The sequence below is a fragment of the Zingiber officinale genome, chromosome 10A (genome assembly GCF_018446385.1).
Source record: "Zingiber officinale cultivar Zhangliang chromosome 10A, Zo_v1.1, whole genome shotgun sequence".
NCBI lineage: Eukaryota > Viridiplantae > Streptophyta > Magnoliopsida > Zingiberales > Zingiberaceae > Zingiber > Zingiber officinale.
The window spans coordinates 33,546,028-33,617,784 of record NC_056004.1 but is presented as its reverse complement, the minus strand read 5'-3'; the positions used below and the strand labels follow the sequence as shown (position 1 = coordinate 33,617,784).

Below are 71,757 nucleotides of genomic sequence, written 5' to 3'. Positions count from 1 at the left end.
TTCATTTTCAAAGGTTCACAAAACCTTGAAAATGCTCCTTGAGTGTCAATTTCCTCAAAGTTGGGTTAACTACCCTTCTTATTGGAGTTGACACTCTCTAACCCATTTATGGGGTAGAGAAGATGCTCCTAGGAACCCAATACCTATTTGAGCTCATTGGGTTCACTGAATATTCACTAGGGATGACTTCCCTAGCAACCCTCCTAATGGCCCTCTTAGGCTTTGAAGCCTTGGTCATTTGGGTCTCGTCAAGGTCAACTATAGGGGTGACTCCCCTTGTAACCTTGGTAATGGTCTTCCTAGCCCTAGGTTTTGTTCCATAATCGAATGGAACATTGTGGTAAGTGGGCTTGACCATTTGGGACTTAGGTTTGTGACCCAAACCTTTCTTGTCCTTGGACTTGAGTTTTTGACTCTTAAACCCTAGAGATGACTTCTCCATGTTTTTAAGAGCCTTTTCTAAATTATCAAGTCTTGACCTCAAGACTTGATTTTCTCTCTCTAATACCTCAAGTTTTAATTTGTCATTTTCTCTTGAGATATTCCTAGGCATGTGTCTAGTCTTCTTGGGATTTCTACCTAGGTTTTCCTTAACTTTAGAAGCGTTAATCCTAGGGTTGGTATTTCTAGTGTTATCCTTACCTAGGCTAACATGTTTAGCTCCTAAGCACATGTATTGGTTCCTAAAGTTAACATGCTTATCATTATTAACAATTGCAACAAAACTACTAGCATGAGTTTTATTAGAATTGCAATAATGAACCTTAGAGGTTACCTTAGGGTTTGCCTTAGCTCCCCCTATCGTTGTGCCCGGTCTCTTGCCCTTGTGAGGTTGCCTCCCCCTCGGACAATGGCTCCTATAGTGTCCCCTTTGCTTGCATTGGAAGCACACGATGTGCTCCTTGCCCTTGCGTTTCGGGACTCCGGCTTCCTTGACCTTTGGCGCCGGTGGAGTCTTTCTTACCCTCTTTGGACACTTACTCTTGTAATGTCCATGTTCCCTACACTCAAAGCACATAATGTGTAATTTAATTGAACTTAAATTGCTTGAGTTACCTAGGGTTGAGGGTGGAGATGAGCTTTCTTCTTCAACCCTTCCGGAGGTGGAAACTTCTTCTTCTTGCTCTGAACTTGAACAAGAGGAACTCTCCTCCTCTTCTTCCTTGGATGTTGAGTAGCCCTCAACTCTCAATTCGCTCCCTCCATGATGTGAGCTACTTGGCTCACTAGGCTCATCTTCATGGCTTGAAGTGGAGCTCTCCTCATGAAACTTGGCCAAGTTGTTCCACAACTCCTTGGCGTTGTTGTACCTATCTATCTTGCACAAAACATTATTAGGTAACGCAAATTCAATAATTTTTGTTACCTCGTCATTGATTTCGGATTGTCGGATTTGCTCTTTCGTCCACTCCTTCTTCTTGATAGGTTTTCCTTCCTCATCCATCAGAGGGGAAAACCCTTCTTGTACACAAAACCAATTTAACATATTAGTCCTAAGAAAATACATCATCCTTACCCTCCAATACGTGAAGTTGTCGTGAGACTCGTAGAAGGGTTGAATCGTGATATCTTCTCCATAGAGATCCATCTCTAGCCCGTGCTCCCCCGGGTGTTGATCCGTCGAAGAGCGGCCTCGCTCTGATACCACTTGTTAGGATCCTTCGTACGGCTAGAGAGGGGGGGTGTGAATAGCCGACCCCAAATCTTTGCTCGTTTCTTTCTACAAATTAGGTTAGCAGCGGAAACTAAATGCAGAAAGAAAACAGGAGAACAAACCAAACCTCAACTCGTCGATGTAACGAGGTTCGGAGATGAAACTCCTACTCCTCGGCGTGTCCGTAAGGTGGACGAAGCCTATCAATCCGTCGGTGGATGAGTCCCCGGAAAACCGGCTAATACAATATACTCCTTGTGGGTGGAGAAACCTCGCCACAATATTCTTGCAACAGCAAGAAAGGAATACAACAAGAAATACAAGAAGACAAGAACAATAAATGTAAAAACACAGGTTTTCTTGCCTCCTCGCCGACTGGATTCGTTGAAGCAGCAGCTCCTCAGAACACCATATCCCAGTCGAGAAGCTCACGCGAAGCTTGTGAAGAAGAGCTCAACAAAGCTCAAGCACCAGAACAGCAACTCTGTAGAAGAAGAGAAGAGGAAGAAGAAGTAGTGCAGCAGCAGCCCTCGACCCCTTTATACCTGCGAAGAAGACAGCGAAGAAACTAGCCGTTGCAATGATCGGTCCCCAGGACCGATCAGAGGTTCCCTGGACCGATCAGGCTAAGCATAAGCGTGATCGGTCTGTGGACCGATCAAAGACACCGGATCGGTCCACGCATCGATCCCAACTCGGCCCCTTCGCGACATCGCCTCGACGGCCGCCACGACCGATCGGAGCTCCGATCGGTCCACGCACCGATCAGCGCCTTCTCGCTGCCATCGATCACCGATCGGTCCGCACCGATCAGATAACTAGTGACTTGGTTTTGCCCAAGCCAAGTCCCAAGCCTTCCAAACCAACATTCGGTCAACCTCGACTGTTGGTACTTCATTCCTAGCATCCGGTCACTCTTGACCTGCTAGAATTCCCACCAAGTGTCCGGTCAATTCCTTTGACCCACTTGACTTTCCTCTTCGTGCAAGTATCCGGTCACTCCTATGACCTACTTGGACTTCCCATCACCGATGTCCGATCACCCTTGATCCATCCGGATTTTTCCTGCCCGGCTTCACTCACGGACTTTCCATACCGCCTAACATCCCGCTTAGGACTTTCTCACCGCCTCGGCTTCACTCACCAGACTTTCCAACCGCCTAACATCCCAGTTAGGACTTTTCCACCGCCCGGCTTCACTCACTGGACTTTCCACACCGCCTAACATCCCAGTTAGGACTTTCCCACCGCCTGGCTTCACTCACCACTTTCCAGTGCCTAACATCCCAGTTAGGACTTTCCTCGTGCCAAGCTCCCTGCTTGGACTTCTCCGCCAAGTCTCCATACTTGGACTTTTCCAGCCAAGTCTCCATACTTGGACTTTTCCTGCCAAGTCTCCATACTTGGACTTTTCCCGCCAAGTCTCTATACTTGACTTTTCGCGCAAGCTCCTCGCTTGACTTTTCCAAAGTCTCCATGCTTGGACTTTTCGCGTGCCAAGCTCCCTGCTTGGACTTTTCCCGAATCAGGTCAACCAGGTCAACCTTGACCTAAGGTTGCACCTACAATCTTCCAAACACCTATTCTTGTCAAACATCAAGAATAGAACTCTCTCACGAGTGTCAAACATCAACATGCGACTCAACTAGGTCAACCTCGACCTAAGGTTGCACCGACAATCTTCCTAAGTCAAACATCAAAATACAACTCGAGTCAAGTCACCTCGAGTCGGGTCAACCAGGTCAACCTTGACCTAAGGTTGCACCAACACTCCTGGTATTTCACATCAACCTGGTGAAGTTTGCAGGCTTCATAAAGCGCTTTATGGTCTCAAACAAGCACCTCGTGCTTGGTTTGAGAAGTTCTCTATAGCGATTACTTCGTTTGGTTTTCATCCTAGTAATTATGATTCAGCATTATTTATCATATGTACGAGTGCAGGTCGTATTCTTTTATCGTTATATGTTGATGACATGATTATTACTGATGATGATTCTGATGAAATTACTTTTTTGAAGTCTGAGTTGGCTCATTGTTTTGCTATGAAAGACTTGGGTATACTACGCTACTTTCTGGGCATTGAGGTTGCTTATTCTCCAAAAGGTTATCTTTTATCTCAGTCAAAATATATATCTGACATGTTTGAGCGTGCTCGTCTTACTGATAATAGAGTTGTTGATACTCCTATTGAGACTAATGATCGATATTCTCCATCTGATGGCTCACCTTTGTCGGATCCTAGTTTGTACAGAACTATTGTTGGAAGCTTAGTTTATCTCACCGTGACTCGTCCAGATATTGCGTATGTTGTTCATGTGGTTAGTCAATTTGTCACTGCACCAACTACAGTTCATTGGGCTACTGTTCTTCGTATTCTTAGGTATCTTCGGGGCACTCAATTTCAAAGCCTTTTATTTTCTTCTACTTCATCTCTTGAGCTGCATGCATACTCTGATGCGGATTGGGCTGGTGATCCTACGGATCGTAAATCTACCACTGGCTTCTGCATTTTTCTTGGTGATTCCCTCATTTCTTGGAAGAGTAAAAAGCAAGATGTTATTTCTAGATCTTCCACAGAAGCTGAGTATCATGCCATGGCCTCAACTACTTGTGAGATAGTTTGGTTGCGTTGGTTGCTTGCGGATATAGGTATCTTTCTTCATCAACCTACTCCGTTATATTGTGAAATCAGAGTGCTATTCAAATTACGCGCAATTCAGTTTTTCATGAGCGGACGAAACATATTGAAATTGATTGTCACATTACTCGTGATCATCTTCAGATTGGCACCATCACATTGCCTTTTGTTCCTTCAAAGCTACAGATTGCTGATATATTTACCAAGGCTCATTCTACTTCACGCTTCTGATTTTTATCTGACAAACTCTCAATGTTTCTAGCTGTAGCATCGTGAGTTTGAGGGGGGATGTTAGATTATATAATTTATATTATATAATCTATTATAATTATTTGTTTATAGTCTTGAGGGCAATTTAGTCTTTTACCTTTTTCTATTTTGGGTTTAGATATAATCTTTTACCTTTTCAGTTTAGGGTTTAGATTTTTTTTTCTTATAATTAACTATATAAAGGTCTTGTACTTTTTATTTTTCTTAATCAATTTTGGATTCAATAATATGTTTGTTTCTCCTTCTCTTATTTTTTACATCTCTCACTTCCCTAGATCCCACGCTCTTGGTCTGACACGCGCCGTGTTTTCAAGTGTCGAGATCCATCGGCGACGTGTACCTGAAGAAGCCGGAACTCTCCGACGACGCTCTGTATCAGAAGCTTGCCGCTCCGGTCCCCTTGACACGGCCCGTGGTGACGGCGGAGCCGTCGATCAGGATACGCGACCTCAAGAAGAATGACCTATTCCTGATATTCGCATCGGACGGCCTCTGGGAACATCTGAGCGACGAAGCTGCCGTAGATATCGTCTCCAACAACCCCCGATCGATTTGTCCTTGCTCTCTCCGTTCAATTTCCGTTCTTGATTCACGATCCCCTAATTGTGGTTGCGGCGGCGCAGGGGATAGCGAAGAGACTTGTACAAGCTGTCGTCGCCGAAGCAGCGAAGAAAAGGGAGATGAGATACGACGACATCAAACACGTGGAGAAGGGGATCAGGCAGCTGGTCCATGATGACATAACGGTCATAGTCATCAACCTCAACCATGGCGGCAACGGCGACGGCGAAGAAGGCGAAGGTTCCAAGTTCGAGGGAGGTAATGTCGACTGCACTAATGCACCGACGGACATCTTCTCGCTCCATGCTGCATAATTCAGGCAACCTTAGCAGATTTGAAATCGTGTTTATGCTCTCAAATAAGAAAGAACTGGGATGAAGAATAAATTTCTAAAAAAATTATAGTTGCAAAAATAAGTTTTAAAATGTTTAGAATTATAATTCCTAAATCGTAAAGCATGCTTATTTGTCTACGACGGAGAGGATGTCCATATCACTTCCGAACGCCCTGACCTTAGAGTATCTACAGCTCCCACTGTGAGCTGACAACAGGGAAAAACCTCCCTCCCATAATGGAGGGAGGTTTTTCCCTTTAATCGAAGAAGTGGCTCCGTAACCATGGAGCCGCTTCTTCGACTTTTTATTTTATATATATATTATTATTGTTTAATAATCGTAAAAAGATAAAAAGAGAACAACGACTAATGTTTTAGCTGTTGTATGTCATTGAACAACGGCTAATTTTTAGTCGTTGTTCAAGGATTATAATTTAATTTTTTAATATATAAAAAAATCTATAAATATGAGATTTATTTCATTCATTCCATTGCTATCTTTGCTCTCAACTCATTTCTTCCTTTCATTCCCTATTTGTATTCGAGATGGCTGAAAAATCTCAATACTTCCTTTACGAATCTTTTGAATTCTTCAAATACGGAAGGAAATACATTTTCTCAAAAAACTAGCATTCCTCCAAATATCCAATATCCTCGTATTTTCTCTCACACACAATATCCTCCAAATGTTCAAAATATTTCATATGTTCCACAATATTTTTCAAATTTCCCAAATTCCCAAAGTTCTCAAAATTTTTTGCAGACGTGGAATCCAAGTAACGCCGCCCCAGCTCCATTTGGTATGTATCCATCCCAAGATTAGTCAGCAATGAGTAGTCAACTTGGGATGCCTTATCCTTACATATTTTCTCCTACTCAACCACCTGTCATACTTTCAAATGAATCAAGAAGGGCAACTATTGATCCATCTATCAGCGATAAAGAATCTCTAACACCATGATCTATTCCAGCAACTCAATTGCCACCACACTCATCACAAGAAGAGCGTGAAGTTGAGCTGGAGGAAAATGAATCGAAACGAAGATTTTGGTCTCTCGATGAAGATGTGGTTCTTGCGATGTCATGGGCAACTATAAGCACTGATGCAATCATTGGTAATGACTAGAAGGATCAAGCTTTTTGGAAATATATAGCTGATTACTACAACAAACATCGCTCCACTGGAACTATGACGAGAAGTTATGAGCGGTTGAAATCACATTATTATAGGTTTGCACCGATGGTAAATGAATTTTCTGCAACTTATAATAATTTTTATACTCATCGGCAAAGCGGTTGGAATGACGAGAATGTGTTGGAGAATGCACTGAATATATGGAAAGCTAACAACAATAACAAGGATTTTAAGTATATGCATGTGTGGAGGGTTCTCAAAGAATATGAGCAATATACTCCACAATTAGTTGCTCATTACTCTAACAGGAAAGCAAGGACATCCGAATCAGGGGGAAACACTTTAACATCAAATTTAGATAAATTAAAGTGTTGATTTAGATGACTCTGAAGTCCGCATTCGTCCGATAGGGCAAAAGACAGCGAAGAGGAAGGGCAAATCTAAACCAGAGAGGGCGACACAATGGAACATAGCATCGGCAAAGAATAACAAGATATTAAAGAATATCAAATACAAAAAATGGCTTTGCGGGAAACTGAGCTCTTTCATAAGGATTATGAAATTCTTATGAAGGATACCAGTGAGATGATACCAGGACAACTTTATTTACATGAAAAAATGGTGGAAAAAATTAAACAGAGACATGTCTGGTTTAGATGAGTTTACGTTTATTTTTATATATTATTATAATTTATATTTTTTTATTTGATGCACTGTAATATTTATGTATTTTTTTAATTATTAATGTTATTTCAGGTTAGCAATTTATAAATTTAAATTTTATAAAAAAATTTAATGGTGTATAATGTAAAATATGAAGGAGAAATAAGAATTATATATAATGAAATGTGTGGAATCCATGAAGGAGTTGTTGAGAGGTTTTTTGATACTTTAAAGATGTGTGAGGTTTTTAACTTTTGATATGACAGACGTGACAACGAAGGAGCTCTCAATGAGCTCTAACCACTGTGGATGCTCTTAGTCACAGACGAATGACATAAATTGGGGAGTATATCATCTCATTATATATATATATATATATATATATATATATATATATATATATATATATATATATCGTGTGCGCTCAGCATGCCATCTCCGACGTGCACACAAGGCACACAACATATCAATGCTCTATATGCACCCGTATCACTTCCGGATGCCCCAATCTCCCCGTCGTAAACGAATAGCACGGACGATATTGGGAAGTATATCATCTCGTTATATATATATTATTTTAATATGTTGCGCACCCTCTGATGTGCGCTAACATGGCAAGGTTGACCTCCTATTACCATGTCAGCAAGCCCTCTCCGACATGCACACAGGGCACACAACATATCAATGCTTTATATATAGGAGAATTATCCCCAGGACGTAGCGCAGACGGTGGACACATGACATCTCTGACGTAATGGCCAGGGGGTTTACTCCATCATGCACTTATAATCTATGTACCTATATGTACTTTTCTTCATATCCATGGGATCGGTATTAAGGAGTTGTTAAGATAATGGCTCCTTTTGTTTATATATCTTGGAGAGTTGATCTACTCCTGCCACGTCGAAAGCTGCCCTCACACGATCCAAGTATTTCTTAATCAGCTGGACTGTACAGCTTCCAAGGCTGACGATCCAAGTATTTCTTAATGAGCTGGACTGTACAGCTTGCTAGTATGGCAGAAGATTGGGCGAGGGCCGCCTTCCAGCTTTACTTTGTCAAAGCCGCTAACTGTTCTAACTTTATTCATCAAAGGATGAAGAACAGCTTTCAGACTCTGCACCTATCTTGTTTTTATTCTGAGTTTGATAAACCTAAGGTTTTATCAAACTGAGGATTTAGCTCGGCTTGCGCATTTTAAATTCCAGCTTTCTGGACCTCTTTAATTCGTTAGATAACTTATTCTATATATTAAGTATATGTCCCTCGTAAAATGCCTCAAGTCAATTGGCTAAGCAGGCCACGGATTAAACGATCATCATTTTAATATTTATTTATGATAATAATTTAAAAATAAAAAATTATTTGATTTCACGAATAGATCTAAGAATTATTGTCTATAAGCAAATAGGTTTTTACAGGCAACGAAAAATGAGACAAATGGTAAGCAATCTGGTTACAGTAGAGCAAGCAAGTAGTTTGAAGAAAGCAAAACTACATGTTAAAAGTGACCATGAGAGTGCTTTGAACTTGCATCTACTGAGAGTGCTTTGATGACACTGGCACTGATGTTTCATCTCTGATTCTCTCATTACCATTTTCGAGTCCTTGGAAACTCACTTTGGAGGATCGATATTTACAACCAAATGCAGTGCCGAAGCCCCAACCAAGACCAAATCCAACTCCACAGCCTCCCCCTTCACATTCAAACTTCTGGATTAGGTAGAAGCATCGCAAAACTAAATAAAATACCAAGTGAGTGACACTAACCGATTCCCATTCCAAAGGTATTCAGGGGCATACCTGAAGAAGATTCAAATAAGAAAAAAGTCGGTAATATATGAACCATAGGTTAAAATTGTATAAAACTACAAGAAAAATTATGATTAAATAAAAGGATACTTGTAAACTTCAATGGACATGGAACGTAATTTATTGTAATAATTAAGCAATAATTTCATAAGTGGGAGTGTTTGATGAAGAAAATTTTGAAGAGATTTGTCTTAAGATGATTATCAAACCCATCGGACTGCATATAACCATACAGAATACTTTTGTCCCAACTCCTAATAGACTATCCAAGTGCAAACTTTGAAATGTATGATCAGGAGACCCAGAAACTAATGAACCTTTTTAAATTTTAATGACCATTGTTCATCAAATACCAGACGACAATAAATAATCAACAGAAAGCTTAAAGTCTAGTCTTCATCTTATTTGGTGGAGCTGTTAAAACAGAAAGTTTCAACTTCAGTCTCCATCATCAACCTTTGCTGCACTAGTTTCTTAGAAGTATGGACCATGATTTCTTTTACCATTTTCTTTCATTAAAAATAGCTAGATTTTTCTAGCAAGAAAATGCTCAAGATGTCAATCGCACAATATGTATGATCCATGTACCGCATATAAATGCAAATCATACGAGCTTATGCCTTCCAATTGACAGTTATGTGATGTGAGAGAGGCAAAAATATAGGTGTTACAGGCACAGGATGATTAGCCACAAGCATTTGGATAGTTGCGAGTTCATGTGATTGAGAATTTTCAATGTAACAAGTGTTCACTAGGAGAACACAACTCTTATGAGGAAAGACAAGCGAACTTGTTATGACTATTTATTTCTTCTTCTTTGTTCATGCACATGTAAGTAATGTATCAACGTGAATGGATAAGTTTCTAAATGCTCACCAACTCCATATGAACCCTCACTATTCCACTAATAATTTCCACTAATAACTCCTTAAACGTAGTAATATAACAATAAACTCCTGTCCTAATAACATAATACATAAAACCATAATATAATAAAACCCTTGGAAAATAACATGCTTTGGGATCTTATGCATAATAAAAGTCCCAACTAAAGCACTGTTGCTATCTGTTCTTTCTCTTCCTTAGTTCTAATGCATCCATTTATTTTCTTGGACTTCAACTAGGGCAAGTGGGCAACACGAGTGCCCTAATGTGTTGAAAATTTTGGGTCACATTCCTCAGTACAACCTCTATATCTATATTACTTTGCACATCAATTAAGAATCTCTATAGTAGTAATGTTAAGAAAGGAAAAGATCCTTATTGTCTTTATCCACTGAACAATTACTCTATAGCTGCACATCAAAGCGAAATCAGCTAAGGCTAGCAAAGGAACCTCCTTTGCCACCCTTACCTTATTACATATCTCATTTCACGGAAAAAAAATTTAAAAACCATGCAATCTTCAATTATCTCTTTTTTGTTGCTGATACAGCAAACACACTAACAAGAAAGGATCACAGTCTAATATACATCTCAAACTAGATCTATCAGAACAAAATCTAGAAAAAAAAACAAAGAAGGTATTTTTACCTCCAAAACCCCACCCAACTCCAAAACCGCATCCAATCCCGAACCCTTGGGAGGGAAAATATGAAAAGGAATCAGATTTGGAGGGAACAGACAGAGAGCTAAACGATGGCCGAGACTACATACCAAGGCCGATGCCGACGCCATCGAAGCTTGTGAGAACCATAGCGCCTCGAAGGGAAATCGACCTCGCCCACTCCCAGGAGTGCTGCGACCGTAACGCGCAGCGATTTCGCCCTGGCGGGCGTGAGATGGGGAGGTCTGGTCGGTTGTGATCATTTTCCTTACGATTCGTGCGGGTATTTGGACGGCCATGATGACTGCAGCGTCGGCTTTGGCAGTGGGTCCAGCTTCAAAGTTCAAACGGATCGGTCCAATGAAGTGGAGTCGTGCTCGGCTTCTCTCTCTTATCTTTCTCTCACCGCCTCCGTCCAATTTCGAATCCTCTTGCACGAACCAAACGGAGCTCCGACCATGGCGGCGGCCACAGGCTTTCTCACCGCACTTTCTGTCGGCGATCTAGCGTCCCCTATCACGCTGCCACGCCGTGCCGCGCTCATCCCGGGAAGGTGGGCTGCCGCGAGGGCTCTCCGCGTGGCAGCGGAGGCGGGGACGGATGAGGCAGAGAAGAAGAAGAAGCAGAGGGGCATCACCAAGCCCAGGCCAGTGTCGCCTCAACTCCAGGCGGTGGTTGGTGAGGTGGAGATCCCCCGGACCCAAGCGCTCAAGAAGATTTGGGCTTATATCAAGGAGAACAATCTTCAGGTCCCCCTTTTTTTCTCCTCTTTCTCAGATGCTCTTGATGATTTTTAGAATGATGAAGGATTTTCTATAGAAAATTGTAGAGTTTGATTTTGATTTTTGTGTGAACTCGGTGCTTAGGGATTTTGAAATGTGGATTTTTCTTGGAACGAATAATGAGCACCGTCATCCAGGCATTATCAACAAAAATGCTGAGCTGATAAGGAGAGCTTTTTTTTTTCTTCACCTTTATCATATGAAACTTTATAAATCAGTTGGACCCCTAGGGTTTAGTTGATGGAAATGATTTTACCCATAATCCTATGATCTATAACGGGATCAGAAGTTCAATATGAAATCTTTTAGAAAGATTGAAAATGATTAACGGATAACAAAATGCTTTCCTTTGACGTTCCAATTATTGCTTTTCCATTCAATTAGGCGATGTCGTAGGAAAGATCAAGACATTCTTTTGCCTGGTTGAGGAGAATTCCATCAAAAGGCTCACCATTCACCTCACAGTGATCTTTCTCATCATGTGTCAGTAGGTGAAGACCCTTGAATTTAACTTGTTCTTGTTGTTTTTGTTGTATAGATATAGACATCGGCCAATAACCTTGGATCTGATGCTGGAAAAAGAGGACATGATCTTTTTCCTACAGATCATTTAAAATCCGTGTCTTTCAGATCTATTCCTTCATTTCCATTGCACATGATTGTCTCATCAAACTGAAGGTTTCCATTCATATTATCTAAATTGTTTAAATTGCACAATTCAATCATAGGTTATTGAGAGATTATTATATGGTCTCATACGCATGCAAATAGCTTGATACTATATGTGTTTATATGGAAAATTAAGGTATTTTCATAGAACATTGTTGCATCAATTACCATAACCAAATTCATTGTTGTATGTTTATATACCAATCTTAAAGAAATGTATGTCATTGGCGCACATCTTATGGAGCAACTGGCTGTATTTCTTCAATAATAGAGAGATATAACAAAGAGGAATGTGTTTTAATCTTTTTGTTCTGTTATCCTCATGCCATTTGTTTCTTCTCTTATATACTAGGAAAATGATTTGCTTTCATATCTCTTTTGGCTCCTCAATAGTCATGTAAGAACAAATAATCCCTTCTTTCATGACAAAATTTGGACTAGACAAATATTTCTTGGTTTCTCTTACTTTGAACATATTACTATGTCATTTTAACACGTTATACAGAAGATCATCGGATATTAGAGAGACATTCTGAACCAATTTTCCCCCTTTTTCATTCTGAGAACCAGTGTTTAGTAAAGATTGCACTGGATTTTCACTTTCCATACCATGTGCTCATTTGATTTTCACTCAGGTAAAGTTTCCAAATTTCTAATTCAATTCTTGAGCCATAGTCGGTTCGAATAACCATTGGTGTTCCTATTTTAGTATCTATAAATGTCACAACACCAACAGGAGGTTTGATGACCTGAAAAGTATTTAGTGAAGGTTAGAAAAATAAAAAAGACAATGGCGGTGAGATTTTCACTGCAGCCTTTGTATCTCATGAACCGTCAGTCTACTGTGCGTGTCCATCTTCGATATCAAGTGTTGAACAATCACTATAAATTTTGTTTTGCAGGATCCGGATGACAAGAGGATAATAGTGTGCGATGAGAAACTACAGGTTATTTTCGGTAAAGATCGTGTTGGATTCTTGGAGATTTCAGGACTTCTTAATTCTCATTTTACAAAGTGATATGTCTCCAGTCCGCTGTCGTGCACATATACTTCAACTTTGTCGCGTATTTACAAGCATCAACGATTGTACTTACTCGAAAATACAATTTCAATTAAATCAGAAAAATGAATATTCAGTTGCTGAGCAATTTGTTTACCGCTCCTGTCATAAATGGATAGTAATGGGCAGCCACAATCGTTCTCAAATTTTGTAAATCATACATCTTTTGATAATTTCAATACTATTTCGATGTGAAGCTATTTGTTCATAATCTCATCACTATTTAATTATATATCAACATCATTTGCTAAAGACCAATTACATGCCCTAGCAATCATCGGAATAGATTAGCTAAGAATTCGAGTCCGCAATGCATTACACTCAAACCAGAAAAAAATAGGTATCAATTTAAGTTGTTCAATGTTTATAGGTAATCATCAGTTACATCATCCTCAGTGTATTCGTCAAGTACAGTGCCATTTGCTTCGATCCTATCTCCGTTTTTGTTTCTGAATTTTGACGACTTACCTGACGACAACTTTCCCTTCTTTGTGGAAGGCTTCCGACCCTTCTCAGCCTGTAGCTCCATCCCTTTCGCTGATGGCTTTCGTTTCCTTTTCGATCCCCCGGTCCCAGCTGCATCTTCTGGAGTTGAATTGCCTATCACTGCATAAGAGCAAAACCTGTTATATCTAAACAACACTAGAGGCGTAGGGTTCATGAGAAAATTGTTGATTCAGAAAGCAAAGAAACATGAATCTTTAATCGTACCTTCGAGAGGGCTCGAAGCAGGAAGAATAGTCTGACCATTTTGTGCAGCTTCCACCGAAAATGGCGAGCTAGTGTGGTTGCTGTCCTCCAACTTCAATGAACTTCCTAGACACTTGTCTAGTTGTTCGGGAACATCGGGCAAAGGGGTTACTGGCAAGAAGATTAGTTCATCCTCGGAAGCATCTGAATCACTGAAAGATGAATCTTTCTCCACCGTTAAAATGTCAACCTCCTCGTCTTGATTGATATCCAACTCCTTCACCTGCCAGTGCGTATTTCAGACAACCGTGGTAGAAAGCCAACAACAGAATAAATATGGGGAGTAGTTGATACCTTCTCTGATTCAGGTATGAGATCAAACTCATCCTCTCTCTCAATGTATTCTTCATTCTCCTCGAGTTCTTTGAAATCAGGTGCAAATGCACTCCAGTTCTCCATGTAGTCTTTAGCCCAGATATATACCAAACCAGCAACCGAAACAGAGACCACCAATGGGCGAAGAGGGTGCCAGGCAAGACCAATTAGGGCTTCTTTAGGACCTTCTAGGATTTTTACGAGATGTCCAGCTCTGTCCCAAATGTACAACTTGTGCTCTCCTTTGCTAGCTGAAGCACCGATGACCCATTCACCATCACCACTAAAACATGGTGCTTTCCACTGTATCCTTGTCACAGCATCCTGAAACTCTCGTGATAAACACAGGCACTTGGTGCCAGCTTCTTTTAGCTTGTCTATCCTAGAAAAATCAGCATTGTCAGCATCAGTCATAGTCTCAAGTTCCTTCGCAGCACCTTTCTTTGGAAGAAGGTTCTCGTAGACTCTAATGACTCGATCATTCGAATTTGTAAGAAGATACTGTCCGTTTCTACTGAAAACAATATCCTTGATAACAGAATTCCCTGGAATAGGAATTACTGCATTTACCTTGATGCTTTTAGAATCAACGATTAATATCTCCCCTTTGGAGTTCCCTAGGTATATCAAATCTCCATACTTGTTAAAAGTTGCAGCAGTTGGCGTGAAAGGTGGGGAACCATCTGAAAATTTATTTCGAGGGTGAGGAATAGCACTTCCATTCCCCGTGTCTGATACAGAAACTGGCAGAACGGTGGAGCTTCCATTATTCAAATCAACAAGAATTGGTGCAGAAGAAAGAGGACAAGCTAAGCAGAGTGATGGAGTGCAAGAGCCTGGATGCAGACAAGCATGTAGAGTAGTCTGCTGCAAGGTTACTCTGGTGATCTTCTCACCAGTCAAGATGTTCCAAAGTGTCAATGATTTATCAGTAGCAGAAGCAAGTACGTAATGGCCTAACTTTGACCAGCAAACACTTGTAATTGGTGCTATACAAGCTTTATCACGAAGTTCCTTCGCAACCCCCCTAGTTTCAAAATCCCATATGACACAGCTCCCATCTGCACAGCCAGCTGAACAAGGAAAAAGAATGGAAATCTTAGATAGTCGACTATGTTATCCTATAATATGAAGATGTTAACATGAAATCCAATAAGCAGTCATGTTTGATATCAAAAATATGATCCAATTGTAATAAACAATAGGGCAAACTTGTCAAACATTGAGCATTATTAGAATTAACTGTCTACAATCATTACTTCACTAAGAAAAAGAAACATTATCCCAAAATACTTGCACCCTAACACATCCTCTGTAGCAATAGAAAAGAATTGACTTCTTACAAAAATCTAGTAAAATGTGTTGGTTTTAGGCTTAAGACCCAAATTATGTTAAAAGCATCTCACTGAACAAAGAAGCGAACCAGAAAAAGGTTTGTCATTTGAGTATAGCTACTGTGCTTACCATAAGTATCGCCTTGAAAAGTGTAAGCCATAAGACTTGGAGCACCAAGCTCTCTCCGTGTGCTAAGTTGGATACTACTGTTGGAACAGCAAAGTTATTTTTATGTGATCAAACAAGTTAAGTTAGGTTCTGTGGTGTTTTAACCTTGTGTCTAAGTGTGTAGAAGTTGAGCAAAAGACGCAGCTAGCGAGAAGGACGGCACAGGAGAGAGCCAATAGGCTCAGAGCGTCCGAGGGACGAGGTGCTGCGGAAGAGTACGCGGACGGATGAAAAGGAGGCGCGCAGCGTTTCCAAGGGACGAGAAGCCGGAGCGGAAGGTTGCTCGAGAAGGTCGGAAGTTGGGTTCGGGTGAGCCCTATTCCGGATGGTCGAGATCAACCAAGCGAGCGGAGCCGGAGCGGAAGACCCAAACCGAGGCGAATGGAACTAGAGCAAAAGACCCGAGCGGAGAAAGTTAACGTTGTTGACTTTTTCACTCAGGGCGCCCGGACTAGGGGCGCCCTGACTACGGGCGCTCGGAACCGAAATTTTATCACCATCGACGTGGACGTTGACCGTTGCGTCGGGGATAGAATTCTATCCCCCTCCAGGTACTTGGAACCCTTCCAGGCGCCCCGATCAAGGCTATACATACAGCCTTAGTCTAGAAGCTTCATATCCACAAGCAATTCTGAATACAACACTTGTACAAGCTTTAGTTTCCTTTTTAACTTCTCATTTTCTGTACGTCATTGCTGTAAAAGGCTTCTCCGCCTGAAGGAGATCATTAGTGCGATTCATTCCTTGGATTAACAACCTCCCCGGTTGTAACCAAGTAAAACTCCTGTGCTTCTTCCTTTTAGTTTATTTCTTTAATTATACAGTGTTATTTTAAAATCCGAGAACGGTATTCTTTTATTTTTTGCAGGGCTATTTACTAGCCGGCCAACAGTATCCAATAAGTGATATCAGAGTCAAGACGCTTCAGGAGGACTAACCGCCGAACGAAGCACGAGAAATGGTCGGACCAAGCATCTACCCACCGAAGTTCGAGGGGGAGTTCGCTAGTTGAAAAAAACGAATGCAGGTATTTTTCAAAACTGATTTCGATTTACTTTTAATAATAGAGTTTGGTTTTATAACACCGGAAGGCAAAGAAAAACGACGAAAAAGGAGCAGGCCGACTACGTGGCAAACGGTAAAGCGGAGTTTCATCTGCTAAGCGTCCTTCCGCCACAAGAAGCCAAGCTCACGAGACGGGACTTACTTCGCAACCAGCTCACCAACCTACGGTTTGAAGAAGATGAAACGATTGCGCATCTTCACTCGAGAATTAAGGAGCTCATCACCGAACTTTCGAATCTCGGAGAAAAGGTAAGTAACTCAATGCATTCCCTAGGAATACGAAATGGGCATCACTAATAGATGCCTTCTACATCTCCAAGGACTTAGAAACAATTACCTTATAAGAATTATTTTCGACGTTTGAAGTGCATAAATCGAGATGTGCAGGTACGAAGGAGCCAAAGCACAACATCACCCTCAAAGCATCAAGAGACGAACATAAGTCAGAATCTTCTCTCGACGACGAGGAAATAGTAATGATGGTAAGGCACTTTAAAAAATTATGTAAATCAAGAAAAACTAACCATCCGTAGGGTAAAAAGAAAAGGACGATCAGATGCTACCACTGCAATGAAGAAGGGTGCGTCAAAGACAACTGCCCCAAGCTAAGGAACAAGGGCAAAGACAAAGGAAAGAAGCCTGTCCAGACGAACAAGTTCAAGACACTAAAAGCGACGTGGGACGATACGTCATCCGAATCGGAAGTTGAGGCATTCTCCGGACTTGCACTAATGGCAAGTTATCAAGACGATGAACACGATGCGAGCTCGTCCGGAATGAGCATAGAGATTATCGATGAAGGGGGAGCTACGTCGGAAGAAAGCAACATCTCAGGGGGAGCCACGGATAACGAGATCGACAAGGTAAGTCAGATACGATCTCTTCCTCCCGATAAATTATTTAAGTTTGTTAAATTATTAACTAAAGATTGCTACAAACTTGAAAAAGATATTAAAAATTAAAATTAATTCTAGCTAAATCTTGCCTATTAGAAGAGTTTGACAAAGTAAAATTAGAAAATGATAAGCTAAAAATACAAGTAAATAACTTGAAAAATTATACAAGCACAAATAATACAAGTGTTAGAAAATATAACCTGAACTAGTATTTTAAATATCATAAAGGACAAATTAGGAAAATTTCAAAGAAATATGGCCCTAAGAAGCTCTTAATCAATCCAGTTGGCTGGAACCTATATTGGGTTCCAAAATCTTGTCTAACTTAAACCTTAATTAGACTTAGCGCTTTCAGCAAGAAAAAAAAATATTTAGGGGGCGTTTGGTTAAATGATGGGAATGACTATGGGTATGGGTTTGATAGTAGAGTGGAATGGGAATAGGAATGGAAATGAAACCCATTAAGTTATATGGGTTTAGTTGATTCCCATAAATCTAGTAATCATTTCCAAAATGTCATTCCCAAACCCACATTCCAAACACTATCTTTTACTATCATTCCATTCCCTCATTCCCAAACCCATCAACCAAACACCCCCTTAATTTCTTTATGAGGCTTTGTCTAGAAAGTAGTTGTTGCTCCAATAACCAAGAAGGCCTAGTGTCTCGCTACTGCCTGGAAGTCCAATATTGAAATAAAAAGTTTAATTGACTAACTGAAAAAATATTAAATTGAAATTAGATAATACTTTAAAAGGGTTACTCAATTTTTTAGAAAATTCTCAAAAATATTTATGCTTGCAAAAACTTAGAATTTTTTTTTTTTTTTTACTTAGAAATTTTTTTCCCAAACTTTAATTTTTTTGGTGATATCAAAATAATTTTCAAAGTTTCAAAAATTGATAAATCTTTCAAAATTATTTTTACCCTTAGATTTTTCTTAGTACCCCATTTTTATGTGATCAAAGGGGAAGAAGGAAAAGATTCAGTCTATTCAAAATTATTTTTACCCTTAGATTTTTCTTGGTACCCCATTTTTATGTGATCAAAGGGGAAGAAGGAAAAGATTCAGTCTAGGGGGAGGTAGATTACAATTTTTTATTTTTTGGACTTTATTGCAAAATTTATTGCTTTAACTTTATGTCTTTTTACCTTAGCTTAACTTGAGTTGCTCATATCAAAAAGGAGGAGATTGTTAGAACCCCAAGGTTGTTTTGATGTGATTAAACAAGTTAAGTTAGGTCATGTGGTGTTTTAACCTTGTGTCTAAGTGTGCAGGAGCTTAGGCGCACAAGAAGTCGAGCAAAAGATGCAGCTAGCGAAAAGGACGGCACGGGAGAGAGCCAACGGACTCAGTGCGTCCAAGGGACGAGGTGCTGCGGAAGAGTACGCAAGCGGACGAGAAGGAGGCGCGCGGCGTTTCCGAGGGACGAGAAGCAGGAGCGGAAGGTTGCTCGAGAAGGCCGGAAGTTGGATTCGGGTGAGCCCTATTCTGGATGGTCGAGATCACCCAAGCGAGCCAAGCCAGAGCGGAAGACCCGGACTGAGGCGAACGAAACCGGAGCAGAAGACTCGAGCGAAAAAAGTTAACGTTGTTGACGTTTTCACTCAGGGCGCCCGGACTGGGGGCGCCCCGAGTAGTGCGGGGCGTCGGGCGCCCGAAACCGAAATTTTATCACCATCAACGTGGACGTTGACCGTTGCGTCGGGGATAGAATTTTATCCTCCTCCAGGCACCTGGAACCTTACAGGCGCCCCGACCAAGGCTATACATATAGCCTTAGTCTAGAAGTTTCATATCCACAAGCAATTCTGAATACAACACTTGTACGAGCTTTAGTTTTCTTTTTAGCTTCTCATTTTCTGTACGTCATTACTGTAAGAGGTTTCTCCGCCTGAAGGGGATCATTAGTGCGATCCATTCCTTGGATTAACAACCTCCCCAATTGTAACCAAGTAAAACTCTTGTGCCTCTTCCTTTTAGTTTATTTTTTTAATTATTTATACAAGTGTTATTTTAAAGTCCGAGAAGGGTATTCTTTTATTTTGTGCAGGGCTATTCAACCCCCCTTCTAGCCAGCCAACGATATCCAACAACTACCAATGCTAAATATCTTTGATTTTGTGGGAAATTCTACTCTTAAAACTTATAAAATGTTTCCAAGCGAACAATACATCAGGCAAGTTGAACTAGTAAATCTACAACTTTATTGACAGAAAAATAACTGGCAACTTAAAACCAATTTAAAGAAATCGTCAAAAGTATAATCTTTTCGAAGATATAGAGAACATACTGGGAGGAGCCTAATAACAATCAATTTTGAAAATGGATCCAAACCACTATAGAAGTATATACAGAAGATGAGATCTCAAGCAAACTGCCAATATGTTATAACAGTAGGATTGACTTTATTAGTTAAATGGAACTAAAGTTGTTATGAATTGCAAAGGAAACCATTAAAGTGATGCTAAAGGAACTACATGTAACAAAACTCAGCCATACACCATTTCCAGCATCTGAATAGCTGAGATTAGAACAAACATTACTCTACGAGTAACAAAAAAAGAAACTAAATGATGGAAGCCAATCACATTGAATGAAATGCTAGAATTTTGTAGATGGTCTGCAGAAGTGGATGCACAATACAATCAGTAAGATATAAAATGCCCGAAGACAACTTGCCCAAGCATTCTAGAGAAACTGAAGTCTATGTGCATGATTTACTACAATGATCATACCTTATTCCTGAAGTAACATATTCCTGTTGTTCTAGAGTAATAAACAAACTTTAAAACAAACAATCTGCCAAGGTTCAATTTCTGAGTTCCATTTCAAGGACAGAAATTATTACACAAGTTTCTAATTACAGGTTAGTTCATGTTAGTTCATAACGCAACTCAACTAGGGAAAAAGGATGCTAAAGAGAGCTTATATATACTTGAAAAGTGAGCAGAAAAGAACAAAGTTGCATCCAGTAATACTAAAGTGAGCTGTAAAGGAAAAGTTTTTTAAACAGGGATGAAGACAACATTGAATTAAATGATCTGAGTATGATCAAGAGCAAGACAAGAAGTGCAATCTAAATTTGCATGGTCATCTTCTAGCCATTTGAATCCATCAGACTTGAGTTTTGACAGAAGGTAACAAAACAGTTGATTGTTAAGGATTTCAATATTTTAAGTGTAAAACATCCCTAGAATTTTTCATGAGAAGCATGAATGAAGGGAGATCTCAAGTTCTAATCATTTGCATCCTTCTATGCTATACCATTGCCAAATCAAAAAAAGGACTGATCATACAAAAAGCTTGTTCTTACTTTTCATTGGATTTTATCTAAAATTATGAAAACAGGCACCAACTTAGTCTGTTGACCAACAGCAGGAAGCAAGACACCTATTTGAGTATATTTTTCCGCTTGTTCCCGAATAATCAATTTAAATGGAAACAAATTTAAGCATGTTTTCCTAGCTGGTACACTTAATTCTAAAATCTATGAAGAAAAAGCTTTACACATTCGAGAGAAATAGGTAGCTCAAAGACTGTGTATTGGCTCTGTATGGAGCTTCTGAAACCTATCAATACCATCTCTTTTAGCATTTACATGAAAAATTACATGTCCAAAAGAGAAATAACAAAGCAATGAGCGCACCTGCAAGAAGTGTTCCTCGGCGATTGAAGGAGATACATTTCATGTTCCCATGCTGCAAATACTCCTCGATCACTTCTGGGAAATCCCCCTGCAACGGATCTTCACCCGACCAGAACACACAAGAGAACGAACAAAAAAAATCAGTTCTTTCCGCTTAAAAGCACAACCTAGAAAAAAGGGCAGGAACAACGAACAAAAAAGAAACTTTTATCCCCAAAGAAAACCCAAATGGGGAAAACGAACAGAGACCCACCGATTATTGGGGCATTCATCGTGTTTGGCTTCCTCGGCGAGCAGAGAAACAAAATCGTTGCAGGCAGCAATGCAGGGTTGAAGGTAGAGATCCAGAAACTCCACCAAGAGTAAGTCTGAAACATCCCTTACTACTCAGGCATGACTGAACCATACAACCATCAAAAAGGAAAAAAAACACAAAAATACTCTGACATGTGATTTGCTAGGAACTAAACCATAAACTTCACAATTAAAGGAAACATCATTGCATCACACATTTGTCCCGAATTTCCTTTTTTTTTTTTTTTGCAAAAAATAAAATGTCAAAGAAAGAAGAAAAAAAACGAAACACATCTGTAAAGAAACATCTGTGACCTCCTACCAAAGCAAACTAACAAGTAGTCTCCATCCCATACTACCATAACAATCATAGGAAAATGACTAATAACCGACACCTAAAGCCCCTAGACAGTGTGTGATGCATCCGACCTCACCTCCTCGGCTACTCCGCCTCCGGATCTATCGTCCCATTTTGGGTGGTATCTTCCTCACCTGCAATTATGAAAGGATGAGTCCACCGACCCAGCAAGCATAATCCACTAGTAGGTATATAACATAAATAACAAATTTGAAACATAACGTATGAAGCATAGAATCAATATCTGTTATACATGAATGAAACATATAGTTAGCTTAAAAGAAAAGAAGCTGGATAACATTGAGCATGATAATAACAATATACAGAAGCAAAATAAAATCACCGATATAACTTATTAAACATGTGCTTAGGGTAAATTAGTGGTAACCGTCATTTGAGACTGTTTATTCAGTCCATGATCAAACTCTAGAGGTACCTCTTAGGAGACTGGTATTCTTATGGTTTAAGCCATCATATTCTTCGTTATCATTTATATATGGATGAGCCCTCCCCGGAGCTCATCCCGGGGCACCCATCCCGTATTGTTACCATACACATACCCCTAAGCGTCCAATTATCATGAAGGATTAAATAAAATCACACATGACTCAATGCATATCATAGTTTACCAGTAAACACACATAGTCTATACTATCCTTCACAAAGAACCCACAAGAACACAAACTGATGCAGCAACCTAATAGATTTTTCATACAAATGTTAAAATTCTGCATGGCCCTGGAGAACCGAGAAAGAACAACAACTAAGTTACATGCCACCAAAATCTAACACAGAAATACCAAACTGACATGGGAAAGCAACCTCAACGATAAAAGCACAGCAAGGGACACACATACATGCATGATAATTAGTTGAACCTTTGCGGAAAATGAGTTATCATCACATGCTTATCCAATTATATATATATATATATTGTCTTTTATTTTGTTCAATCTGATCATGCATAGCTAGAGAAAACAAAAGAAGAACAACTATTAAATCACACCAATTTCCCTTACTTCCAAATCCGTACAAAAATTTCCAAACCAATAAGAAGTGATCCAATTGGAATTGCAAGTCATGCGTATTCACTTCAAGTAACTCAAGTACATATTGGAAGAAAACACTTACTGAGGCATCATGAGTTCAAATTTGATTAAAGTTGTTCAAAGCTAAATCTAGAGAAGTTCGAGCATGGCATTAGCACATATTGTTAACACAACCCCTCTCACGAGTAGAGCATGTCCTGAACTAAAACAATATTACCTTCTCATGTTACCTTCACCCATTATTTTCATAAAGGATAACTACAACTGAATTCAAACAACACCCACATACTAAGGTCATGCCTTCATTCGACCCAGCAATTGAAAACATCCGCATCGATCAGCAAAAAAACAAAACAATAACAAAACAAAACAAAGGGAACTTCGTAAAGACGGCGAAGGAATCCAATAACCACGGATGCCGCAACCAAATCCGATTCAAGGGAAACAACTCCTATCACAAGAAAGTCATGCAAATCATGACCGCCGAACGACCTCACCCAAATCCGCGGTAGAAATACGAGGAAACGAGATAGAAACTTAAACCTCGGTACCCTAGCAGATATTACCCCCCGCCATCCCTCTCGCAACATACCAAAACAACACCCGTTTGTACCTACTAGAAGGATTCTACTTGCCTCTCTTTCCAAGCGTCGCTGTAGGGTGCGTAGGAGGAAGCACCGACTTGCTCTGGTTTGCTTCGGCAGAGGGCGGCGTCAAGGCGAAGAGGCGGCGCGGCGGTTGCTGCAGAGGGAATCGGCGAGAGAGAGGCGGCGCGGCGGGTGCTGCAGAGGGAATCGGCGAGAGAGAGGCGGCGAAGATCTCTTAGGGCAACTTTCCTTTTATGTTAACTTAGATATATACATACAATTAGCTCTAAGGGAGCGCTTAGGTTCATGGAAGGGAATGAGAATAAGAATAGAATTGATAGAAGTAGGATTGAAAATGAGAACTTTTTCATTCCCCTCCGGTAATTTATGCGCATGTGGAAATTTAAATTTATCAAAAGACATACATTACTTTGGTATTTATCAAAGAGCACTTTTTTAAAATCATTTCCTATTTTATCCTCATGATAATTTGACTTTTTTATTGTTTTTCTTTTCTTTACTATATTTCTCTGTCTTCTCTGTCAACAGAAGATAGGAATAACATTAGTCAATTTTTAATCACATTTTAATATATTTGAAGAAGTCAAAATAAATAATGGACACCATATTTGGACTCCTTGCAATTTTAGAAATCCACATGAACTGAAATGGGTGGGTTTTGGTCAAAATTCACTGATGGACCTAGAGAGCTCCGATTGCACTCATTTCAGTTTCTATGGATTTCTAAAATTGCAAAGAGTTCAAATATGGTGTACATTATTTATTTTAGTTTTTTATAGATGTTAACAAGTAAAATCAAAGAATCGGCATAAAAGCCCACGTTGGACCTGATATGAAATCATATCAGGCCCAATGTGGGCTTTTTTACCGATTCTTTGATTTTACTTGTTAACATCTATAAAAAGCCAAAATAAATAATCCATAGAAACTGAAATGGGTGCAATCGGAGCTCTCTAGGTCCATCAGTGGGTTTTGACCGAAACCCACTAATCGATCTAGAAAGCTCCGATTGCACCCATTTCAGTTTCTATTAATTTCTAAAATTACAAGGAGTGAAAATATGAGGTCCATTATTATTTTTGGCACTCCTAGTGGTGGACCAGAGATTTTGAAAAACCCTAAATCTTTCTTTCTTCTTTTTCCCTTTTTTTTTATTTTTTGTTGTTACTAGGCCTGATATCTCCCATATCAGGGTCACATTGGGCCTGATATGGGGAGATATCAGGCCCACATTGGGCCTGATATGAAGAGATATCAGGCCCAACGTGGGCATGATATCTCTTCATATCAGGCCTAAATGTCGAAAATAATAATGCACACCATATTTGGACTCCTTGCAATTTTAGAAATCCACAGGAGCTGAAATGAGTGCAATCGGAGCTTTCTAGGTCGATCAGTGAGTTTCGGTCAAAACCCACTGATGGACTTAGAAAGCTCCGATTGCACCCATTTCAGTTTCTATGGATTTCTAAAATTGCAAAGACTTCAAATATGGTGTCCATTATTTATTTTGACTTTTTATAGATGTTAACAAGAAAAATCAAAGAATCGGAATAAAAGTCCACGTTGGGCTGATATGGGCCTGATATCATTCCATATCAGGCCCACGTTGGGCCTGATTTGAGTCCATATCAGGCCCAATGTGGGCTTTTTTGCCGATTATTTGATTTTTCTTGTTAACATCTATAAAAAGTCAAAATAAATAATGGACACCATATTTGAACTTCTTGCAATTTTAGAAATCCATAGAAACTAAAATGGGTGCAATCGGAGCTCTTTAGGTCCATCAGTGAGTTTTGACCGAAACCCACTGATCGACCTAAAAAGCTCCGATTGCACCCATTTCAGTTTCTATGAATTTCTAAAATTACAAGGAGTTAAAATATAGTGTCCATTATTATTTTTGGCACTCCTAGTGGTGGAACCGAGGGCCAATTCGTTCTTGTCGTTGTTCTAGGCTGTTCTCCCACGGCGGACTTGGGTTGATAATTCCAGCCCAACCCGCTTAATTGGTATGGCGGGGCGGGCCAACCCGACGGGCCTAACTCAAATTGACAGCTCTACATATGAATAACATTACATAAAATTTAGTCAATTTTTTAATAACATTTTAATACATTTGAAGAAGTCAAAATAAATAATGGATAGCATATTTGAACTCTTTACCATCTCAAAAATCCACTGGAATTGAAATGAGTATAATCGGAACTCTCTAGGTCCATCAATGGATTTCGATCAAAACTCACTGATGGACCTAGAGAGCTCTGATTGCACTCATTTCGATTCCTATGAATTTCTGAGGTTTCAAAGAGTTCAAATATGGTATTCATTAGTTATTTCAACTTTTTAGAGTTGTTAACATGTAACAAGCAATAATCATCAAAAAGACCCACGTTAGGCCTGATATGGAATCATATTATGCTCAACGTCGGCCTGATATGAAATCATATCAGGCACATCGTAGGCCTGATTGATATAGATTGATATCAGGCCCAACGTGGGCTTTTATGCCGATTCTTTGATTTTGCTTGTTAACATCTATAAAAAGCCAAAATAAATAATGTACATCATATTTGAACTCCTTGCAATTTTAGAAATTCATAGAAACTGAAATGAGTGCAATCGGAGCTCTCTAGGTCCATCAGTTGGTTTTGACCGAAATCCACTGATCGACCTAGAAAGCTCCGATTGCACTCATTTCAGTTCCTGTGGATTTCTAAAATTGCAAGGAGTCCAAATATGGTGTCCATTATTTATTTTGGCTTCTTCAAATGTATTAAAATGTGATTAAAAATTGACTAATGTTATTCCTATCTTCTGCCGACAGAGAAGAGAGAGAAATATAGTGAAGAAAAGAAAAACAGTAGAAAAAGTCAAATTATCAGGAGGGTAAAATAGGAAATGCTTTTAAAAAATGCGCTCTTTGGTAAATACCAAAGTAGTGTATGTCTTTTGATAAATTTAGATTTCCACGTGCGCCCTTTGGTAAATTACCGATTCCCCTCCTTTTACTAGGGAATGGCTCATTCCCATGTTTAGGGTAATGAATCCATGGGACCCACCACTAATCTCCCAAACCAAACACCCACTTTCAATCCTTTTCTCATTCCTCACTCTCATTCCTAGGGATGACAATGGGGCGGGGCGGAGGCGGGTTTGCCATTCTCATCCCCGCCTCGTTCCTATTTTTTCGGGTTTGGGGATTCCCCGAACCCGAATCCATGGGAATCAAATCTCCATCCCCGCCTCATTCCCAAATTTAATTTATATTATTATTATTATTTAATAATTATTATTAATGATAATATTAATATCAATATTAATAATATTATTATTAATAATATTTTCAAAAAATTTAATATTAATATTAACACTATTATTAATACCTTTTTTAAAAAATCATACTATTATTTATTAATATTAATAATAATAATATTTGGGACGGGTTCGGGGATGGGGATAGTATTCCCATACCCACCCCGAACCCGCCCCCATCCTCGAAAAATCGAGGATCCCCAACCCCATTTTAAGTTTTCCCCGCGGGACCCCAAACCCACGGGGAAAATTATCATCCCTACTCATTCCATCCAACCAAGCACCCTCTAAATTCCTAAATTTCCATAGAATAATTCCCTAGTGGATGACTATAATTTTATATTTTATTTTATTACAATCAACTCCAAATTTCTAAATTTTTCATCAAATAATTTCCTAGTGGATGACTATAATTTTATATTTTATTTTATTTTATTATTATTATTATTATATTTAAAAAAACAAATTCCTAATTTAACTCATTCAACGCTAACGAGACCTAATAACTCTCCCCTCCTTAAAATAATTTCATCCTCGAAATTAAACCTTGGACTTACCAAATAGCTCAGGGTAACGGTTGTGCATGTCCCTTTCGGTCTCCCAAGTAGCCTCCTCTGGAAATACATCCAAATACTCTCGGACTACTGGAACGTCGGAGAGTTGAGAACTACTACCGTCTTCAGTATGAATCAAGGATAACAGAAAACCCTGACAGCTATGTGACAGCAGCTTCTGCGCTTGAATCGCCGAATGGTCAATTGTAGATATTTCGGCGATATCTTCAGTTCTGCGCCGAAATCACAAATAGTTGATTCCGGGAACCGCGCCGGCATCGAAAGCTCCTTACCGTATGACACAAAAAGAGTTAAACGAACTGAAGGTTCAACTCCATGAGCTTTTAGACCGGGGATTTATACGCCCTAGTGCTTCCCCATGGGGTTCTCCGGTATTATTTGTTAGGAAAAACGACGGTACTCTGAGGTTATGTATTGACTACAAACAGCTGAATGCAGTGACCGTCAGAAATAATTATCATTTACCACGGATCGAAGATTTGTTTGATCAGTTCAGAGGTACATCAGTGTATTCTAAGATTGATCTGCGGTCCGGGTATCATCAGCTAAGAGTCAGAGAATCTGATATTCAGAAGACAGCTTTCCGTACTAGGTATGGTCATTATGAGTTTTTAGTAATGCCATTTGGGTTTACTAATGCTCCAGCGGTATTTATGGATCTGATGAACCGCGTCTTCTGGAGTATTTTAATCAGTTTGTTATCGTTTTCATCGATGACATATTGGTCTACTCGCGTTCCGAGGAGGAGCATGCACAGCATCTTCGCACAGTCTTGGAGACTCTTCGACGACATCAGCTTTATGCGAAGTTCAGCAAGTGTGCTTTCTGGCTTCCCCAGGATTCCCTGTCACCAGTTGGGAGCAATCGAAGTCAGTGCAGGAGATCCGCAGTTTTCTGGGACTGGCCGGATATTACCGACGTTTTGTCGAGGGTTTCTCCCGTATTGCTATCCCGCTGACATGCCTGACCAGGAAAGGCGTGAGGTTCACTTGGACAGAGGACTGCGAGACCAGCTTCCAGGAGCTGAAGCGGAGATTAGTGTCGGCTCCAATTTTGATTTTACCTTCTGGAGAGGATGGATTTATACTCTACAACGACGCTTCTCTTCAGGGTTTGGCGCTATTCTGATGCAGCGCGGCAGAGTAGTCTCTTATGCTTCACATCAGCTGAAGGAGCATGAGAAAAACTACCCTGTTCATGATCTGGAGCTAGCCGCCATCATATTTGCTTTGAAGATTTGGCGACATCATTTGTACGGCATTACATTTGAGATTCTCACTTATCATAAGAGTCTTAAATATATTTTCACTCAGAAGGAACTCAATCTCCGATAGAGGAGATGGATGGAGTTCCTGAAGGATTACGATTGTACCATTAGCTACCACCCGGGAAAAGCTAATGTGGTTGTCGATGCACTCAGCAAAAAGTCCAGAGGGACTTTGGCTTGCCACCGGACTTCAGTCACAGGCTCGATTCAGGGTTTCGCTGAGTTAGGCCTTGAGGAGCAGGGACAGACAGAGCAGGGTATTCTGGTTACCATGGTTACTCAGTCGTCGATCAGGACGAGGATCCGAGAGGCCCATGCCGGTGATCAACATTCTCAGTTCATTGGCAGCCAGATAGCTTCCGGGCAGCAGACTGAGTTCACACGAGATGAGGAGAGTATTATATACTTCCGAGACAGATTATGCGTACCTCAGACTCACCCGGTCTTACAGGAGCTACTTCAGGAGGCTCATCGCTCTCGGTTTGCGATCCATCCAGGCGGGACCCCTATGTATTGAGATTTGAGGCGTTCCTATTGGTGGAATGGCATGAAGAAAGATATTGTGGATTTTATAGCTAGATGTCTTGTCTGTCAGCAGGTGAAAGCTGAGCACCAGAGATCTGCCGGATTACTTCAGCGGATTCCTATTCCTGAGTGGAAATGAGAACACATTACCATGGACTTTGTGGTGGGTTTGCCTAGGACACGACGAGGCCATGACGCGATTTGGGTAATCGTTGATCGATTAACCAAATCCGCGCATTTCTTAGCGATCTGGAAGACTGATTCCCTAGATCGATTGGCAGATCTGTATTGCTGGGAGATTATCAGATTACATGGTGTTCCAGTGAGTATCATTTCAGATAGAGACCCTCGTTTCACGTCCCGATTCTGGCAGAGTCTGCAGCAGGCCTTAGGCACTCAGCTCCGTTTCAGTATAGCTTTCCATCCGTAGACAGATGGACAGTCAGAGCGGACCATTCAGACTCTAGAGGACTTACTGAGGTCATGTGTTTTGGATTTTAGAGGCAGTTGGGAGGACCATTTGCCATTGGTAGAGTTCGCCTACAACAACAGCTTTCATTCGGCTATCCAGATGGCACCGTTTGAAGCGTTGTATGGTAGGCCTTGTAGGACACTCACCCTCTGGGATGAGGTTGGGGAGGCCCAGTTGTTGGGACCTCATAGAGCTCAGCGGAGGCAGAGTTGGTCCGTACTATCAGACGGAGGATGTCGGAGGCGCAGGACCGCCATAAGAGTTATGTAGATCAGAGATGGAGACCCTTGGAGTTCTCTACAGGCGACCATGTTTTTCTGCGAGTTTCGCCCATGAAAGGGGTGAAGAGGTTTGGCCTCAGTGGTAAGCTAGCTCCGCGATACATTGGCCCTTTCCAGATCCTGGAGAGGATTGGAGCAGTAGCTTACCGGCTGACACTACCACCACGTCCCTGGCAGGCGTCCACGACGTATTCCACATGTCTATGCTGAGGAGATACGTACCTGACCCGACACATGTTCTGACAGATATCTCAGTTCCCGTTCAGCCTGACGTCACTTATGAGGAGGTTCCAGTACGGATTCTAGACCAGAAAAAGCGTCAGCTGCGGAACAAGACTATCCGACTGGTTAAAGTCGGTTGACAACATCATTCAGACGAGGAGGCTAATTGGGAGCTCGAGGATACGATTCGATTTCGATACCCCCACCTTTTCACTTGAGGTATGTGATTTAATTTACCGTTCAACATTTATACTCTTACCTGTTGTTAGTATTTGTTGATGTTAGATAACGAAATTTGGGGATCAAATTTTTATTAGTGGGGGAGAATGTAAAATACCGAAAAAGAGCAGATAATAATAAGGAAATTTTCCAGAATTTTTGGAAATTTTCTGAGAATTTTTTGGAGACTGTATGGATGAGTTTACGGGAATAAAATTGGGTCACGAGAAAGCCTGTTTAGGCTAACCCGTTTAACGAGGAAATATTTATTTTCTTAATTCCTTTTCTTTTTCTTTTATTTTTCTTCTCTTCCCTTCTCCTTCTTCTTCCCCCGAGCGCCGGCAGCCGGCCGAACCCTTCTTCTACACTCCTCAGCCCGTCGCCCTCGCCGTGGAGACTGCTACAGTCGGCGCCGCTCTCTCCCCTCTTGCGCCGAGTGGCTAGCATCGACACCCGCCGGCCTCCTCCTCTGTGTCGGCCACTGGATCCGACCCAACGCCGCTGTCGCCTCTGCCCTAGCGTCGCTCATCCTTGTGTGCCGACGTCGATTCCGATTTCTCAGTGAGTTGCTGTTGCGCCACCGCCGCCCGAGCCATCCTCCGCCGACTCTCCTCCATTGTGTCTCTGTTAACCTTGGTGGCGTTGTCTTCCCCGTGCCCTAATGCTGCCTTGCTACCCTCTTCCGTGCCTAGTTCTTTACAGCCGAGCCAACAAGGTGAGTTGGTTGTACTTGGCACACTTGGTTGCACGCTTGATTTTCCCTACTGATCTGGTCCGCAGGTGTAGGGTTTAGGTGAATCAGTGATCACGAAGGTAGTATTGTGCTGTGGGTTTTCTTGGATCCGACACTCACTTCTTCCAGCAATTGCCCCTATTCCGATAGTCCTCATTCCAGCAGTAAACGATCAGCAGCAATCAATGGTTGTGAATCGAGGTAAGGGGGTAGGAATTTGATATGTTTTGTAGTTAGACGACCATATATAGCTTGATTAGAGGTATGGATTGAAATAGATATGAGTTGGATTTAATTTAGACATGTCGAGGTTGTTGGTTTAGGGTTTTGCCCTAAAGAGTTCTTAAGAATTTTATTTAGCTATTTATTTAAATTGTAGCTAAATAAAATATATTTATATTGGTGACACATGACTTTGACGCGAGACGAGTATCTCGATGTCGTATTTGGACCAGATTGGACTTTTCTATTGGAGGCGGGTACTTTGACTTTATGTCATTTGATATGCATAGTAATGTTTTTAACAAATAGCAATGATTGTGTTTTCTATTCTGCTTCGGTTGGTCACTACTTGATCTGTTACATGCTTGTTTGTTTATTTGTTATGCACTTCATGTTAGTACCTACCTGATTATACATGCTTATAGGGGTAGTGACACAACCATGTTTTTGTTATTATGTTCAGGACCTAGGGTTTTTGATACCTTATCTGACCTATGTACCTTAGATCTTCATATTATTCCATTGATGCTAGGGTACACATTTTATATATGGATGGTTCAGGATATTTTCCATGCTTAGTGTCATGCACCATCATGCATGATTGCATGCTGTGCGATAGTCGGCTCCATTATTGTTGAGCACATCGTCAGTTATATGTATCTGCACACATCACCACTCATGGGTTAATAGTATTATCAGGCAGGTGTGTGGCAGTTCTGCCGTTAGGCTCCGCTAGTCTGGTGACTCAGCGTGGTAGCCGCTAGACAGTTCTGCACTGTTAAGCTCCGCTGGTTTAGTATAGCAGCGTGGTAGCCATCAGACAGTTGGACTTTATTAGACTCTGTTGGTCCGCTCATGGGTAGTGTGACGCAGCGTGGTAGCCGGCAGAGATTCCTCCCCGTCATCGTGCACCGGGAGATGAGAGCATTGCGCTCCCCCATTTATGATTTGGGGTAGGAGGATAGGTATACTCCAACAGCATCCCATCCACTCGGTCACTCATCAGGAGTAGTGACGGCAGAGTATACGATTGTCACAGCCCTACCCACTCGGTTTCACCATTGTGTGTGAGATAGCTGACTGGCGTCAGGGGTGATCAGGACGCATCACTGGCATCATACGCATTGATGCATTTATTGTTTGTAGAGTTGTTAAAACAGAAAGTTTCAACTTCAGTCTCCATCATCAACCTTTGCTGCACTAGTTTCTTAGAAGTATGGACCATGATTTCTTTTACCATTTTCTTTCATTAAAAATAGCTAGATTTTTCTAGCAAGAAAATGCTCAAGATGGCAATCGCACAATATGTATGATCCATGTACCACATATAAATGCAAATCATACGAGCTTATGCCTTCCAATTGACAGTTATGTGATGTGAGAGAGGCAAAAATATAGGTGTTACAGGCACAGGATGATTAGCCACAAGCATTTGGATAGTTGCGAGTTCATGTGATTGAGAATTTTCAATGTAACAAGTGTTCACTAGGAGAAAACAACTCTTATGAGGAAAGACAAGCGAACTTGTCATGACTATTTATTTCTTCTTCTTTGCTCATGCACATGTAAGTAATGTATCAACGAGAATGCATAAGTTTCTAAATGCTCACCAACTCCATATGAACCCTCACTATTCCACTAATAATTTCTACTAATAACTCCTTAAACGTAGTAATATAACAATAAACTCCTGTTCAAATAACATAATACATAAAACCATAATCAACTCCAGGCGGTGGTTGGCGAGGTGGAGATCCCCCGGACCCAAGCGCTCAAGAAGATTTGGGCTTTATATCAAGGAGAACAATCTTCAGGTCCCTCTTTTTTTCTCCTCTTTCTCAGATGCTCTTGATGATTTTTAGAAGGATGAAGGATTTTCTATAGAAAATTGTAGAGTTTGATTTTACTTGGCAGGGTAACCGAAACCAACCTATTCGGCTGGGTAATTAGGACTAGAATAAAAAAGGACAAAAGTTTAACTTGACGTACGGTACTGGTGAATAAAAAGGGACAAAAGATCTCGATATTACTAGAAATTCTTGCAGCTAACCTCAAATAATTTGGACTTATGATTCACTGTAATGGGTGCCAGATTATTCAATTCAGATAAAAAAAAAACTCTGTAACTGCCATATGGAAAATTTTTGATCCAGTTTGGTTAACTTGCAAAGAGTTTGGTTGTGTTTCAATTGGAGAATATACATCAAACTTTTTTAGGTTGGGTTTCCAAGATTTCAAGGCTAATTCAACCCAAAATTGTAGGTTTAATTTTCTTATTTAATCTTGTGGTTAACTATTACTAGAGTTAAATTTTACTCAAATTTAGTAACCGTTAATCATTGTAGTTAAATCTAGAGATTCAATTCGTTCAGTTCTAACTGAACATAAGATTTTTCAATTTTGTTTGTTTTATCTCTCAATAAACATCACCATAACTGTTGTTTGTTGATGTTTCATTATATTTTGCTATTGTCATGATCTTTCACTCTTTTCACATTATAAAAGGTCGGAAAAGCCTCGTACAATCCCAAAGGAACCAAGATTTCACATGCGCCCAAGAAAACTTGCATGGTAATTATTTTTTGCTTTCTTGCCAACATCATTTCATTTATGTTTTACGACTTTGACTCTGTTCTAATGCATGAAAAAATGAACTAGATTGCAGAATTATTTACACTCGTATACTATCAAACTCGATGATTTTTTTCCTTGTTTCTTAGCTCCAGAGTTCAATGCTCGATTGACTCAGTCGAGCCAGTTTAAGAAGTTTATCCTGTTTCATCGATCCGTTCTTCTCTAGCAGATTGAGGCTGCAAGACACTGTATATTACAGGAAGCCCGGATACTTTTTTTCCTTTCTCTTCCCACCCAAAGAAAACCTCCTATATTGTTCTAGTTGAAGGATCAGATGCCGTAACGTTGAATGTAAACGTGTATATGGAGAAGGAAACTTAGTAGTTGAGTTTTGTGGAGCACCAAGGAAATTGAATAAGCTAGGGATTGCTATCTACTATTTGTGGAGAAAACGTAATGTTTACTTACTTGTACTGTGATCCCATCCGGAAGTTGAGTCAGACGGACCATCGGGTGAGGTGGATGAAATGTTGACGAAGTCGCGACGTCCTGGAGGGGGGGGTGTGCTAAAATGACTTCCGTGTTGACCAAGTCTTCAAAAGTCCTCTGGTCAATGCTACCTGCAGCCAGTGACCGGGTTGACCCGACCCCCGGTACCTCGATACTCGAGGCAGATCCAACGGATATATAAGTACAAGACTAAGTCATAAAATAATGAAATATGCATAGAATATGAACGGAGAACGTACCCTGGCCCAGGGGGCGCCCTCGGATGGGACGCGGTGTGAGTTGTTGGGACCCGGAAGAGTAGACAACGCCCGATCAAGATGGAGAGTTGGATCTGACGACGAGCAGCTGAACGAAGCACGAACCCGGAAGACGGGCTGCAGGTCGGGATATAATACTGGCACGCAGACCGAGATAATGCACTGGCGCGCAGACCGGGAGGTACTAACGGCACGTAGGACGGGACACGAAATCGACACGTAGGTCGGGATACAGCGGACACACCCACGTAAGATAGCGATACAAGGATCCAAACATAACCTCGGCTCGTAGGCCGGGACATGAGATCGGCACACAGGCCGCGATATAGTAGACACGCCCACATAAAACAACGATGCGAGGATCAAAATGTAGCCTCGGCTCGAAGGCCGGAACGCAGCTAAGACAGAGCACAATCATATCGGAGTCCACTGGCGGTGGAGGCCCGGAAGCCCGACCCACAGCTAAGGCACACGACAATGCGAATGGTCTGGAGATGTCCTACAGTGAGGCGATACGAGAGATAGCGCTGTGGCGTCCTGGAGGAGACCGATGGCGAGACAGCGCTTGGCTGTTCGGCGGTCTGACGGGCGGTGACCGGCAACAGAAGCGCCGACCGATCATAGGGGAAGGAGATGAGGGCTGTCGGCACGTGGCAGCGTCAGCGCGGAGAGGGAGGCGCTTGCTGCTCGCCTCGCTGGTAGTATGCAGGAATGGGGGAAAGGAGGCGCCGACTGCTGGCGTCGCCGGCAGCGGCATCAGAGGAGGGGAAGAGGTGGCTGCGGCCTTGCACGAGGAAGCGGCGGAGGCGTTTGAGGCTGGCTCGCGTGGGTGAGGAGAAGGGACGACCAAAGACAGAGAAGGAGCAGTCGGCGACCGGCGTCATCGTCGGCGACCGGCGTCATCGTCGGCGACCGGCGTCATCGTCGGCGACCGGCGTCATCGTCGGCGACCGGCGTCATCGTCGGCGACCGGCGTCATCGTCGGCGAGAAGCATGAGAAGGAGGAAGAAAAGTCCTCCCCCTTTATACTGTTGGTGGCGGAAGCAGCGACCCGAACTCCCTTTTCTGGCGACGGAACAGAACCAGGGAAGAGGGAGAGAAGAGAGGAGGTGGAGGCCGACGGCCGATGTCGGCGCTGGCAAGGAGTGTGAGAGGACGAGGAAGAAGACGCTCCTCCCTCTTCTCGGCGGTGGCGGCGGCATCGTGAGAAGGAGAGGGAGAGGAAAAGGGGCGGCGACCGGCGGTAAGGAGAAAGAGAGGGGCAGAGGCGAAGGTCGGCGTCGGCGTCGGTTCTGGCGAAGAGCAAGAGAAGGAAGAAGGAGGAGTTGGCGGCGGAAGAAGTTCCACCTTGCAACCTTCTCTCGTTTGCATGCTACAGTAATCTAAATAGAGGTGCTACAGTAAAATGACCAAATTACCCCTCCCTATTCTCCTAATTCCTCCCCTGCCCTAAACTATATCCACGTCACAAGCCTCCCCTTCAAGTCTAGTCGAAGGAGGCGCAAGTCCGACTGACTAGACCCAACCACACGAAGAACGAAATTTCCTCTGAAGGCAGAGTCAGATCATCGTGTCGAGTAAACAATCGGTCGAATACCAAGTGAGAGCCTGAACGATACCGAGTAAGCGATCGATCGAATGCCGAGCGGAAGATCGAGCGATATCGAACAAATGGTCGGGTGATGCTAAGCAGAGCAATCGAGCAATTATGCAAATGCTCAGCAAGAAGTAAAAAACATGTGTTGACCGGGCAACGAATACGATGCAAAGAAACGAGTAAGACACGAGCAGCGGGTGCATGGCAAAGCAATCGATTGAAGGAAAAAAGTAACTTTGAAATTTCTGTACTGCTCTTTAACAACAAACTTCAAATCTTACATTCACAATGGTTAGAACTTTTTTATTTAACTTTTTCATTTCACAAACCTTTTTAAAAACCTTGCATTTGAGATGCTCAATTTGAGATTGAGGGGCATAGGGGTCGAGAGTGGAATGGTAAATTTTCAAAATGCATTGGCATCATTTCCTCTTTCCTTCTACTTGTCTTGTATTTTGTTGGTGAGAATCTAGATTGGAGGGCAGTGAGAGGGAAGAAAATTAAAACTTCAGATGAATGGAAAATTACTATAAAGGAATCTTCATTTGCTCCTCAATCTGTGGGATGGAAGGAGAGAACATAAATACGCCCATCTGTCTTTTCTCTTGCACATATGATGTATCAGGGAGGTGTAACTTTTGTCTCTTGTACACAAATTTAAAGATTTTTCTGCTTGCGGCTCCAGGGAATGAAACCCTCTCCCCTTTTGTTATCTCATTCTCACACAAGATCAATTCAATCTATGCTTGGCATATTATATTCTTTTTTTTTCCCGGTATTTTCTACTACAGAATTTTATTTCTTTGGTTTTGTACTTGTATAGCTTGATCATGTTGATACGGAAAGATTTTGTTGATTGTGAATGCAATGATGATAACTTGTAGCATGAGAGGAATCCAATGATCAAGTGCATTCTAGCTTCTCAATTAGAGGAATCCAAAGTCTCATCCCATGATTATTTCTTCGATTACTTTTTTGGTCTTGAACTGCTACTTTCTTTTCTGGTTGCTATGAGAAATCGAGTTGCCAGTTATGAAAAGTAGTATAATTCTGTACAGAGATGACTATTAAATCGCAATGCAATTTTGATAATGTGTTTTAATTTAATCTAAAATATATTTGAATATTTAAATGAGTTATATGCATTAAATAATTTACAAAAATTATTTTAAATTTCTCTAGTAGTTTTTTATTGTTTCAATGAGAATCTATTTAACGTTCAACTATCTTTCAATGATGAGATTAGAAGAGTAGGATGCATTAAACGATGCCCTTGTAAATTACCAAAATTGGGTCGTAAAAGCCCAATTGGCCCATTAATTTCGAATCTTTTCGCTCTCTCGACTCCCCCTCTTCCTCAAGTCACGCAATTTCATTTGCTCCTAATAGACGAGATGGCCAAGAGAGTTCCGACCACCGGGACACGTGAAACCGGCCGGCGACTCAGGTATCACCAAATCCCCAGCGGATCTCCTCGATTCCAGACATCAAAGAGTATCGAGACGACTGGACGACCTACTCCCAGTCGTTCGAACGGCAACAAGAAAACGAAGAAACCTAGCAATGCAACGCCATCTTCTGAAGATAAGCTAACTTCGCCTCCCGTCCCGGCACCCCGCTTCCTTCGAAGATCTTCTAGATTGGATTCAGGAGAGGCGAAGAAGAGCGAGAGTGATCCCGGCTCAAGTGGAAGATTCACGAAAGAAATTGCTCCTGATGGGAGGAAGATTAGGGGTTCGAGGTCGGTCGAGGCGCCTCAGAATCTGAGGAGGTCCTCGAGGTTGGCATCCATTGCGGTCAGGCACATGAACGCCGGCGGAATTCTTGGTTTGGTAGAGACGCCTCCGAAGGTGAAGAGGTCATTGAGGTTGCAATCCATTGCGGTTAGGCATGTGAATGCGGATGGAGTTCTTGGTTCGCTAGAGACGCCTCAGAAGCTGAGGAGGTCCTCGAGGTTGGCATCCAGTGCGGTTACGCATGTGATCACGGACGGAGTTCTTGGTTTGGTTGGTGAAGGGAAGGTGGAGGATGTTGCGGAGAGGAAAGGAAAGCGGGACAAGAGAAGGAAAGTTGAAATCTTGGTCGAGGAGAGGAAAGAGGTTGCAGGAGGAGATGCCCAGGTCTATCATGATTGTGCTGCGAAGGATTGGACGGAAGAGCAAGAGAGAGCATTGCAGAGGGCTTACTTGTTGGCGAGGCCTACACCACATTTCTGGAAGAAGGTCTCCAAAATGGTATTTTCCTCTGAATTATTCTTCTTTGCTGTTCACTTTCCTGTTTGTGCTCTAGTTGCTTGAGTTTTTCAGGGCATATCTATCTCTTGGTCAGCCTTGCTGCTACTTCCGTTGACACTAATATGATAGATCTACTAGTTTTACCTTGTGATCCCTTTTTCCACTTCCTGGTGAAACTTCATGTATAAGCATTAGATAATTGTTATATGACGATCAAAGTACAATAAGAACAACGGAGTCTTAGTGTGGTCTTAAACAAATGGAAAACAGAGAGCAATTTGTCTTTGAAGAAATTAAAATTCTGGATTTTGTCTTCTAGGTTGTCCAACTTACTTCCATATCCCACTCTGACTCTAAAATTGAACCTTTTGCGTATATGCATATGTAAGAGTTTAAAGTGAAAAGATTTGACACTAGGTTTTCAGGAAGGATGAGTTAAATCTTTGGTCCACGGATCAACTATTAAGTCTTAGTATATTTAAACATTGCTATCGAAAGGAAGAAATAGTGTCATCTAACATTTTAAACTAGGTTTCATGTATAAATTTGCCTTGGCATGTAACTCTGTGGTCTCTATTAGATATTCACTTTATGATTTGATTGTGTTCTATGGAAAACTAATAGTGGAATAGCTATTCCTTCATTTCATCTATTCCTTCTCTTCATTTTATTGCCGAAGTCGATGTCGTGCAAAACAAAGTCTAGGCGTTCAAAGATTCTTGTAGAGATATTTTTGTACTCTCCATCTCGTGGAAACAGCATTTCATGTACAGACTCCCATCAATTAGCAGAATATGCTCGATAAATAAAATCATATTTATACATCCTTCTTTTCTCTGCATTTATTCGTACCATCTTGATAAATAATATTGACAATTGATCTTTTGGGCACAATGCCTGATTGATGTTTAGTACTTTGTTTCATATTTCCTTCTTTTAAGCATCCTTCCCAAAGTTATATTACAACTCGGCAGCTTTTACTCTTTGTAAGTAGAAAAAAGTATATCAGTTTTATTCTTATAAATTTGTACCAAATTTTTTTATCTATTTTCCAAATATATTCATAATTATACCTTTTTTTCTTAAACATCAACAGTTATATAATTAAGGAGAAATTTGTTTGGTTTTCTATGGTACATGATGGATTATATGACGAAGATGATGTTGGAGCCTATTGCTGATTCATAGCACCTTGTCAATGACAGATCTTGTTTTTATGGTTTTTTTCTTAATGGCCATTCTACCTTTATAAAAAATTCAAAATATGCCTGGTATAACTGAAGGGAAGCACAAATCATAATGGAGGTCTGAGCTAGAGGTACAAAACCATGAGATGTTAAAGAAATCTTAAATACATGTATGGGAAGCATCTACATATAGTTTGATGTATTAGAGATAATTGCCTAAACTAGCTTCAATTGCAGCTTGGTTTACCATCATCTCGGCCCCATCAACTTATTATCATCATCCATGTAATTTACCTATCTACAAAACCATTAACTAAGATTTATCCATGTAAAATCAAATCATTGATTTAATGACTGCTTTGAACCAGTGCTTGAGTGAAAAATTGCTTTGATTGTGGTTCACCTTGTTACATTGAAAATGAGATATCATTAGAAATCAAGGTATAGTATGTGGTTTTTAGTTAACTTACCCCCTTTATTAAAATAAAGATTGTCTCCATTGATAATTCATGTTTAAACAAGTGAATCACCATGAAATTCAGTTGTACTTTACAAAACAGAATGACCAGATCCATTTTTCCAAGCATCAGCCTATCTAGGAATAGGTTGCGATTTTGTAAGGAGCCACATGTGTAGCATAGTAACAGAATCTCATAGGCCCTTTTGTCATCTCATATCTTGATTAAATCGCAGTTTAGGTGTTTGTTCCTTTACATTTTATTATTATCTCAAACAAAAATATTTGGCTGATTCATCTATATGGACTTATGTTCAAGTAAATAGAATTATTGAGATATTTACTTTACTACTTGTACAATATTCTAATGTGCTCACTTGGTCAGTTTTCAGCATTTAGCTGCATCAATTTTATTTTAAATTCTTCATGAGAATCTTCATTTATGAGCTACTAAATTGTGGATGAATGTGACTGCACAACACTAAATCAGGGTACATAGTCGTTTTTTTTCTTTTTTTAGTGGTAAGTGATAAAATATAAAAACTAAACTAGTCATCACGTTCAAGTTAGGATGAGTAATGAAACATGCTTTACTGTCCTATTTCCCTTTATATTTATGTTACTTTATGCCTTTTTCTTTACCATTTAGCATTTTTTAGAAAAAACTATTAAAAGTCATTTGAATTTAGTAAATTGTTGTCTAAATATGTAGGGATCACTTAAGTGATTAAACAATTATGTCTATGTAATTCAACACTAAAAGAAGTTTGTTTTAACTCAGTTGTGAAGGGACTCAGAAGCCGGTGCCAAGGTCTTGGTTGGAACCTAGCCTCCATCAAATGTTGGCTCAAGAATTTCCACGTATGTCAGTCTAGAAGAAAAAAATTGAGTGTTGTCAAAATTTGTTTCGGTAGTTGACAGTTAAGGGTGTAAACGAGTCAAGTCGCTCATGAGTTATTCGAGTCTCAGCTCAAAAAAATAATTCGTTCGAGTTAAGAGGCTCGTTTATCATATTATATATATATATATATATATATATATATATATATATATTTAAATATCACATAAATATTAAATATAATAATATATTCTTAATTATTATAGCTAATTATCTTAAACGAGCTTAAACTAAGCTCGTTTAATTTTTAAACGAGCTTAAACCGAGTCGAGCTCGAGTCGAACTCGACCTATTTAATTTTATTACAAGCCGAACTCGAGCTTAAGAACTAAAGCTTGAATCGAACTCAAGCTGAACTCAAGCTTAGGGATAACGAACTGAGCCCGAGCTCGAGCCCCTTATTGTTCGGCTCAGTTCGGCTCGTTTATAGCCCTATTGACAGTTTTTATAACATACTTGCTGGATTTATTTGCCATTTTGTTGACAAACTAGTATATGTTTCATTTCTTGTTATGTCCCTTCAGTTGTGTTGCGAGCTACTAGAGTTTACTTTTTTTTAAGTGGTCAGTTTGCAAATTTATCAAATTTACTTTTTCATTATTTTTATCACTATTCACAACATCAAAACTTTGAGTCATGCATCTTGCATCCTAAACTAATTTTATGATAAGGATTGGTGAACTAGTAAATCTGTTTGAAATTCCTTTGCAAATCTTACTTGAATGATATTCTTTCCTGTATTTCAAACGCTTTGCACTGCTCAATAAAATATTAAGTGTTCTTTCATTGGATTCAGTGCAATGGGAATGTTGACAATTTTCTTGGAGGATGTTAATGGATTCCAAATTCATTTCATTGTCTAATAGATACAACAGTCTTTCCGATTAGAATCTAGGAGTAAATTTAGGCTCCTATCTTTCAGATTGTTAATAAATGAACTTATTAGCATATTTAATATAAGTATGTTATTTGTTGATGACATTGTGCTAATTGATGAGTGTGGACCAATAAAATTGAAGGTTGAATTGTGGAGTAAATTATACAAACTAAAAAGTTATGCAGGACTAAAACTCAGCATTTATCAACAACATAAAGAGCATTAGGGATATGGATAAGATTTTAAAAGAAAAATCTGTATAAGTAGATTTTCTAAGTATCTTGATATACTAATCAACAAGGTGAGGTGGATGAAGATATCATTAATAAGTAAAAGACGGGCAATTTATATGAAAAGAGTGTCTGGAGTCATGTGATTGTGTCATGTCCTTCGTAGGTTTGAATGAGAATTCTATGATTGTGGTGCTGCTATGCACTACCTATTGTCAGGACATCTGCCATGATATAAACAACATCTAACTAGTGTACAAGCACCTTTCATATTTCACCATAGGAAAGTGAAACCAAGGAAAGAATACATTTGTAAATTCTAGCATTGTCTTATAAATTTTAGGTGATACAAAGAGACATGTCAAAGAGTTTTACCATTCAGCACAACTAAAGAGTAGCTTAAAGTCCTGCTTGATTGAATCCATAAAGAGCATCTAAAATGAGTGTCGAGTGAAGGCAAGTTATCTACACAACAGCAAAAACATTTTCAACTAGTAGTTGTTCTGATTTGTTTTCAGTTTAGCTCAGTTGATTTATTGTTAACTGTTATTTTGTTCCCGGAGCTCGTATTCTCTCTTTCCAATATGGTGGATGTACAGGATCACCAAAGTAAATAGCAAAAAACTATCTATTTATGACATAAACATGTGAAACCCACTAGAGGATAGAATGTGGCATACTATGATAGTGATGATTCATGGTCTATATTGCTCACCAACTGGCATTACATTGATAGTGATTCCCTTGCTAGAATTGTAGTGCACCATACCCAATGTCATATAATTTTGTGTATCCACAGGTACCAGAAAAGTCTGCACAAGAATGCTTCGACAGAATCCATGCTAATTTTGCAACTCCACCTCAACACCAGCCTCGTTCAAGAGCCAAGAAAGCTGATTTATCTCCAATAGTCCATTTTGCATTCGGAGACAAACCTCTAGATGACACAAATTTGAAAATCAAAAAGGCAAGGGGAAGTAAACGAAGGACTCTTGCCGCCCAAAAGACAGTCAGGCATTTGTTGAGAAAGCATCAATTGGCAGATCAAACGACAGGTGGTGACTATTTCTCGCATCTTGAAAACTCTCCAAATGCATCTGCCATTATAATGAATGCAAGTGGAGATCCTGGAACTCCAGATTCGTTGTTTACTACAGGTTTTCTAATGAAGTGCAGTGAAAGGTCTTCCTCAACCCATAAGAGGCCTTTGTCCAGGTTCAAAACAAATGACGTAGATCCAAGTCCTGAGGTTCTGAAGCGGATTAAGAATGTTGCTTTGCATGAGAAATATATTGATCATCTACATTATATAGAAGCAAGAAGAAGGAGAGCATGCCATGGTAAAGAAAACCATGTCGTTAGTTGCAATAATATGAATGATAACAGGCCACAATCTGGAGTTATAAAAGCTGCTATGGCTGCTTTAACGACTGAAGCCCAAGCAGTTATCAGCCATTTTCAGGACCGGCAGGTGAATGCATTGGATTATGATGATGATAGTACTTCTGCAGGGAACTGTAGTTTTGATTTGGATGGCGACGCATGAGCAAATCTTCTTTCACTTTACAAGTTTGGCTGTGAAGATGAATTCATCAATAGTCAACACTCGACATCTGGTTGAAGTACAATCCTTGGGAAAACAAAAAAAACTTATGGGTTTCTGTTCCTATAGCTTGAGAATGTATTTTGTTTTTGCTGGTAGAAGACTAATGAATTTGGATCACCTCGTCTTTAGAAATGGATTAGAAGGATTAAGACTTTGAAGTGAAATATAGGCGTTCTTTATTTCTGCTAAATGACATCCCAACCCAGAAATATAATGTTGCATAGCTATGATAAGAATTGCAGTCCACTTTTTTGCATATTTCTTCTTCCTTTTCATTTGGCTTAACATACCACTTGTTTTGTTTCTTAAAAATGTTTCCTTTTATAACCAAAGAAGAATGTAATATTAACAATATTGTTCATTTTTTGTTAGAATAAAAATTACCTTAAATCACATCCAAATAAGATGGAAAGTATAACCGGCAAAATCTTAGATGCCAATCAAACTAAATACCAATTGGAAGTAAATGAAAGTTTAAGATAGATTGAGAAAAAAAAACACTCAAAAGTTTAATTCAGTCATCATTTTCCAAACTAATTTATTATAATATAGATTGTTTAACTTATACATTTTAATTTGTTGTTTTATATTTGATGAACAAGCTTCACTATCAATTACATATTTTTTTTTATGCAATTAACTAACACATGGATGAGGAAGAAGAAGGTGCGGACTGATTATTGACTGGCTTGCCATTGTTGTTGCCATTGCTATTGATGTTGCGATATCGGACATTGATGGGGTAGCTCTTGAGAGTCCTCGTGGTGGGGAAGAACACCAACCTATCTTTCTCAGCTTCCTCCCAACTACATTAATTAATTAATTAATCATATATATATATAATCAATTACATTAATTGGTAATTAACATTTAACTAAGCTGGCACCTGAAGCGAGTGACGAGGTAATGGAGGAAGACGGAGATGACGACGCGGGCAAGTTCATAGCCAGGACAGAGCCGAGACCCTCCGCCGAAGGGCGTGTAGTACGGTTGCATAGTAGCTGCTGACTCCTTATTCTGCATCCACCACATGCAGTTAGTAATTAATGAACCAATTAATTGTAATCAAATGATGCATACTTAAACAACTAATTAATATTTACCTGGTGCCATCTCCAAGGATTGAAAGTCCGAGCATCCTCGAAGTAGAGAGGATCAAGATGCACGGCTCGGAACGAGATGAAAACTTTGCACCCCTTCGGGATTGTATAACCTACAAGTAACAATATTAAACCAACATATACGCGATAATACTTCTCGATCAAATCAAACTATATATATATACCTTGGAAATGGATGTCTGCCATGGCACGTCTGAAGACTCCACTGATGATGTTGGCCACTCGAAGTGTCTCGTTGATCACCTGCAATTAACACGTGAGATGTGCATGCGTTCATCAGGAGTCAAAACAAATTTACTTTAGTAAGACCATCTCCAATCTATCATAAAAACACTAAATTTGATGTCAAATTAGTACCAAAAGACTCCAACCCATACATCAAATTCCACCCCCAAATATGATGTGGTGAATAGTGCAACACTATGTTGGTGTTGCACTATTCACGACACCATATTTGGTGTTGGAGAGAGTTTTTATTTTTTTAAATTTTATTATATAATTAATAAAATCAAATGTAATTAATTTGTAATTATTATTTTCTTTGTCTTTACTTATAGGATATTTAAATGTAATTATTATTTATTATAAATTTAAATTAAGTGTATTTAATAACATATTTAAATTTTATTATGTATAATTGTAAATAATTAATTTATTAAAATTATTATTTTAAATTTATTTAATATATATTAATTATAATTACATTTACAAATTATTACTAATTTCATAAAAATAATACAATAAAATATTTTATCCTAATTGTGTGTGATTTTATAATATTTTTAAAATATATTTATGCTTGAGTAATTATATAATAAAATTAAAAATTATATATATATATATATATATATTAGTTGGATATTGAACTTAAAAATAAAATAAAATATCAAATATTAATGAAGTATTAATTTTAAATATAATAATTATCATATAAATAAATTAATAAGAATAATAGAATATTCTAAAGAATATTTCTTTATGGTGTAATATGGTGTGAATGAGTTGGAGCTGAAATTATACCATTTTAGTGTGAAAATTACACAAAATTTGATGTTATGGGTTAGAGATGGTCTAAAATTATATCATTCTTTTCGGCCCGCTGAAAGAGATCGGATGGATAGAGACTAAAACTAGAAATTAATTTTCAATAATTCGATTTACATCCCTACAACTGTGTGTGATGCGACTTTCACTGATCAATCTAATGCACCGACGGAAGTTATCGCTGGATTTCTATCCGAATCGATGCAGATTGACACGAAAATTTTATGGATTTGGAACCCACTTACACAAAACTCTAACACTATCACTATCTATGTTCCTGGGCAAAAATCAAAGGCATCCCAAATTATACAAAGGATGCATGTCCAGCAACTCGTTAGGTAAAAATTAATCAGTAGCTTTTAAAAATATTTTATTAAATTAAAGTAATTTTGATAAATTTTAAATAATTTTAATTAAGTTAGTAAAAAATATTTAATATAATAATATTTACGATTTTATAATGTAAAGTTTAAGATTTTAAAATTTAAAATTTAATTACAATGTCTATATTATTTCGTGATAGCTAAAACGTGAAAAATCAATTATTTCAATATTTAGAGTTTAGGATTTAGGGTTCAAGATTTTAAAATTTAACTAAATATATAGAAATTACTTAGTAGATGTTATAGTATATATAGAAACTACTTAGTAGCTACTATAACACAAAAACTAACTATTTCATTTAAATTTTAAATTCTAAATTATAAACTCTGAAAACTATTATATCAAAATATTTTTTTATCAACTTAATCAAAATTAACTAGAAGTACATGATACCCACTACCACATGTAGAAACTACTCAGTAGCTGCATATTATAATGTATAGAAGATACTCGGTAGATATTAGAACATGAAAATTTAAATATTTTATAAAAATTTCAAATTCTAAATTATAAACTCTGAACACTATTATATTAAAAATACTCTTTATCCACTTGCTTAAAATTATTTTAAATTAATTAAAATTACTTGAAAGCAGTTGTAGCAATTACTTAGTAGCTACTGTAAGGAACTAGAGCGCTAAACGCGTTTATGTGTAGCGGAAACCATCTAGTTCCTCCAGGAGATCCATGCGAAGGGAAAAAGAAAAATATACTAAGTTTTCTACAAGAGCATGAAAGGCTATACCTTTGGTGTGTGCACACGGACTCCAGACAGCTTGGATCACAACACGATCACACATTCACGTCTCTATGGTATCCAAACGAACAAGCCTTTCCTTCGTTTGTCTCACAAACTCACAAGTTGGAGAAGGAAACCACCTAAGGTTGTGCTAGCAACCTAGAGAAGGTGTTTCGACCAAGAAGAGAGTGTTGGGGCAATTTCCCTAGGTCAAGGTTGAACAGTTTGACTAACCTTGAGTTGAGTCAAGCTTGAGTCAGGATTTGAGTTTTGATGTTTGATAATATAAGGAGATTACTGGAGCAATCGTCCGGTTGTGGAAATGGTCAAAGGATTGACCAGGTTGATGAGAATACAAGTCAAGTAGGTCAAGATTGACAGAAGACTTGAATGAGAAAGTCCTAACTGGAGGTTAGACATTTGGAAAGTCCTGTGAGAAGTCAGGCAACGGGAAAGTCCTAGTGAGGAGCTAGGTAGGAGAAAGTCCTGGTGAGGAACCAGGCAACGAGAAAGTCTTAGTGTGGAGCTAGGCAAGAGAAAGTCCTGGTGAGGAGCCAGACAACGGGAAAGTCCTAGTTTGGAGCTAGGCAAGAGAAAGTCCAAATGTGATCTTGGTAAAGGAAAAGTCTTAGTGAGGAGCCAGACAATTGGAAAGTCCAAGTGTGATCTTGGCAAAGGAGAAAATCCTGGTGAGGAGCCAGGCAATTGGAAAGTCCAAGTGTGATCTTGGCAAAGGGTGTAAGTCCAAGCATGTGGTCTTAGCAAGATAAGTCCTAGTGTAACTTGGCAAGGAGAACCCGACAACTAGGATGAGGCCGAAGGAAGCTCCTGAAGGCAAGGCGTGAAGGATGAGGAGATATCCGAGGGACACGAGGCTGATGGAGGATGCTAGAAGGCTAGTTCGAGGTTGGTCGGGTGTGGCCAAATGCTAGGTATGGAGACCCAACATGTCACGGTTGACCTGGAGTTGGGTTGGAGACTTTGGACTTGAGATTGAGTCAAGTCCAGGATGGTCAATCGATTGGGAAATCGATTGAACCAGGGTCCAATCGATCAGCCGATCGATTGGAGTGTGCTGCGAAGGAAGAAATGCCCCAATCGATTGGTTGATCGATTGGGAGCATGAGTCGCGAGCACAGAGGCCTTCCCAATCGATCGGGTAATCGATTGGGAATCTGCAATCGATCGGTCGATCGATTGGAGATGGGAGTTCTCGCGCGATCGCGAGAACACAAAAAGCATCTGAATCGATCGGTGGATCGATTCAGAATGTCCCAATCGATTGGCCGATCGATTGAGATTCGACCGTTGCGCAGGATGCAGGTGATGGACGGTTGCGATGGAGCGGTGCTGACGTGGCAATCGATTGGGGTTGATTTCAATCTATTGGAGGCACTGTATATAGCCTGGGCGGAGCGTTTTCTTCGCCAGAACTTTGCGTTCTGTTCCTGCGATCTTCACGCGAGCTTCTTTCGATCTTCACTGCCAGCTCTTGAAGGCGCTTGGGTGCATTCCCAAGATTCAAGAGGCAACAACAAGCAACAAGTAAGCAAGAAGAAGGGTGTATTTCATTTATATCTTGTATTTTCTTCTTGTATGAGTTGTGTTGTTATGTGTGAGCTTGTACGAGGCTTCTCCACCTCCGGCTGCGACTGAGACGGAGTTGTTCATAGTGGAGGGGTGTGTCGTGTGTGGATCCTTGGATTAGTCACTTCTTCTTGAGCTGAATACCAAGTAAATCTACTTGTAGCGTTGTGTCAGTCTTGTATATTATTTCCGCTGCATATCATCATCAAGACGCAACCAACAAGCGCGCGACGAGACGCTATTCACCCCCTCTAGCGGGCACGTCGGTCCCAACAGAGAGAAGAGGAAGGAGAGAATGAAGATCTCCCCAAAAATGAAGAGAAAAATACTTAAGTATTTTCATCAAATGAAAATACTTAATGAACATTAATTCAATTAATAAGCCTTAATGAGTATTTACACTCCATTAAGGACCACACTTGAAACTCCTCATTTCAAATTCAATTTCGAAAATTGAATGAAATGATTCATTGAATTTTGAAATTCAATGAATATCTCCATTAATCCTCACTTGAGTCTAACTCAAGTCTAATTCACTTGAGTCTAACTCAAGTCTAATTCACATGCAATTTCAAATTCAATGAATCACATTTTATTGATTTGAATTGACTCCTTGAGTCTCGTTTGAATTGAGCTTAATCCAATAATTAGATCCAATTGAGTCTAACTCAATAAATCCAATTCGGATTAGACTTAATCCAATGATTCATCATATGAACCCATCTCCAAATCTACTTGTTCTTTGTGTGTGACCCAATAGGATCTCGTAATGTTGGCAATGTACCCAAATCAATATTTAGATACATAAGCAATGAGTGACATCTAGCAACGCATTATTGCTACCCAAGTAACGAGAAAGTCGAGATCCGACCTAACCTGCCCGTGACTATTATCTTGTATGACTTGGTCCATCCATCCTTGATATCTAGATTGATCAATGAGACATATACCATGTCATCCTCTTATCAACCTTTGTGTTTCTTGATCTCTAAGTAGACACACTCAATCAAATAAGCTCAATATCTCATATTGACTTATTTGAGCATGGTCATATTTTCTTGTGTCCTACTAATCAAGGGACCCACAGATATCACTTCTGTCATATGGAAGAGATAGATTCCATCTACATCACTCACATCCCTCCGCATAATTCATTGTATACCCAATGATCGACTTTATTGTCCACCTTGTTACAGGTAACGTTTGACGATACCAAAGTACACAACTTCTTATGTAGGGAATCATAGTAACTTCAGGTCTAAGGACTATTCATATCAATAGTCACATGAGAATGTTTATGACACTCATATAACGATCCATTAAACATTCTCATGGTGGGTCATTCAGTATATATTCTCATATACTCATGTGTCAACCTGATATCTCATATCATTAAGTCATCCATTGACCAACATGCTAGTCTCAACGCATTAATATTGTCGTTATATATTAATGCTTGACTAGGAATAGTTAAGAGTAGTGTTCTATGTATATCTACAATATCTCACTATCAATTCAACCAATTGATATGCTGTAGATAATAACTTACTACCCAAGGACATTATTATACTTATTCAATCAGCACTGAATTGAAACAAATATAATAACCAACTTTGTTTTTTTTATTAATAATGAAATATGATACAAAATTGAGCCCTTTACAATCATCTCATAATTGGTACTAGGGCTAATACTAACAGCTACTATAACATGTAGAAACTACTAAGTAGCGGCTATAATACTACAACAATATTATATTAAGTATTACTAATTTTAACAGTTATTCAAAAACTTCTACATGTTATAGTAGTTAGTCGTAGTTGTTATAATAATGTCGGAAGTAAGGATATTTTCAAGAGAAAATTTCTGATAAGACATCCTTTTATTTTTTTAAAAAACAAAAGATGTTCTTTTATAATTTACTTAATTTGGCACAATCTCCTTTCTAAAGGCATCTCCAATGGAAAAACCTCAAAAGTGAGGTTTTTCATTTTTTATATGTCATGTTAAAAAGTAAAAAATCTCACTCTCTTTTTCTCCACAATAAAACAAAAACTCCCTACAACTTTTTATGGGCCCCACACCCAACAATTCATTATATCTTTAAAAATAACTTGAATTATTTGTTAATGGATCACTCTTATATCACCGAATTTGTTAAAAAATAATATTAAAACTTTATAAATTTAAAAAGAAGTATAACATTAAATAATAAATTATTATAAAAAATTTATAAAAAATAATCTTTTACCGATTTCATTCATAGCGTGCCCAAATATACTCAACCAAGTCGGTTCAAAGCTGATGATGTACTTGATTATCGCATAGCTCATAGTTTTTCCAAAGCTATTCTTGAAACTTTTTGGTAGAGCCCTGAAATATTTGCGCTGGAGAATTTTCTTCATCATTTGATCAATTGATTACTGCATTCCCCTCATCCACAATAATCATATTGTGCAAATAATATATATATATATACGATATCCTTCAAATTATTCTTGTACCAAAATCGTCCTGGACTTCTAATCATTGCCCAATGAAATTGGAGCACTCTAAATGCTTGCTCGACGTCCTTTTTGTAACTTCTTGTCTTTGCTTGAAACACTTTCTCTTAGAATCCTAGGGGCATGGAAAGTTCTTGAAGAAAGTGGTCAATTTTGGGTAAATCTTATCAGTTAAATAATACCCCTTTGTATAATATGTATCATTTGCGGTGAAATTAACCTTCGATGCATTTCCTTGTAGAACATTGTTAAATAAATGTGATTCGTTAAACATATTAATATCATTATGTGATCCTTCGATCATAAAAAAAGCATGTTATATCTACAAAGTCTGCAGATGCAACCGTTTCAAGCACAATTGTTGGGACCCCATAATTGCCTCGAGTAAATTGACATTTCTAGCCCAAAGAATATTCACATATCTCCACAATGACATGATATTGTTTACTTTGGGCCTAAGCCCTCATTGCTTTGTTCTTGGACTCTACCTCAAATGTGTCATGCCAATGGAAATATCATACATCCTTTTAAACCCATGATCTTTTCTATATTTTTCTAATGTAAGACTTTGATTAAATCCCCAATAACATAGAATCAAAACTACCTAACATGCTAGAGAAGCCATGTCTCTATTCATGCATGTCAAGCAAATGTTGGATATCATCAACATTAGACTTTCTTAAGTATTGTTGCCCAAATACTTCAATCACACACCGATAGAAGTTGACCATGTAATCTAGAACAGTTGTTTCACTCATTCTTAGGTACTCATCACAAATGTCAGCAGGGGATCCATATGCCAATTGACGGATAGCGATCGTGCATTTTTGAAGGGGTGACAAACAATGTCTTCCTATTGCATCAACCCTCCCATTCAAAATATTCAGAATAATTTCATAAGGCATTGACTATGCTAAGGAATAACCCTCTTCGCATCCGAAATCATCGTCGGAATACTTCATCAGGAATACCAGTTGATTAGAGAAGTAATCATTCAAGAGGTGATCATGTTCGACTTCACGATCTCAATTTAAATACCTTCTATGAATTCTATGAACTTTGAGCTACAAGAACTTTCATTTCCTCATGCTCAAGTAGCATCAACGTCATTTGATCCAAGTCACCATCTGAATCAGCCAAAAAATTTCTCTACTGATCACAGAAAATAGAACGCCTAGAGAGATTGAGATCATGAGACATTTGAAATACTATCAATGTGGTTTGAGAAGACAATGTTAGTAGCATGGAGAATTCTAGCTTCTATACATGAATATATAGAAGTATTTATAATGACTAATTTGTAATGGTTAATTTTAAACCGACTAAAAAAATAGTCATAAAAATTGGGTAAATTATAAAAAGAAATTATGTTTTTAACTATGACCCACCATTTTGACAAAAAACTTAGGTTCGATATTTCAAACCTAGCCAATGATTTAAAAAAAACTGATCATCTTTAGTAAACCAAATTATTTCTCCTCGTTTTAGTAAACTCATTTCAATATAAATATCATTAATATAGATAGAAATGAATTATATAAATGAAATAAAAAATAATAAATTTTATAAAGATCATCTTAAAAACATTCACTACGTATCATATCTCTTTTTAATACTTTCTCAAAATTTAGAATGTAACTTAAGCTGATCTTCTATTTTCCCACTAGTATCATTCATAAAAATTTCATACTATTTCATTATCATCTCGTGCATTTGCATCTCAATTCGCTCTCTTTGTAATTCTTCCATTTTTTGCCATCTATTATTGAATTCCATATCATCAATGGCTCTGGTTTTGGATTTGCCCTTCTTTTTCATTGCCTTTTGCCCCATTAAATGAGTATGAACTTCATGTTGGAGCAATCTAGGTACCCTAGGGTTTGATGTTTGGGCAAATGTTTAAGTTAGGTTTATTATTGTATTTGATATGCATTGTGAGTGTGCAGGATACAGGTACAATAAGGAAAGTCCAAGTATAATCTTGGCAGAGGAGAAAAGTCCAAGGATGAGTCTTGGCAGTGTAAGTCCAAATATGTAATCTTGGCAACGTAAGTCCAAGTGTGACTTGGCAGTGGATGAAGTCCCTGAGGTGAGGAGCCTCTTGGCAAAGGAAGACCCGATAATAAGGATAAGGCCGAAGGAAGCTCCAGAAGGAAAGACATGAAGGATGGGGAGACATCCGAGGGATGTGAGGCTGATGGAGGAGGCTAGAAGGCTAGGTCTGAGTTGGTCGGGCGAGGACGAGTGCTGAGTGATTGTACTCGGGGCGAAGTCATATGGTTTTAGGTTTCACTGTAGCGACACTATAACAGCATTATTGTGACACTGTAGCAGCATCGTAGCAGTCGACTGATACACTGTAGCAGTCGACTGGTAGTCGACCGTTGGGTAACGGTCAGCTTCACTTAAAGGACCAGTCGACTGGTAGCGGGAAAATAACTTAGTGTTTTCCTCTCGAGCTCTATTTAATAGAGCTCGGGGTGCTTGGGCATGGTTGACGAAATAGACTTGGTTAAAGCCTATAGAGTCTCCCAAGCTTTCGTGTGATCGGTGTGCTTGTATTCAAGTGTTTATGGCGAGGTCTATCCATCGACAAGGAGCTTGAGCTAGCCGGAGGTTTTCCGGAGAATCATCCACCGACGGATCAGGATCGTCCACCTTATAGACAGTCGTGGAGTAGGAGCTTTATCTCCGAACCACGTTAAATCAACGTGTTAGGTTTGCTTTCTCTTGTTAGTATTTGTTTTTGTATTTCCGCTGTGAACTAATATTATAGGAAGCGATCGATTTGGGTGAGACGTGTCATCGGTGTGATTGTGAAGTATTTGGGTTAGTAGGATGACCAACTTTTCGTGAAACATATTTCTCACAATCTCTGAGAACTTGCCAAACATGTTTATAATTGAAGGACTTGTTACAATGATTTTCCTACCATTTTTTAAGTGCTCTCATAAGTACATCCTAATCGCTTTACCCATTTTCACGATATGTATAAAAGTTGTTGTATATGTATGTAAATTCATTCACTAGCGAATGAAGCCTATAGAAATATGATTCGACCTTCATTGTAGGTCACTCCACAAATCCATCAGGCTGATACTTGCTGTAGAAATCCGTGATTTGTTTTTAGAAAGTTTATTCCTTTTGATCATTGTCGATGATTAGATCGATGCTAATATTGATCCATACCTTTGCATGGTGTATCTCTTTCCATTGACCATTTGGCTCGTTTAGTGTCATGCACATCCAAACTCACTTCATACCCAACTATGGAACCTCAGATGACGGTATTGATTCTTTGTCAGTCCTGTATATGTCTATGCTAGCCCTCCTTAATTCGTTCAAGAGCATGAATGATGGTTGTGAAGAAGAAATTCCATAATAAGGGGTTGACATGTGACATTACAAATTGACTTGTCAATAAATAGAGGTTATGAGCATTAGTCAGAGAAGTAAGTAAGTTTTGAGAACTTTAAAAATTTGGAGAAAATCGCGGAATGTATGAAATATTTGAAAAATTTTAGGGTAATGTATGGAAATGAAAAATTAAGAATATTAAACATCCGGATGATTGAGTGAATTTTGTAAAGTTGTATTTTCAGAATTGAAAAAAATTCTAAAAGATCCATTGTTATTTAGATTCATTTCAAAAGAATAAAAGAATAAAGGATGTATGTCTAAACCTATTAGACAAATAAGAATGGAATGACTAGATTGGGGTATAAAATAAATGAGAAAAACTTATAAGAGAGGATAGAGATATAATCCAAAATTAGCCGTTGCAACTATTGGATAAAGAACGGTTGGGGAAAAAATGATAAGAAAAAATGATAGGAAAAAAAATAGTAGAAAAAAACGGTTCACAAAAAAACTGTCAGAAAAAAAGGTTCGAAAAAAAAATCAGCAAAAAAAAACCAGTAGGAAAACCAACAATTCTGAAAAAAATCAGCAGAAAACAAAGTTGGAAAAAATAGCTAAAAAAAACAGTTAAATCGCATTATTTTTTTTTTTTCACGAATGGCCTGCCATCTCTCAAAAACCTGGGTTTGAAATATCGAACCCAGCCAAAGATTTTTAAAACAAAAAACCTGGCCGTGGCCAGTTTTTGACCCTAAGTTTGAAAAACAAAAATCATGAAAAATATCTCGTCGATCCAAATCCAAATCTATCCACCCAAAAAAACACCAAAAAATTATTTTGGTTTTTTATGCCGCTTGAATTTGTTTTTTTATAAGTTATCCACTCCACCTACCCCTGGAGAACAGCTTGCACGTTTTCTTAAAAGGAAGGAAAGGAAAAAAAAACTGGTTGTTCAGTAGTAAATGCCTTCATAATTGAGCGTATGATCATGGAAGATTGCAGGTCGATCCCAATCTCCCCCCACGGCAAGAATTTGGGTGTTTATGTTGCCACTAATCTATATCGTTCTATTGCATAATTGTAGCTTAATTAATTTCTACTCAAAGCAAAATGGAAAACTAGTCATGCCAAAATCTATCTGATCCAAGACTTAATTAAAACTGAGAGATTGAAATAAGCAATAACAATAAACAGCAGTAAGTTAAGGAAGATTACGCACGCATTGTGTGAAGGGCATTGACTTGTAATCGGTCCAGGTCAAAGGGTCCTCCTCGTCCTTGTGTGCTCTGATCTCCTCCTGCTCCGCCTGCTCCATGAAATGCCAACAGTGAGCATTGGTGTTAGAGCTTACAAGTCTGTATGCGACCGCAGAAGCGGCCGGCGGCCTTACGCACCCGGAGGAGGGCGAGGGCGTCGGGGTGGTCGGTGAGGAACTTCACGGCCAAGGTCATGATGGTGGGCGTGGTCTCGTATCCCGCCACCAGCAGCGCCAGCAGGAAGTCCACCATCTCCTCCTCCGTCATCGACTCTTCTTCCTCCACCGCGCCATCCATCAGCTCATCCAGCATGTCCGCCTTCCTCTTCGCGACGTCGCTTCCTCTGCTTTCCGCTTCCCTCTCCCGCTTTCTCTTCCTTATGACTTCTTTAAGCGCTGATTCCACCTTCTTCCGCGCCTGCGTCAATTGGATCGGGGTGAGCAGTGGGGAGAGAGAGAGAGGGAGAGGAGATGCAGGATCTGGGGTTGGGTTAGAACCTTGAGGGCGCGGCCGTAGGTGGTGAAGGAGAGGAAAGAAGGGAAGGGAATGGAGAAGAAGCCCTCGATGAGGAGGAGGTACTCGCGGCGGAGCGACTCGGTCCACTCGCCCGGGTCGACGCTCACCAGCTGTTTGACGGTAAGCTCGAAAGTGATCTTCTTGGCCTGGTCGAGGAGGAGGACGCGGGCGGGGCCCGGCGACTGGCACCAGGCGTCGAGGGTGCGGCGGACGAGGCGGTCGATGTGGCGCAGGAGGGCGGCGTCGCGGATGGCGGCAGGCGAGGCGAGGCGGGTCAGGGTGAGGGAGTGCATCCGCTTGTGGCGGACGCCGCGCATCAGCAGGAGCGAGTGGGCGCCCAGCAAGGTGGAGATCGACGACGGGTAGCTGCACTCCACGGTCCGGCCCTCGGCCGCGAGCACCATCCGGTTGAACTCCGGGTCCGCCGAGAACACGGTGCGCTCCCCGAAGACGTGCGTCGTGAAGAGCCGGCCGTGGCGCCGCACCCGCTCGTCGATGAACGGCTCAGGGTCCTCCGTCTTGTACGCCGCGATCAAGCGCAGCGTCTCTCCCACCACCGGCAGTCCGACGCTGCCCGGCGGCAGCCCGCCCCTCGTCGTCCTCTTCCTCCTCCACCTCCCCAATTCCCAAAACACCACACTCGCTATCACAATGAGGAACACATCAAGCAGCTGGAGAGACCATGAATCCATAATTCTTCAGATCCCGAACCGAGCTCCGGAATCAAAAGGCTGGATTTTTGATTTAGAGACTGGAAGACGAAAGGTAGGCAACGAAGAGGAACTCAACTTGTGGAGCATAAATTGTGACGGACAGAGAAGTACTAAGTATAGTGAGAGAGATGGGATCAGTTATGCTGTAGTAAAGGGATCGCACGGGGGGACGAGCGTGGTCTACCTTTTTGTGCTGGCCCCATTTTCGATTTTGTAACCTATCTATCATAAATAATTTTGTACCTTGCAGGCCTTCCTGCTAGGGTTTTGCACAGGGCAGAGACTTCCATCCCAATTCGTAAACTAAGGTAAACCTCTCAACCATTTCCTTCTCTTCAACATCTTCTTGCTGATCTGGTTGGTCAATTTTTACAGAAAGTAATGTTAGAAAGCAGTAGTTACTTACCTCTGTTCGTTGTTATATTAGGTCGGCAAAGGGTCCTGCTTTCATTGTAGAGAGAACAGAGCTGCTGGATCTTGGAGTTGACCAGAGTTTTAATGTTCCCACGATCTCATCTGGTTGGGTAGCTGGTTCTGGTTGGGGGTAACATCTAACAAGTGCTGTTCTCATCGTTGCCTTTCATTTCATTTTTCCATTGTTGGAATTAACAACAAAAGAGCTTGCTTTCTTTCTTTCTTTTTGTCCAATGAAGTTTTATCTTGTTAAAATCTTATCAATTTAGTTTGCAGATTACAATTTTTGCATGCGATTTTCTACATGGGCAAATATAATGCTTTTTGTGTATAATTACATATCGGATTTAATTAGACTTCCAAAATTATGTCCTGCTTAAAAATGATCTGTTTTCAAGCGTAATCTTGTGATTTTCTGCGCATTTGAACCTAACTTAGGATGATATTTAATGCTTCATATATACCTTTATTCTGGTTGGTACTAGGAATTTTTACTATTCAATTTTACATTGGGTAATGCTAAATGGCCAGAATCTGACCAGCTAGAATCAATACATGCAAGTGTACACATGGATATTTTGGTAATATCATCTGTGTACATTAATTACGTGTATGTACATGCATGCATTCTAATTGGAGCATACAAAATTCTAGTTGGCCAGATTCTGACCAACAAGAATTACCGTTTTACATTTTGTTATTCTTTTAAGCAGCAGAATTTACTCTTTTAGCTAGTGGAACAAACATTTAAAGCATGCACATGCTCAATAAGCATCAATCTAGCCACACAACCTGTCATACTGCACGCCTATCCTTTCTCTATATTGTAATATTCCCCTCATTCAGGGTCAGGGGCATAGGTATACTCATTAATCAAGCTCGGTTAATAAGCTTGCTTCTAACATGATAAAATAAGGAGCTAATTTAAACCAGAGTGTGATCCCCTTAAGCTAATTCGTAGTACCTTCTTTCCTCCTGTTTTGATTTGATGGCAAATCAAGGGTAGCTGAACAAAAAGATCTACGACCACTAAAAGGCCGATTTGAATCAGATTGGAGCTCCTCCACGTCGTCAAATGTTGACCCTTTGAAACTCATTCCTACCTTCTAGTGTTAATGGAGGGTTTCTTTGAGATAGAGAAATGAATCAAGAGAAGTAAACTCCTAAGCATAATCAATTAGTTAGAGGTTACGGTCCTTACTAATTTTTAGATTTTAGGGCGTTATTATTATTATTATTATTATTATTATTATCCAGATCTTACAATCTGATTAATCCTGGAGTAGATTAGGGATGAGTAAAAATTCGGTAAAACCAAATTAACCAGACTGAGCTGATCGATTTTTAGAAATTTGGTTTGGTTAATTCGGTTTTTAATTTTTTTTAAAAAAATTCGATTCGGTTTTCAGTTAATTCGGTTCGGTTTCAATTTTAAATTTTATAATTCGGTTAAACCTAATAAGAATATTAATTTAGTTATTTGTTATTTAAAAATATAATTAATTAAATAAAGTCTTAATTTTTTTAGTTAAAACTGAATAAGGTTTTAAAATTTTAGTTAATTCGGTCGAAAACCGAATTAATCGATATTTTTTCGATTTGGTTGATTCTGTTTTGTAGGGAAATTCGGTTGGTTCGGTTGGTTTGAAAAAATTTCGGTTTGTTTGGTTTGGGTCTATTTGGTTTGGTCAGTTTGATTTTGATCGAATACTCAGCCCTAAGGTAGACGGTTCGGCTCCATATTCCACCCACTAAGTAAATCCAAGAAGCACAGTGGCTCCTGACGTGACATCCTAGCTTCACTAGTAGTTCAATCGTCATAGGCGTGCCCAGCGTGAGAATTGAACTCTTATTACTTGAGAAATGCACCCTTCCTCTTACCACCACACCAAGCTCTAGGTGGTGGTTTTAGGACATTATCAATTGTATGCATACAATAACAATTATTCCAGTTAGGTTCATAGATTTTATCATTGGCTCTGTCTAGTACTCGTTACTATAGATGTGTTTATAGACTTTACAAGCAAGTTCAGGTCCTCTTTGGTTTTTTTTGAAGCAACTGGTGCCCTAGATGCAATTTGGATGTTCACTCCAATTTTCATGATCTCCTAATTCAACCTAATGAAGCCACAATGACACTTGTGGCCTTGTGATTACCACCCCACATCTAGGGATTAGTCCTACTCCTTGCTTCGAGGCACATGCAAAAAGATCCTAATGACTCTAAGGGCATCCACATTAGTGGGTGTTATAACACCCACCGCCTAATCAAAAAAAGTGGGACCCACATGCCACATGCACATTATATTAACATCTTCATTCTCTCATTTTTATTTTAACATTAACATTCATTATTTGTGGGTCCCGCTGTCCATTCATTTATCTTTATTTTTATTATACATTAAATAAATACAATTTCAATTATATTTACACAATTTAAGTGATTATTATTTAAAATAAATAATAATATTATTTTTAAATATATTTTTACATAAAATTAAAATATATTTATTTAAAATTAAAATAAATAATAATATTAATATATTTATTTAAAATTAAAATATTATTATAATTTTAAAATGAAGGAGTACAACATATAAAAAAAATTACACTTGCATAAAATTAAAATACAACACTCAAGGATTGTTGTTGTATTGTGACTAAATATGTTCAACTAAGTCTGCACTAAGTTGGTGATGCACATAATTGTCACGCAGTTCGGAATTTGTCCGAAGATAATCATAAAATCCTTGATTTAAACCTTGGACAGGTTGTGCGGGTTCATCACCTTCATCGTTGTACCAAGTTGTCACTTGACCTCCTCATCTTCAACAATCATGTTGTGCAAAATAATGCATGCTAACATAATATGTTTTAACTTTTTGTACCAATAATGAGCTGAACCTCTAACAATTACCCATCGAGTTTGGAGCATCCCAAATGCTCGTTCAACATCTTTTCTTACCGTCTTTTGCCTTTCCTTAAATAACCTCCTCTTGGGATCATCCGGGCAAAGAAAAGTTTTCACGAAAGTAGCTCATTCCGGATATATTCCATCTGTTAGATAATACCCCTTTATATATTGAGTCTCGTTAACCGTGAAATTAATCTTCGGGGGATTTCCTTGCAAGATGTTATTGAATATGGCAAATTCGTACAACACATTAATATCATTACGTGAACCTGTGTCAGCAAAGAATACATGTCATATCCACAATTCTTGAGACGTGATCGCTTCAAGCACGATTGTTGGTGATCCATGATCTCTTATAAACTGGCTTTTCCAAGCAATTGGACAATTTTTCCATTCCCAATGCATGCAATCAAGGCTACCCAACATTCCAGGGAAGTCGTGCCTCTCATCATGCATTTGAAGAAGACGTTGAACATCCTCAGCATTTAACCTTCTCAAGCATCGATTACCAAATAGTTCAACAACATAACTGCAGAACTTGAAAAGGCACTCGATGACGGTTGATTCTTCCATGCATAGGTACCCATCAAGATGGTCGACTAGGACTCTATAAGACAATTGGTGAATCGCAGCCTTACATTTTTGTAGTGGTGACAAGCCTTTTCTTCTCGCAATATCGTCCCTCTACTGAAAATACAAAGAATGACTCTCAAGTGCATTAACTATGCGATAAAATAAATCTATTCGCATGCGAAATCATCTTCGAAATATTTGATATGGATACATCGGGTTTGTCGAGAAATAATCACTGAAAAACCTCGCATGCCCGGCTTCACGATTTCTTTAGATGAACCTTCTTCATCGCATCTCATTATTACTTTGATATGCTTCAACTATTTGTCGGCTTTGTTGAAGTATCAATGACATTAGCTCATTCCTTAGATCATAACCTTCATCAACAATTTCAACTTAGACTTTGTTTTCACTTGTCAAGTCAAAGCTGGTGCGACTTGAATATTGAGATATTTTGGAGGAAGCTAATTCAAGTCATTTAGAACGAAGAATTGTAGAGTATAAGGTGTCTATTTATTTTTTTCTGGTTTCAATGGCTACGTTCTAGTAATCGAATTGTACATTAATTATACATATATTCCAACGGCTATAATAGAACGATTCTCATTAATTGATTAATTGAAAATATATTCCAACTGATACTTGTTTGGGTGGGCCACCCAATTTATTTATTTCTTCTTTTTGAATAAAATATTTGATTAATTGAAAATTGCAATAATCGAAAATTAGATTATTTGAAAAGTACAATAATCAGAAATTACATTAATTGAAAAGTACAATAATTGAACATTATAATAAATGAAAATTATATATTCCATCTCCTCCAAATCTCTTGACATAGATGTTCATGGATGATAAATTGTTCCTCTGTCATTTGCAAAGTGCCCTTCGAAAAAGATTGTGTATTCCTTTAGTTGAACTTTAGCTAAGGCAACTTTTGCTTTCATCTTGGCAGCGTTTGCTTTGATTTCCTCAACTTTGAGTTATTTTTTTTATTTCAACTTTAGTCATTTTTATGCTTGTATACTGAGTAAACTTTGTAAACATATTATCCAAATTTATTGTCATACCTTCAATGTCTGATTTCATTTTATCTTTTCCCTTTCTTTTTGCTGTCTTCTGACTGGACGAATTTATTGTTCATTTAGGTCTACATGTAGACTCACATCTTGGTTAGATGAGGTGTTGCTTGCCCTCGACTTCGAGGTCATTGCCTTCTTCGTGCGAACAAGGTGATCAACGGACTGTGGAGTAAACATTGAATGAGTTTTTACGATTCTCCATACACGCTCGAGATTAAATGCAATGTCATTATTTTCCTTGCGATGTTTTTCATACGCAAGCCGTAATATGTTCTTATAACTGTGGCTGCTACAATACACACTATAAATACTATTATAATTTGTGTTGAAGCGATATACCTTTTTTGTATGATATTATGTCAATGCGATTGTATGACAATAGTAATTCTATTGGGTGTACCTGGAGGACGATTCTCATTGTAGTAGCTTGCAATACATCCCCAGAAAGCATCCACCTTCTGATCATTGCCGATGATTGGATCATCACTGATAGTAACAAACGATCTCGCTAAAATCTCGTCTTGAACCTTACTCCAAGTGGACCTCTATCTGCTACCCGCAACGTCAGAATATGCCTTATCTAAATTTGCAAGTTCAATTGGGGATTCACGGTCAGATAATTGAGTCTATGGAACAAAAGTCGGAGTAAACAGTTGATGTTAAAGACATACCAATTGCATGTGGAATAGATGGATAATTTTGTGGATATGGATTATATGGATAATTTGGTAGATATGGATCATATGGATTTGGTGGGTATGGATTATATGGATAATTTGGTGGATATAGAAAATATGAATAATTTGGTAGAATTTGTGAATTTTGAGAAGAAGAATTTTCTTCCGGCAAATGGGGGTTCACAAAATTTCTAAAAAATCCTCGATTATTTTCATCCATTTTGGAGGAAAATAGGAGAAGATTTTTAGAAGGATTTAAGTGTTTGAAAGATTGAAATAGGATGATGAGTATTTATAGATTTTAATTTTGATTTTGTTTAAGCTATCTGTTAAAAAAGCCGTTGAAAAATTAAAACTATCTGTCGAAAGATTAAAAACTATCCATTTGAAAGATTTTTTAATTTCTATTTTTTTAATTTTTAAATAAAAAAAGATATATATTAAAAAAAAAAAGTTTTTGACCCATGTGGGGGTGGGCCAGCTTGGCCCACCCCCACGTATGGACCATGAATAAAAAAGTGCAAAAAAAACAATGAACGCCTTCAATGTTTTTTTGAGGCCATGCATGTTATAACACTTCGTGCATTGATTTTAACATTCCCATCCACGTTATAACGTGGTATTAATCATCCAATGCGGATGCTCTAAGAGGAAGGGAAATGGGAAGGTGACAACTTTTATGAAGATTATTATGATTGACAAAGGAGAAGGTAAAGAAAGGAGTTCATGACTAAGCACTCTCCTTTTGTTGAGGAGGTAGTGGCCAAAGATATGCCTCCTTATTTTTGAATGCCAAACTAACTGAAACGTGGTCCTCTAAAATGGTACATAGAGTTGCAAAGACACTCCATTGGCCATTGCTAAAGAAGCAAGGGTCCTCTTTGATTAAAGAAAAAAAAGGTGTCTCCTAATGAATTGTATGGAACTACTTGGTTCATTGATAAAACTTACATGATGCCCAGCATTGAACTTGGTGTCCTCTTTGCTGCTACACTGGACCTACATCCTCAAGGGAGAAGGTATGCCAGACCAAACAATCTAACACATAATCATGGAATAGATAGGAGGAGAAGGAAGTGATATCCAGTTTACCCCCAAAATATCTTGATTTTCATACTCTTAGCTAGGCAAGGAGTCTACTACCAAAGGCAAGGGAAACTAGGACACCTAGCTGCTGCCTTGACTCAAAGAAATACTAGAATGGTGAACTAGTTGTTCAAGCTACTAATCAGAAAGGAAACAGAGATTTACAAAAGTAAGGCCATCGGACTATGTCATATGCCTCCAGTCACCTTCCAGATCATGAGGCATAACAATCTATGCCTCAATCTAGAGAAGTGTATGTTCAATGTCAGATTAGGAAGTCTATCCGTTTCATGATCAACCACAAGGTAATGGAGGATAACCACACAATATCGTAATCTTCCTTGACATGACAACCCTAATCACCATATATGAGGATTCTAGAAGTTGACAGGGCATATAGAAATCATAATTCCTTGTCCAATCAATCAATTGTAGCATGTTGTTTTTTAAATCTGAAAGTAGAAAGACAAAGGAGTGAAGGACTTTCTTATGGGAACAAAAATGTGACAAAGCGTTTCAAGAGTTCAAGGATTATCTCAGCATTTCACCACTCTAAGGCACCTAGAAGAAAGAGATAAGGGCAAAGCCACATTTAAGGTAGCCCTGAAGCAGTGGCTCTGGTTTAGCTTGAGGAGAGGAAGGGAAAAGCTAAAAACTGATCTGCAATATATACCATTCCCTCAATGGCTTGAGCTTTGGTGATGTTGAAATCTACTACATCTACCATTGGTTTTTAATTAATTTTAGTTTTCTAATTAAGATTAGGGTTAAGATAAAATTGAATTCAAAGTCTAGATTATATCAGGGTAAGCCATCTCATCATGATGTGATAGATCTAAGCCCTGTAACTCTTTGTGAGATGTTGTTTAAGATTTTGCATCTGTATCAGGATTAGGCACCCTCTTCCCTCTCAATGGTTTGTGTGCTCAACCCATAGAAGATCATTTAAGGGGAGAGGAGGAAGACTAAGCCATATAAAAGAATACACTTTTAGTTTTCACAAATTAATTATCTTGTTCCATAGGTTACATGGTTATCTTGAGCAGAGAACTTTGTATCTATATATGACATTGGAAGCACTATGCAATAATCCAACAGATCAACATGGGATTATCTGGGGTCAGGACCAAAATTTGTTCCACACCAGGACTTTAAATGTTGCTATTTGTCAAATATGTATTATATTTCTATTCTCAATCGACATGGAAAATTAAAAAATTGTCCTTACCTAAAATGATAAGGGAAGGAAATTCAGGGTAGTTTTCAAGAGAGGGCAGTGGCCTAGAGATCTTCTCTCCTATCCCTTTGCAGCCATAGGAAACTAGGATCAACTGTAAGTTATCGACATCAAGATCTCTCAGGGTCACCGCTTAAGTAACTCCCTCAATTCTTGAAGGTGGCGTTGCCACAAAAATGGAGCATTTCATTAACAAAGTATGGCAATGTGAGCTCAATAACTTTGTTGAAGAGAAGTTGTTATACTTCTATTAGAATTTAGACTCACAATATTGATTGTAGATACTTAAACACGTCAGGTTTTTTAATTTATAAGGAGATGAAGATCTTTAGAAATATGAAAGAATTGTACCCTCGACCTAATGTGAATCAAGCTGCTCTACTGAAAGCATTAATCATCCTGCAACAAGGTAGAGGCTTTAATTGTGGCATTCTGTGATTATATGATGAGTTAGGTTCTTTGCTTGATGCATTGCCTGTCATGAACCCTTCCCAAGGCATTGTTCAAATGAATGGAAAAGAGCCCTTCATGAGGCATCGTTCAACCAAATGATGCAGTGGTGACATGGTTAACTTGCAAGAGAAACAACCTTGATGTCTCATTGTCTACTGCATTTACACTTCATCTACTCCTTCCATACCTATGTCGGGTACTGAAAATATTTAGACACCAACACTTTGAGTGCACACTCAATATTTCTCTTGATCTGCAGCCATGTTAGATATTTGTACCCGTCCGAGTAACATAGATGCTACTTAGCCTATTGATGTTGGGAAGGAACAACTGCCTAAATGAGCAACTTCGCCACTGGCTATCTGAAAACGTGGGGCATAATTCTCCACCTTCAGGAGTTGATCTCGAAGGTGAATACCTAGTGGACTAGGGAGGAGATAGATGTCCGGTGAATCAGGTAAGTGTGAACCAGATAGAAGGATTGACTCAAAAATCCAAAATAAGAATCTTGGTTCTCACGGGTTTAGGTGAAAAGGGTTATTAGCCATGTAATCAACAAAATGAACCCGACAATAAGATTTGTTAGCTGTTTACTTTTTTTTTTTTTGACTGACATTCAAAGTTAGTTCCTCTTCAACCACTTTCTTGACCACCTAGAACATCTTCAATCTCGCAGCTTGCCTCCTTACCATCTGAGCCTCTTTAACATCCTCCATGCTTTCAGCCAAACATCAACATCATTCTTCTCAACCTCTGCATCTTTAAACTCTCAAAGCTCATTCCTAGCCGCGAGCAATTTGGCATCCCAAATCGATTGACCAAGCCTAAGAGCAATGCATAGTCATTGGCAAAGGTTGATATTTTTCATGGTCTTCGGTAGAGTATGAACTTGATCTTGGTAATTTGTTCAAACTGGTACAACTCTACAACTATGTTACCTTTTGCATCCTTTAGTTTACATATTTTTATGATTTACTATGATTTTTTTTAGTGGTATTAGCTGTGTGCTATGGTTGCACTAAGTCTAAGTCTCGAGTCAGAATTTTATTTAGTGTCCTTGCGAACGTGAATTACAGCAAAGATCTCATCTTTCCTTTTTCTTTCATAATTTTTCATGGCCCTACTTTGGTGATTTATGAACTCTTTACTCAATAAATAATAGCTTTGTTGACCCACGAATTTTTCACTTTATTGGTGGCTTTTCTTCAATAATGCTGTGGGTTCTTTCTGATGGACAAACGATGTATCTGTTTTTTCCTTACGTCTTTGCCTCTGTGTTCCATCTTTGTATCTTTAGTTTATGCAAAGCATCTACTATGCCACATGAAGTTGTTCAATAATGTGCTTGTTGACTGAGGCTAAATGGAACTCATTACTCCTTGGTTTTCAGTTATTTTAAACTAAAGACTCCCAATGTGCCTCAAAGTTGAAATCTCTTTCTAATTGTCAATGTTGATATGCCAAAAGTGTGTATATGTCTGTGCTGCTAAAGTCTCATGCTGTCCCATGTTACTCTTCTGGTAGGATGTCTGGTTTGCCTCATATATTTAATCCACTACAATTATATAACCTTATCCTATGTATCTCCTTTAAAAGGCAGAAGACGAGTGCCAATGACGTAAAAGAAACCTCACCGATGCCCTGGCTCCTTTAATGGTCCTGGAACTCATTTTGAGTGAACAATTCAGCTAAACAGAAGGATGAAGAATGATGTTACTCTGAACACAAGGAACCGCCCTCGATGATGATCTGCATGCAGCACTGAAAATGGTACCAATAAAGTATGCTGTGTAGGACCTTTGAATCTCTGAAACAGACTACAAAGAAAAAGATCTTTACAAGTAGCATTTAGATGGCACAAACAATGGTGATGCTTCTCATCAAGAGAGGAAAAGGTGAGTAGATTCTCAATCCAATAACTCGCATTAGTTTGAATGGCTCCAGCTGAGGTATGATTTCTTTGTAGGGGCTAGCCACAAAATGATGAGCAACATCAGGATGGCAAAGTGAAGGGAGCAGCTGTTGGAACATTGAACAAAGTTTACTCTGGAACATGAAACTGCTATAATAGTATGGAAGCAGTAGCTGTCGGCGCGGGCTCTACCATGTTTCATGCTCAAAGCACTTTTCATTCATTGTCCCATTTTTTCCCCCTATCAGTTCTCCGTTTCCTTTTTCTCCCGTGGTTGATCTTGAATCATGTTGATGCATTGAGGAGGGAGGCACGGTAATGAAGGTGGATGTGGTGCGTGGAGCAAAGGCATCGGTTGTTGCATTTGCAGACGAACTTTAAGAAAATTATTGAGAGTTGATGGATATGGAGCATTTTACCAAAAAGGTCTCGTTCCTTTTGCGTAGTTAAATTAATATTTAATTTCAAATGTTGGGTCCGTTTCTGAGCCCATGGATCCACTGAGCTAAGCCCATGGGCTCGGCACAGTAGACTCGTCCTTCGTTAGCAAACAGTGAGAAAGTAGTTTATCTGTACTGCTGTGCGGTTCTTAATTTCTTCTAACTCTCTTTCTTTTTTCTGGGAAGATTACAAAAAGCACTAGTTGATTTCCCGATGTTTTTAGCTTATAACTTGTTTGCACTATTAGGTAGAAACTAAAAACCCAGACCCGACCCCAGGCCGGGTCTGGCCCGGACCCGGCCCGGGCTCGTAACAGGGTCAACAGGCCGGTTGCCCGTTGACCCGGTTCGTCGGGTCGAACTGGAACCAGCCCGGCAAGTTGCCGGGCCGGTTCCGGTTCATTGATTGTAAAATCGGCGAACCGCCGGTTAACCGACGGGTTGAACCGGCGGTTCAGCCGTAATTTTTTTTTTTTTTTAAAACGGCTTGAACCGCCGGTTAACCGACGATTCATAGCCGTTAGAACCGCCGGTTAACCAGCGGTTTGTAGCCGTTGGGAGAGTTTTTTGAGTATTTTTTTTTCAACGGTTAGGATCATTTGATCGTTTTTTGATCAATGACTATGATTTAGTGTCCGTTACTATCAAAACTCTATAAATAGAGAGCTCATTTCATTATTTTTTACACACATCTTCTCTACTCTTAATCTCATTTTTGTATTCTCTAATCTCTACACGCTTTCGTTTTCAATTTTCAATTACAATGGAAGGAGGCCGCGGAGGTGCATCATCTCGAGCTCGGAAGGGAAAGCAAATAATGAATCCGCGGGAGGAGGACCCCAACATTCAATCCACCGATGATGAGATCGAACATCTTCCAAATCCAACACCCGAAACACAAGGAAGTACCGATGCAATTACTTCTTAGGTTCGGGAACTTCCTCCTCTAAAGTCTTCTATTTTCACTAAACATTTTGAGAAGGTCACTCTTTCGTCTGGAGAAATACGTGCAAAATGTAAGCACTGCAATGCTTCCTACAAATTCCAAGCCGGCGGCGGCTATGGGTCGTTGAAACGACATGTAGAAACGAAGCACCCGACGGAATATGGATTCGACCGTTCTCAAACATAATTATCAAGATTTTCTTCAACTAGCGGTAGTACCGATTCTGGTTTATTTTTATATTCGGATAATAAATTAAGAGAATCATTAGCTAAATTTGTTTCCGTTGAACATATTTTTTTTAGTTTTGGATCTAAATGCACATTTGAAGATTTTTGTAAAGAATCTCTTAATCCATGTGCTAAACGTGTTCCTAGAACTACACTTGTACAATTAAAAAAATGAGTGAAACAAGGAAAAAAAGAATTTAATTGATGAATTTAGTAAATTAGATAATAAAGTTTCTTTATGTTCCGATATTTGGAGTGATCCTTGGCAAACACATTCGTATATGGGTGTGACTTGCCATTGGATCGATAACTCTTGGAACCTCCAAAAAAGATTATTAGCTTATAGAGTTTTTGATAAATCACATAATGCTCATAATATCGCACAATTATTATGTTTAATTTTAGAAGAATATGGTTTAACTCATAAAATATTTTCAATATCATTAGATAATGCTAGTTCTAATACCGCTTGTATAGATGATCTAAAATTTGTTTGTCAACCTATTATTGGAGGTTTATTTTTTCATATTCATTGTGTATGCCATGTTTTAAATTTATGTGTTCAAGATGGTTAAAAATTTTAGAAAATTATATTAAACCAATTAGAATTGTAATTTCTTATTTATAGTCTCATCCATCTATAATGAAACAATGGGGTAGGTTTTGTAAAATTAATGGAATGAGACCTAAAAAATTTCCATGTGATGTACCAACACGTTGGAATTCAACATACATTATTACAAGATTCATTTCAATATAAAGAATTATTATGTTCATTTTTTGCACAAAACACTAATACTAATATATATTTATTTTCACAACAATGGAATATTTGTAGTAGTATTTGTGAAATTTTAAAAGTATTTAATGATGTAACCGAACAACTTTCCGGTGTTTATTATCCCACTGCTCAATTAGTTTTAGAAAATTTTTCTAATATAATATTAGTTTTAAATGAACGTATTAATAATGAATCTTTATCTCCTTGCATCTTAGCTATGAAAACTAAATTGGAAAAATATTTTTATTTAATTCCTGAAATTTATTTAATTGCATTTGCTTTAGATCCTAGATTTAAATTAAAAGTTTTACAAGAAATGTTAACTTTATATTATGACGCTTTAATTCCAATTAAAGATTCTTCTTCCCCTGATCCAGTTAATATTATATATAATGTTAGAATTTATTTATATGATATTTATAATCAATATTATGGAAAATATGGAACACAAATTAATATTTCTGAAATTCAACAAACTACTAATAGTAATTTAAAACTTACAAAAGCACAACTCTTATTAAAAGAACTGACAAAACGCCCACGAGGATCCTCAAGTTCCACACAGGAACTTGAGAATTATTTTACGACTTCTTTTGATTTTAATGAAGCAGATAGCGAAAACTTCGATATCTTAAAGTGGTGGTCACAGAAGGCTCAAAGCTTTCCCGTTCTCTCCGTGATCGCAAAAGAAATTTTAGCTTGTCCAGTGTCAACTGTTGCTGTGGAGCAGACGTTCAGTGCCGACGACAACATATTAGATGAATGACGATCAACTTTGTCTCCCGACTCATTGTAAGCCCAAGCATTACTGGACGATTGGATCAGAGCGGAGAAAAGAATCCAAGGAATGCAACTTTCAGATGACGAAGTTGAAGATTTTGATAATACGACAGGAACAGGAAATGGAAGTGAATGAAAATGTAAAAGGATAAAAATGTAAAAGAACTACGTGAGCTTTGATTCCCCTAAAGGGATACGTATGCAACTTAAATAAGTGCAAGCCATTTTTTCAATAAATTTTAATTTCTAATTTTTAATATTTACTTTTTAATTTTTATTTTTTTTAACATATTAATCTTGAACCGTGGCAAACCGTGACGAACCGTGAACCGACGGTTCTGAACCGTAAACCGTAACCATTTTGGACGGTTAAGATTAAGTGTCGACCTGTCTGGAACCGTCGAACTGACGATTCTGAATCGTTGAACCCTCGGTTCCAAATCATGATAAGGTCTATATGGAACTTGTTTTTAGAAGTTTGTGTCAATTATATTCATTAATTATATAAGCGAGCTGAGCTTTACGGGGATAGATAATGGTAGAGTATATCAAACTTTTTTGGATACGAATTAAAAGCGTGGCCTTTAGTTTTTAGGGGTAACTTATTTAAAAAATATATTTAAAGGGGTGTTTTATTTAAGACATTTAGCAGATAGCTAAGCTTTCAGTTGTGGTATATTATAAGAATCTTAAGACTGATAAATGAGGAGTTGCTTGTGCTTCCGGATGCTTTCAGATATATCTGGTGAGTAAAGGTAGTCTACTTTCATGATTAATTGGGACGGTAAGGGTTTAAATACCTGAATTATTAAAAAATATATATAACGTAAAATGAAATTATTCTAAATTTAAATTATTACACGGAATATTATTGTGTCAAAATATTTTGTATTTATTTAAATTGTTTCAATATATTGAAATTGTTCTAATTTAATCAAAAGCATTTTACTACTGTAGTAGCAATTTTGGTCATAATTATTTGTATTGAGGAACAATTTGATATATATTATTTATAGCAGTGATGGTCAAAATTGTTACACGTTATTGTAGTAGTTATAGCTAATAGAATTGGAATAAAAATATTTTTGAGAAAAAAATACAATGAGATTCTTTATGATAACTTTTAAAATGAAACATCCT

At 38.9% G+C, this 71,757-nt stretch overlaps 5 protein-coding genes and 1 long non-coding RNA gene across 7 annotated transcripts; 3 read left to right on the top strand and 3 right to left on the bottom strand.

Moving 5' to 3' along the window:
- Positions 1 to 8,619: 8,619 nt before the first annotated feature.
- On the bottom strand, positions 8,620 to 10,868 carry LOC122026345 (protein TRIGALACTOSYLDIACYLGLYCEROL 5, chloroplastic-like). The gene is made up of 4 exons (XM_042585027.1): positions 10,724 to 10,868; positions 10,601 to 10,645; positions 9,026 to 9,058; positions 8,620 to 8,952 (listed from the first exon to the last, which is right to left on the bottom strand). Exons 1-4 carry the CDS (start codon positions 10,761 to 10,763, stop codon positions 8,792 to 8,794), a joined length of 279 nt encoding a protein of 92 aa, XP_042440961.1. The 5' UTR covers positions 10,764 to 10,868; the 3' UTR covers positions 8,620 to 8,791.
- Positions 10,869 to 10,968: 100 nt separating this feature from the next.
- On the top strand, positions 10,969 to 13,209 carry LOC122026346 (upstream activation factor subunit spp27-like). The gene is made up of 2 exons (XM_042585029.1): positions 10,969 to 11,362; positions 12,967 to 13,209. The coding sequence occupies exons 1-2, from the start codon at positions 11,072 to 11,074 to the stop codon at positions 13,081 to 13,083; spliced, it is 408 nt and encodes a 135-aa protein (XP_042440963.1). The 5' UTR covers positions 10,969 to 11,071; the 3' UTR covers positions 13,084 to 13,209.
- Positions 13,210 to 13,383: 174 nt separating this feature from the next.
- Positions 13,384 to 22,093, bottom strand: LOC122026344 (protein RBL-like). 2 transcript variants are annotated; one of them, XM_042585026.1, is made up of 6 exons: positions 22,028 to 22,093; positions 21,558 to 21,672; positions 21,305 to 21,403; positions 14,170 to 15,263; positions 13,837 to 14,098; positions 13,384 to 13,731 (listed from the first exon to the last, which is right to left on the bottom strand). In XM_042585026.1, the coding sequence occupies exons 2-6, from the start codon at positions 21,574 to 21,576 to the stop codon at positions 13,490 to 13,492; spliced, it is 1,716 nt and encodes a 571-aa protein (XP_042440960.1). In that variant the 5' UTR covers positions 21,577 to 21,672; positions 22,028 to 22,093; the 3' UTR covers positions 13,384 to 13,489. The 2 variants fall into 2 exon arrangements, with proteins under 2 accessions (XP_042440960.1, XP_042440959.1); XM_042585025.1 differs by having other exon boundaries at positions 22,033 to 22,093.
- Positions 22,094 to 37,753: 15,660 nt separating this feature from the next.
- Positions 37,754 to 44,035, top strand: LOC122027403. Its single transcript, XM_042586353.1, has 2 exons — positions 37,754 to 38,616; positions 43,065 to 44,035. Exons 1-2 carry the CDS (start codon positions 37,777 to 37,779, stop codon positions 43,809 to 43,811), a joined length of 1,587 nt encoding a protein of 528 aa, XP_042442287.1. The 5' UTR covers positions 37,754 to 37,776; the 3' UTR covers positions 43,812 to 44,035.
- A 344-nt stretch (positions 44,036 to 44,379) lies between these two features.
- On the bottom strand, positions 44,380 to 57,208 carry LOC122027304 (cytochrome P450 90A3-like). The gene is made up of 7 exons (XM_042586241.1): positions 56,364 to 57,208; positions 56,005 to 56,283; positions 55,830 to 55,916; positions 45,157 to 45,235; positions 44,975 to 45,084; positions 44,758 to 44,888; positions 44,380 to 44,677 (listed from the first exon to the last, which is right to left on the bottom strand). Exons 1-7 carry the CDS (start codon positions 57,072 to 57,074, stop codon positions 44,512 to 44,514), a joined length of 1,563 nt encoding a protein of 520 aa, XP_042442175.1. The 5' UTR covers positions 57,075 to 57,208; the 3' UTR covers positions 44,380 to 44,511.
- Positions 57,209 to 63,283: 6,075 nt separating this feature from the next.
- Positions 63,284 to 67,842, top strand: LOC122027614. Its single transcript, XR_006124472.1, has 3 exons — positions 63,284 to 67,051; positions 67,128 to 67,426; positions 67,498 to 67,842. It is a non-coding gene; the product is annotated as an uncharacterized LOC122027614 (long non-coding RNA).
- Positions 67,843 to 71,757: the final 3,915 nt, after the last annotated feature.

Excerpts from the sequence above, each read along its gene's own strand:
- LOC122026344 (XM_042585026.1), bottom strand. Across the intron at positions 14,099-14,169 it reads TCATACCTGAATCAGAGAAG|GTGAAGGAGTTGGATATCAA; the intron begins GTATCAACTACT and ends ACGCACTGGCAG. Across the intron at positions 13,732-13,836 it reads TGCTTCGAGCCCTCTCGAAG|TGATAGGCAATTCAACTCCA; the intron begins GTACGATTAAAG and ends GCTCTTATGCAG.
- LOC122026345 (XM_042585027.1), bottom strand. The coding sequence starts at position 10,763 with ATGGTTCTCACAAGCTTCGATGGCGTCGGCATCGGCCTTG. Across the intron at positions 9,059-10,600 it reads AGTTGGGTGGGGTTTTGGAG|GTATGCCCCTGAATACCTTT; the intron begins GTAAAAATACCT and ends AATCTTCTTCAG. Across the intron at positions 8,953-9,025 it reads TACCTTTGGAATGGGAATCG|GGGGAGGCTGTGGAGTTGGA; the intron begins GTTAGTGTCACT and ends TTGAATGTGAAG.
- LOC122027304 (XM_042586241.1), bottom strand. The coding sequence starts at position 57,074 with ATGGATTCATGGTCTCTCCAGCTGCTTGATGTGTTCCTCATTGTGATA. Across the intron at positions 45,236-55,829 it reads CAATGCCCTTCACACAATGC|GTGATCAACGAGACACTTCG; the intron begins GTGCGTAATCTT and ends TGTTAATTGCAG. Across the intron at positions 45,085-45,156 it reads GGCAGACATCCATTTCCAAG|GTTATACAATCCCGAAGGGG; the intron begins GTATATATATAT and ends TGTTACTTGTAG.
- LOC122027403 (XM_042586353.1), top strand. The coding sequence starts at position 37,777 with ATGGCCAAGAGAGTTCCGACCACCGGGACACGTGAAACCGGCCGGCGA. Across the intron at positions 38,617-43,064 it reads GGAAGAAGGTCTCCAAAATG|GTACCAGAAAAGTCTGCACA; the intron begins GTATTTTCCTCT and ends GTGTATCCACAG.
- LOC122026346 (XM_042585029.1), top strand. The coding sequence starts at position 11,072 with ATGGCGGCGGCCACAGGCTTTCTCACCGCACTTTCTGTCGGCGATCTA. Across the intron at positions 11,363-12,966 it reads TCAAGGAGAACAATCTTCAG|GATCCGGATGACAAGAGGAT; the intron begins GTCCCCCTTTTT and ends TTTGTTTTGCAG.